The sequence below is a fragment of the Oryctolagus cuniculus genome, chromosome 6 (assembly GCF_964237555.1).
Source record: "Oryctolagus cuniculus chromosome 6, mOryCun1.1, whole genome shotgun sequence".
NCBI lineage: Eukaryota > Metazoa > Chordata > Mammalia > Lagomorpha > Leporidae > Oryctolagus > Oryctolagus cuniculus.
Genome location: NC_091437.1, coordinates 5,752,594 through 5,823,528, shown reverse-complemented (window position 1 = coordinate 5,823,528; position 70,935 = coordinate 5,752,594). Strand labels below are relative to the sequence as shown.

Genomic DNA, 70,935 nt, shown 5'->3' with positions numbered 1-70,935 from the left:
TCCTCTTATTGACTGCCTAATATTCACTTGTTGGAATGCATCATAATTTATAGCTTAAAATGTATTTATTTATTTGAGAGAAAGCGTGAAAAGACATTCGTTAACTTTGCAAATGACCTCGACATCCTGGGTGGGACCATGATAAAGTCAGGAGCCAGGCACTCCGTCTGGGTCTGAGTCGACATCTGGTGCTTCCCAGGCACATTAGCAGGGAGCTGGATCAGACGCTGAGCAGCCCAGACTCACGCGGCCCTGCAGTGTGGGATGCGGGCACCCCACACCGTCCCCGCACCGTGCTGTCTTTTCCCCAGTCCTTGCTGGTAGCCTTGCAGGCTGTTATCCCGTCTTTTGCCATTGCAATGCTTCTTTAACAAATGACTGCATACGTGTGACATCTTGCACAGATGTAAGCGAAGGTCGGTAAGACAGAAACCTAGACGTGAGACGGCTGGGCTAGTGAGCATGAGCGTACGGAGCTTTCATAGCCACTCCACCACATCTCCATCAGCGGAGGTCCCACCTGCACTGTATGAGTGCACCTGTTTCCCAGGTCCTTCCAAGAGTGCGTCACCGAACTTTTTAGTCTTTGCCAATCTAACAGGCAAAAGCTAGTGTAAGTTTTAGTCGACGCTTTTTTTTTTTTTTTTTTTGACAGGCAGAGTGGACAGTGAGAGAGAGAGACAGAGAGAAAGGTCTTCCCTTGCTGTTGGTTCACCCTCCAATGGCCGCTGCAGCTGGCGCACCGTGCTGATCCAATGGCAGGAGCCAGGTGCTTCTCCTGGTCTCCCATGGGGTGCAGGGCCCAAGTACTCGGGCCATCCTCCACTGCACTCCCTGGCCACAGCAGAGAGCTGGCCTGGAAGAGGGGCAACCGGGACTAGAACCTGGTGTGCCGGTGCAGCAAGGCAGAGGATTAGCCTAGTGAGCCGCAGCGCTGGCCTTTAGTTGACACTTCTTAAAAAATTGAGGTTTAACATCTTGACTCTTTACCGTGGTGATGTCACCAAAGCTAATAGTAAACATTTTAAATTTGAATTTTAAAAACCTTAAAAATTCATATTCCAATAATTATCTTCCAAAGCAAAGAAATTACAGATGTGCAGAAAATACAAACACATATTATAGTGTTTTTACAATAAAATAAAAAGTATAATACAATAAAAAATTAAAAATGATGTAAATGCACATTCATGGAGGATTGGTTAAATTGTGGTAATCTTCATCTTAAAATGCTACTCAGTGATTTGAAATTTTCTTTTCATAAATATTTATCAACATAAAAATTCCAGTTATAATTTTAAATGGAAAAACAAGAAACCAAAAGTGCATTTAATGTGGTTTGAATTTATTTTTAGGAGTGGACTGTGTGTACATAGTGTGTGATTTGTAAAGATAACAGAAGACAATAAAGCAAAATGTTAGTGTTAGCTATCTGCAAGGATTGTGAAAACCTTGATTTTTTATTGTTTTGTTATATTTTCCAACTTTGCTATACAAAAAAGTATTATTTAATAATCTAAATCCGAAATTCTTTTTTAATTAATTAATTTATTTGAAAGTCATAGTTTTCAGAGGGAAGAGAGCAAGAAAGAGAGAAACCCACTGATTCCTTTCCCAAATGGCCACAACGGCCAGGGCAGGGCCAGGCCAAAGCCAGGAGCCAGGAGCCTCTTCCAGGTCTCCCTTGTGGGTAGCAGGAACCCAAACACTTGGGCCATCTTCTGTTGCTTTCCCAGGTGCTGGATCAGAACACAGCTGGGACACAAACCGGTGCCCATATCAGATGCCAGCGTTTGCAGGAGGAGGCTTTACCCGCTACGCCTCAACGCTGGCCCTAGATGTGAAATTCTTTAGAACTAGCTTGCGTGACCAGCTTGTGGTTGAGTAACAGGCACAGTGGTTGAAAAAGGTTTTGCAAAATCAAATCAGCCTCCAAATGCTGGCTGTTTTGTCCACTTTGTGGCAGAGCTGTCCTTCCTAAGGACACACTGATGGTTCCATTAATGGATAAAAACGTAGCTTTGAAAATGGGGCTTGTAGGCCGGCGCCGCAGCTCACTAGGCTAATCCTCCGCCTGCGGCACCGGCACTCTGGGTTCTAGTCCTGGTCGGGGCACCGGATTCTGTCCTGGTTGCCCCTCTTCCAGTCCAGCTCTCTGCTATGGCCAGGGAGTGCAGTGGAGGATGGCCCAAGTGCTTGGGCCCTGCACCCGTGTGGGAGACCAGGAGAAAGCACCTGGCTCCTGACTTCGGATCGGTGCAGCGCACCGGCTATAGCAACCATTTGGGGGGTGAACCAACGGAAGGAAGACTTTTCTCTCTGTCTCTCACTGTCTTAACTCTGCCTGTCCAAAAAGAATTTTTTGAAGAAATTAAATACATAAAAATTAAATGTAGATAATTAGGAAGAAACATACTCCTTAGGCAGTTTCATTAGTTGGCAGTACCTTTTTTTCCTGTAAGACAATACAAAGCAGTGGAAGATGGCCCAAGTCCTTGGGCCCCTGCACCCACATGGGAGACCTGGAAGAAGCTCCTGGCTCCTGGCTTCGTATTGGCACAGCTCCAGCCATTGCAGCCATGTGGGGAGTGATCCAGTGGATGGAAGACCTCTCTCTGTCTCTCTCTGCCTCTCCTTCTCTCTGTGTAACTCTGACTTTCAAATAAATAAATAAATCTTTAAAAAACTCCATTGGAAAGTGAATTAGTTTAACTTCTACCTGTTGGGCCCCAGGCCAGGTGGGCTGCATTCTCCTTTCTTTTCAAAGCTAATCTCACCACACACCGAGATCACTTTGAGGCAGTCTCACTTCAAGTTCTCCCCCTCCCCTTTATTGCCAGTGCCAGAGTGTTTCCCAGCTCTGTTGTCCAGAGCCTGGAACCCGGCTCTCTGGGCTGGGTCCTGACGGGGTCTGGGCCCTGTGCTCGCATCCCCGTCTTTGGTTTTCTAGTATCTTCACTTGGGCTCTGGTTCCCAGCACATCTTCTCTTGGCCTTGCCTACAGCCTTCCTCCTGCACCCACAGGACTTGCAGTGCCTGCCAGGCCCCCTCTGTCTGCACCTGCCACTCTTGGCCTGTCCTGTTCTCTTGCTGCCAAAGTCCCTCATGCAGCTTATGGCCTGTAGAACCTTGATCTCTTCCAGTTCCTTTGCAGTGATTAATACAGAGACTCAGCATTTTCACTGGGTGACCAGGGAAACGTGAGGGTATTTCAATAAGTGTGTGGAAAACAGAATTAAAAGATGTGTTTATTTTAGTGGGAAAAATGATATCCATACATATGAGGGGTTTTCAAAAGTTCATGGAAACACTGTGTGGGTCTCAAAAGCTTTTTGCATCAAGCTGAACATAGCTTTTGATTTCATTTTTCAATGAACTTTTTAAAGCACCCTTCTAGAAACGCACAATTTGGTTGAGTTTTAGAGCAGGGATATGAGAATTGTTAGTGGTTGAATCATAATTAAGAGGACAGTAAACCGTTAGTAATTTGACTAGTAGTTGGCCTCACTTATACAAAGACACACTGACATTAAACACAGCCAATAAATATTTAGAAACTAACAAGGAGTCTTCAACAAGTTCATGGAAAGCACACATGATCTTTTTTATACCATCTGTGAACTCTTGGTTGTATTCTCATGTTGGTTTTCTTTGCTGTGTAATGAGTTACCACAGAGTTAGTGACTCCCCGCCTACCACCACCATGTAAGCTGTCACCTATGGTTAGCTCACGGTTGTGTCTGGCAAAGCTTGGCACACAGAGCTGAGGTCCCTGCACACGGTGTCCCAGAGCTGACGTCCACGTGTCTGTTGGTTGCCTTCTCCTCCAGGAGCTGGACCAGCAGAGAGGAGGCGGCTTCCGAGTGCATGCAGGCTGCTGGCGGCTCCAGTTCCCGTGGCTGGAGAGCTGAGTGCCTCTCTCCCCCAGCACTGACTGCCCTCCAGGGACCCCTCCCCTCCCAGACGTCCTTCTTCCCCAACGGCTGCGTCCCAGCGAGGTCGTAGCAGCATCCCTTGGTGCCGGCAGAAGCTCCCGCAGGCCAAGGCCCCTCCATGCTTCGAACACTTTTGACTTCCGTGCCACCATCCAGTGAGAAAGCTGTGTTTTCAGGTCTCACGTAGTGACATCGGGTACACCTAGCTGGATCCTCTTCCTGTAGACACAGCCGAACTACCTGGGTGTGAACTCACTGTAGTCACAGGTCGCAGCCACACTCAAAGGGGAGACGACCGTACAAGAGTAAGAGCCACTTTGGTAGAATTCTGACCCCTGACCCTTGATGGCCCCCGCGTGTGCCACATGCAAAGTGCATGCACCCCTCGGAGGTCTCCAGAGGTCTCTTCCCTTGAAAGCATCAATTCAAAGTCCAGAAGCTCGTCTCAATGTCAACTCGGAAGTCCAAATGTCCTCTAGATCTGGGAGCTGTGAGTGTTCGTGGCGCTGGGTAGCTGTGAGATGCAGAGGGAAGCTACCTGCCCAGCACGCAGCGGGAGCAGGCGTGGGCACAGGCTGCGGGCATTTCAGTTAAGAAGGAGGTGAAGAGTTGCCAGTGTGGCGCAGTCTTCACATCCCGCTGAGCCAACCCCGTTAGGCCTCAAGGCTGGGATAATCTCTGTGCTCCCCGCTTCCTGCTCGAGGCTGCTGGCCATACTGGCTCCTGGTTCTGCCCTCTGGAGGAGAGTCACTGGCGTCATTCTTAGAATTTTCCCTGTGATCGACTTTTTGTGTAACCAACTTCAGATATCTGGAAAAAAATTCATGGCAGATACATAGGAACACATGATACAGTGACAAGCTTAACAGCATCCAAATGTTTATGAGGCTAATGAAACAGCCCCATTTTTTTTTTTTTTAATATTTATTTGAAAGACAGTCAGAGAGAGGTAGAGCCAGAGAGGGAGAGCAAGAAGTTTTCCATCCGCTGGTTCACTCCGCAAGTGACCGCAATGGCCAGAGCTGAGCTGAGCCGAAGCCAGGAGCTTCCTCCAGGTCTCCCACTTGGGTGCAGGGGCCCAAGGACTTAGGCCATCTTCTACTGCTTTCCCAGGCCATAGCAGAGAGCTGGATCGGAAGTGGAACAGCCGGGACTTGAACCAGCGCCCACATGAGATCCTGGTGCTGCAGGCTGGGGCTTTAACCTGCTGCACCACAGCAGTGGCCCCTAGCCCCATAATTTTTAAGCACACTGTTATTAGCCACCAGATGCAGGATTATGAGTAAGTCCCTCGGCCATTCAGGGGTGATCTCATACTTGTAAGTCATAAGGAACATCCACTGGTAATGTTGACCTGAGAGATGATGATCTCAAAATTGAAGTATGGGAGGCTGGTGCTGTGGTGTAGGAGGCTAAGCCTCTGGCTGCAGTGCCGGCATCCCATGTGGGCGCCGGTTCGAGCCCCAGCTCCTCCTCTTCTGATCCAGCTCTCTGCTGTGGCCTGGGAAAGCAGTAGAAGATGGCTCAAGTGCTTGGTCCCTGCACCCAAGTGGGAGACCTGGAAGAAGCTTCTGGCTCCTGTCTTTGGATGGGCTCAGTTCCAGCAGTTGCAGCCATCTGGGAAGTGAACCAGTGGATGGAAGACCTTTCTCTCTGTCTCTCCCTCTCTGTAGCTGTTCCTCTCAAAATAAATAAATAAATAAAAATCTTTAAAAATAATGAAGTATGAATAAATCAAATAATTGACAAAAAAAAAAAGTTTGTAACAAATGGTTTAAACAAAGCCCATTCACATTTATTTAAGTCAACGTTTCTCCCAGAGAATAGTCAAATTCCATCAGCAAAAAAAAGCTAACCAAATTTCACTGGCAGCTGTGTGTTCAGTTTTTCAGTTTAAAATAAGAGATGCCCCAAAGCTAATCTAGGCCCTGGCCCAGCACCAAGGAGAGCCTGCAGGGGGATTTTGAATCGTGCTCCTGGGAGAGCCCTTGTGTGCATGGCGATCCCGGGTGGGAGCCTTGCACAGAATCGTGAGATGGCTGAGATGGGTAGGAAGAAAGAACTGTGGCAGACAACCGCTAAGGGGGGAACCACCAAGGATTTGAAGCTTAGAACAGTCTTGCTTCTGTTTGCATTCTGTTGAGATAAAAGGCCTGTTGCTTTTGGAACAGAGACCAGAGATAGCCCTGGCAACAGATTAGAAAAGAAACCAGTAGACAGAAGTAAGGAGAGGACGGGAGAAGTTGTTCAGTGACAACGAGGGCACCTGATCATGAGTGTATGGAAACAGTGGTCCCGGCCGCCGTGGGAGAAGACGTGCAGTGACACGAGGGCACCTGATCCCGAGTGTATGGAAACAGTGGTCCCGGCCGCCGTGGGCACAGAATGTTTCCCGAGGCATCTTGTGAGCAGTGCTCGTGGATTTGGGCGAAGGCCGTCACCATGTCCTGCCCGTTCTTTCCTGAGGACAAGGACAAAGATCACAATGGGCTATTGTGACAGTCACCGCAGTGCGCAGGGGTCACGTGGACATTCAGTTTGTGGGGGAAGAATCACGCAGCCTGGGCCAGCTTGAGAGAACAAGAACTCCGGAGTCTGACCTTACTAGATAACTCCGTGGGTCCCGTTTATGCAGAATCTCCCGTGCGTAAGCACTGCAATGAGTCTGACAACGTGGTCTCACTTAGCTCTCAGAGGCTTTCTTCGGTCGTGGGAACTTTAGCCCTGGTTTGAAGCTGGGGCAACTGAGTTTCTGAGAGATGGTAGGTGCCTCCCTGGCTCTCTGGGCACCTCCTGCACCGTTCCCCTACATTGGTGGGCCTGGGCCCCACAGTGGACTGCGAGGTTCTGCAGGGAGGGCAGAGCAGGCAGAGCCACTGAGCCGTCCACCTGTAGAGCCCGTGCTGTTGACACCTGGCCCAGCGTGCCGCCGGCCCAAGCTCAGTAGTCATGAGAACATTAGAAGCAAGTGTAAGGGACCCCATGGGGCCTGGTGGCGGGGTGAGTGTGTGGAGGGCGCGCAGCATCTGGGCAGTGGGAGACCTCCTAGGACTGACCCATGTCCTTGCCTTCGAAGAATCCATTCCCCGAATTCTTTGTCCATGCACGTTGTTCTTGATGGTGAAGCTGGGCTCCGTGAACAGCACACGGAAGCTGCTGTAAAGAGTTTCTCTCCCTCTGCTGCTCCAAGAGCACACGGAATAATGAGCAGAACGTTGACAGGGGCCCCGTGCTGCCCGTGTTCCTGCTCGGGGCTGGGCCACAGCCAGGGGCCCACAGCGCACACAGACTCTCGGACAGCAGGCGAGACCCCGCGACCGTGAGGCACGCAGGGTTCCTGAGAGCGAGCAAGGGGCAGGCGAGCGTGTGGGCCGTGCAAGCCGGGGCGAAGGCAGCGTGGCAAAGGAGGCAGCAGCCAGGAAAGGCTTGTGAGTGGGCAAGAGTCTGACGCAGAGGCAGAATGCAGTCCCAGTGTGGCAGGGGAGAAGACGCGGGGGCTGAGGTGGGAGGCACAGATGGGCCAGGCCCCCGAGGGCCTTGGAAACCACTTTTTCTCCAAAGCACTGGGAAGCCACTGGATTTACAGGGGCAGCGTGATGTGCTTGCCTCTCTTGCTGGGTGCAGGGTGCAGGGTGCAGGGTGCAGGGTGCAGGGTGCAAGGTGCAAGGTGCAGGGGCTGTTAGAATTATCCAGAGCACTTGCAGGAGAGCCAGTGAGTTGTGACAGTCTTTGAAATGTCTCATCCCGGGCTCTGCCACTGGTGTTCATCACTGGGCTCTTTCTCTGCCCTGTGGGGCATACTTTGTATCCGCCACTCATCTGGACACACCCTGAGAACAGAATGCAATGGCCTGCGTGGGCTGACCCCCGCCTGCCTCTCAGCCTGTTGGGTCATCATCATACTGTTGTCATCAGCAGCAGTATCCTGTTGGTGACGGGTCCAGGGTTCAGTCTGAAGACTGCTGCCGGGCTATGGAAGATGTGAAAATATGGTTTTCACCATTTTGCTTCCCAAGGTCACGGACACAGGTGGGAAGGTTCGTGGGAGACCACGACTCTCGGCCTTACCTGGGCAGAAGTTCATGGAAAAATGGAACCAAAAGAAGTCTGTTCTGATGCAAGATTTCGAAATCTGTGCATTACTTGTTCATAATGTGCCTTTCTATGATCTTTTTGAATATTTCAGAATATTCACAATATTTCAGAATTTCACATACAAAATCTTTCCCCCCAAGCCCCTTGAACCTTGTGTCTCCAGAAACAACAATGATGACAAAACCAGAAACAACTTAGGAACAATAAATTTTCAGCAAAATCACACTTCCATCCTTGAACTGGCCCTCCAGGAAAGGTTTCCAGAAATTACGCTCCTCGTTCTCTCCTCCCTAACCAGAGATGCCAAGTCCCACTCAAATCACGTTACTCTTCCTGCACATCTAACTTTTTTTTCTTTTTAAACATTTTTATTCCTCTTATTATTATTTTTGAGAAGGAAAGAGAGAGAGCGCGAGCAAGAGCGAGATTCCAGGATATGCATTAGTAAGAAGCTGGAATTGGAAACGGAGCCAGGACTTGAACCTAGGTGCTCCGGTATGGGGTGCAGACATCTCCAACAGCAGCTTAATCAGTGTGCCAACCACAGCCTAAGATGTGATGTTTCCATTCAGGGTTTTAGCAGCTTAGCATTTCCCCAGGACACTGGTTGAGGACTCACATCATTGCAACTTAGGGACCAGGCTGGTGCTGCCTGGAGTTCTCCCCCGCTCTGAAATCAGGAGGAAGCAGAACTGGGACAGGCAGGGCTCTCCAGGAGGGGACAGCAGGAGTTTCCAGAACCTACTGAACGGAGCGCGGGATTGGAGCGCGGGGTGTGCTGGGTTTCTGTTGTTGACATGAAGGTGCAGCCCAGGCAAATTGCCTTTTTCCTCCCTGACCCAGGAAACAGACCTTGTTCCCTGGGGCCCCTTGGCTGAGTTCACAGTTTTCAGATAAGCCTCTTGTGCACTTGCACTTGGTAAGAGTGCAGTCAATGTCTACTTGGCGCCCTCTAGTCCAGTGGAAACCCCGCTGACCCCGGTTTGGCTCCGCAGGAGGGAAGTTCGACAGCCATAGATAGCTTCAAGTTCGAATGATTTTGCACGGCTTCCTAAGACGCCCCGAGATCCACCTCCTTCAACACGCTGCCTGCATCCGCGCTGCCCCTCCGAGCACACACAATTCCCTGTTGTCTCCGAGTGCCCCTGGATGCCCAGAGCTTTCCTCTTAGCCCCTCTTCACCTGGGGAAACACCTGCTCAGCCTCCAGGCTTTGCCTCCGCAAGGCCTTCCTCCTGCCTTGCTCCAGCGCCAAGGAGGCGCCCGGATGCCCCTGGAGGCTGCGTGCAAAGCATGACCTTTCTCACATTTGCTGGCTCTCTGCTGGGCACTGCACACCGTCAGCGGTCAGTAAGTGTGGCTGACCGGGCAAGGAACTGAATGAACAGAGACATGGTTGTCCTCCACAAATGACCAGTGCGGGGTCACTTTCCACAGGGACTCAGAAGGCAAGGGGTGTTTCTGGGGTCATCAGCTGGATGCCCCAGACTGAGGAGTTGAAGTGGGTCCCAAAGGACATGGTGAAGCGCTGATTAGTGACATCGAGTCACTCATGGTAAATGGGCGGGTTGTCCTGAGCCCAAACAGGAGGCATGCCCAGGACTCAGTTGCAAGGCCACATCTCCCACGGAGCCCTGCTGTCCTTCCCAGGAGTGGACCCTCAGGGCTGTCTGGAGGGGTCCTCAGACACTCCAGGGGGCCGCTCCCCAACAGCACTGAATGAACACCACTGATGGATGCCCAGGGGCGCGAAACCAAGGTGACGGTGAGTGTGGTGCGCTCCTCTGCCGTACAGTCCACAGAGGGGCTGAGATGGGTGGGACGGCTGTGAACTCACCAAGGACAGAGGATGAAGCCAGTGCAGGAACCGCCTGGAGCCTCTGCGAGCTGCAGGCACTGCAGCCTCAGAATCTGAGGTGGTCGCCTTGCGGCTGGAATGGCTCAGCCCACCTGAACAGGGTCGAGAGGGCCTCCGAGGGTCCCAGGAGACGGCTAGGAGCACCCATGTAGGGGAGGGTGGGCGAGAAGGCGGCTCAGAAGCCGAGCCTGGACCTGGAGCAGGATGTGAAGACATGGAAGGAGGGGGGTTGTAAAAGCAGAGGTTATTTTGCAGGCTCTGAAAGAAGTAAGGCACCCGTGACTGCTGGGGTGCTGGGGGCCTGTGGTGCTGTCTGAGGCACTGGGGGGGGGGGTCTCCCCAGGGCTGGGAGAGGACGTGGCAGGGAAGGGAAGGCATGAGGGAGCCCTGTTCTGGGTCTTAGACTGCTGGGTGAGAGGACATCCGACTCCTCCCTCTCTAATAAAGTGTGGCCTTGGTGACTTTGGGTGGGACTCATATGTTTGCAACTGACAAGAGCCTGGCCCCATCTGACATCAGCCTAGGTGGTGACAGTGAACTTTGAGTTCCTCATTTAGGGTGTGGCTTGTCCGGCTGTCGACCAGGTTGATAAACTCATGAATAAGCCATGTTCACCACACCAGGAAGGTGGCCTGAGTTGTGACTGTGCCCTAAGGCCTAGAGTGGTTTCCAGGAGTTTGGGAGAGATATGGTCAGTCAGATCTGTCATCGACAGAAAGGACAAAAGGGGGGCAGATGCTGGGGCTGGACGAATTTTGGGCACATCAGGCACACAGCTGCCGAGCCCGGGGAATTGCTGGGGAGGTTGGAGCTGCCTGGCTGTGGCTCGGATGCCTGTCAGGGTCCCAGACAGAGGGAGCCTCTCCTGCTGTGCTGTCTCTGCTGATGGTGGCCTCGTATCACTCTCAGAAGACTCTTTTTTTTTTTTTTTTTTTTTGACAGGCAGAGTGGACAGTGAGAGAGAGAGACAGAGAGAAAGGTCTTCCTTTGCCATTGGTTCACCCTCCAATGGCCGCCACGGCTGGTGCGTTGCGGCCGGCGCACCGCACTGATCTGAAGCCAGGAGCCAGGTGCTTCTCCTGGTCTCCCATGGGGTGCAGGGCCCAAGCACTTGGGCCATCGTCCACTGCACTCCCTGGCCACAGCAGAGAGCTGACCTGGAAGAGGGGCAACCGGGACAGAATCCAGCGCCCCAACCGGGACTAGAACCCAGTGTGCCGGCGCCGCTAGGCGGAGGATTAGCCTAGTGAGCCGCGGCGCCGGCCCCAGAAGACTCTTAACCCGTACAGAACCCCTAGAACAGATCCTCTGCTCCCAAGTTACTGCTTACGTCATTATCTCAAAACAAACAAACAAACAAAAACAAGAAACCAAAACGGGCCTCTGTGCCAGAAGCCTGGTCAGTCTTTAGGTGGGCCGAGCTGGAAGGGGAGCTACCAACAGGTGGAAGTTGATTCTTAAGAATCTTTAGATTATTTTTCATCCATTATTCCCAGAGAGCTGGAGTCAGGGCCTGGACAACGTCAGGAAACAGGATAAAGGGGAGAAACGGGTACTTTTACAATGACGTGGGATTTCTCGCTTGTGATAATGTGATGCGTGGAATGAGGGCAGCAGACTGAGGCGGGGGGGACTCCACTAGAACAGTATCAGGATGTGGTGACCCAGCTGCCGCCACCTTCTTTTGTATCATTCAGGGAAGTAGATAGACACTAGACCAACATATCACGGATCTTCAACAATTTCATGGAATATGTGTGCTATGAAAAAACTGTGCATGCATTTCACACATTTTTTTTGCACCGAAATAAATTTATCTTTTAATTTCATTTTCCAAGAACTTTGTGAGATTCCCTGGGACACAAAGGGGACTTGGAAATGTCCCTGCCGAAGAGCTGTGCCCTGCATATTTCCACAAGTTTAGGATTCATTTGTGTTCACAGGTTTCCTTTTTAAAGTGCAGGTCACCCACGGAGGACTTCTTTTCTTTTGCTGTAAGTAGATAACTAATCAGGCTGCGTTCCTGCTAACACTTGTCAACGAGCAGCTGCACTTGGGGGATGCGAATTCTGGTTGAACTGCAGCAATAGGAAGTGGTGTTTAAGAATGCACTTTGAGGGAGAAGCGTGGGGGCTTCGTAGCTCAGCAGGTAGCTGAGGGTGCCACCCTGGGCCTGGTTTGGGGGTGGGAGAAGCCAGGAGAGGCAGCTGCCTGCTTTCTGGATAGTGCTCCCTCCTTCCCACTGCCTTCTGGCAGGCCCTCCTCCCACTGATCTCTTAAAATGCAGTTTAATCATCACCTGTCTCCCAGACTTGCCCAAGTGGAGTTAGCAGCTCTACTCTTTGGGCGCTCACTGGTGTGTAGATGTATGTTTTGCTCTCATCTGTTTATGGCTTCAGATTTCTTCCAGATCATTCCATTCCTTGAAAGCTGAGGTCATGTCACATTCATTTAGCTTCTACCGTCGTACACAATTGATAGTCATTTCTATCAATTACACATTCAGGATGAATGAATTTTCGAGAATTAAAATGCCTCACCCTGGCTAAGAAAATCGTCAGCGTTAACAACATGGACTTCTTATCTATGGAAAGAATTTCTAAATAGCAAGAGGGGCATACGCGTCGCTTGGCTATTTTTACGTAACCTTTATATTCATTAAAGCAGGCGCCTTTCATACTTTTCTAAATTGAACTCATGCCCAGTCCGTTACTAAAAATCAGGAGTATTTTTTAATTCATCCCAGACTTTCTGCAAATCAGACCAAGTTGACACAGTTTACCAAAACCATGCAGGCAGATGTGTCAGTGGGGCTTCTGCTTCAGATGAATTCTGAGAATCACGGAAGGAATGCTGTAGAAAGAATACTCTCCCAGTCGCAGGAGATCACAGATGACAATGTTACAGAAGGGGCCAGGCCATCTGAGAAACTGCTGGGTAACATTTTGCACACACCAGGCTAGGAGGAATTTGAAGAGCATGTAACACTGAGTGAAGACGAGTTTTGGTGAAGTCAGCACTCCCTCGATGACTCCTCTGCCAGAGGAGTGACAGAGTGACAACAAACGGGAGAAGCTGGGCACACTTTCCGTAGTCCAGCCCTTGGGAATTTATCGTGAGGGAGTGTGTGAGAAGAAGGAAACAACCTCTACACCTGAAGACGCTCATCGCTCCAGTTCATAAGGACCACCAATTAGATGCACACACGTGCTCTGCTCAGCTAAAGCCGCAAACCTCCCGCAGGCCATCAGTTCCTAAAGGGCAGGGATCAGATCCCAGTCTCCTAGTGTTTAATGTGGTACACAGTAGGACAAATATTCTACATTATTTTAAAAAAGATTTATTTATTTACTTGAAAGGGAGAGAGAGAGAGAGAAAGGGAGGAGAGATATCTACTGGTTCACTCCCTAAATGGCTGTAAGAGCTGAGCTGGGCCAGTCTGGAGCTGGAAGCTTCCGGGTCGCCCACGTGGGTACAGGGGCCCAGGTACTTCAACCATCTTTCAGTGCTTTCCCAGGTGCCTTCCCAGGGAGCTAGATTGGAAGTGGACCAGTGGGGACTCAAACTGGCGCCCACATGGTATGCCAGTGCCACAGGTGGGGAGGCTTTACTTGCTACTACGCCACAGCGCCGGCCCCAAGGTCCTACATTATTAAGTAGATGGGTCTGTGAGGGGTTTTATCATTCTATCAGTGTCACTCAGTGCCTTGAACTCCTTCTGATTTATAAATTCACATGATCTCTAGATCACATGTGGTTCAAAGCAATTATTTGTAAACCGTCTCATCTGCAGTAGAATTTGTTACCCAGTCACTGAAGGTATACCAGCAGGTGGATTTAGGAAAGAATCTAAGAGTAAACTGAAGATTCAGACACTGGTGGCCTGACAGCAAAGTGCCCATCTACCCCTTAAACTCTGGCGGGCTTCTTTGCGGGCCACTGGTATAGAACGTTACATCTTCCTGAATTAGATGAGGGACCAGCTGGCTCAGGGTAGGCCTTGTTTGGAACACTGCACCCTGGGGCTATAGGACTGTAACCTACACATGCAGTCCTCTTGCCTGGTGTTTTGCTTTTGACAGAGAGACAGACAAAAAGAGAGCACACAAAAGAGCTGTCACACCCCCCAGTTCGCTTTCCAATTGTCTGCCACACAGCTCCCAACTGGGGCTGAAGCTGGGGACTCAGGCCAGGTCTCCCAAGTGCGTGGCAGGAACCCAATCACTGGAACCCACACCCCTGCCTCCCAGGGTCTGCATTAGCAGGAAAGTGGAGTCAGGACTCAAACCCAGGCACTGCAGTGTAGGATGCAGGCATCAGACAGGTGCCTGGCCACTCGGCCAAGTGTCCACCTACCTAGTTGTGTCATTTTATAGATGACTAATCCATCCTTTACACTCTGTTCCTTTATACTTACTTCCCAGTGGAAGTAGTAATCTCAACTCCAATTTTGGCCACCTAATGTTGAGTGTATATATTGACTACCTACGGAAACTATTACGCCCCACTTAAAAATAATTATTAAGACTGTGAGAACATGTTGATAGAATATGCCAAGAGAAAAAAAGCAAAATACATAGTTTTGGAAAATTACTGACACAAAACTACGTGAGCCTCTGGACCACGCTGTAGGTAAACATGAAGATAAAGCTGTGATTTCTTGTAAACATTTCTTCAGGGTCGTATGGTCAATGGCTTCTGTCAGTGACGACGGCGATGACACTCCGGGTGCAGGGGTCAGCCCGCCCACCCTAGGACGTGTGTGTGCCCAGCAGGCTGCCTTGTCTGCGGAAACTGCCTCCTCCTCATGACTCATTGCGGGTGTTACCCCCAACCACCATACACTCCTCGATCGTGCTCAATGCAGCTTCATCCAGGGCCGGTCATGGAGTCCACACGTTTCCTCCCCGTCGTCTGTCTTTTTTTTTATTTATTTATTTATTTTTTTTTTAAATTTTTTTTTCGTCGTCTGTCTTAACGCCTCTCATTCGCGAGCACCGTCTGGCTTTCACTTCCCGGCTTCGGGATCGACAATTCCAGGACTGGCCTGTGTTCCGCTCTTGGCTTTCTCGCCCCTCCGAGTCCGGCGTCTTTCAGGGCCACAGCGTTTCCAAAGCCCAGGCACGCGGGGGGTCCCAGGAGGGGCCTGGGAAACGCGGTCGCTCAGCGTCCACCCGCGGAGGGCGAGATCGCGCACGGCGAACCGGGCCGCCCCGGGCCGCCACCGCGCTGAGGGCCCCGGGCCGCCACCGCGCTGAGGGCCCCGGGCCGCCACCGCGCTGAGGGCCCCGGGCCGCCACCGCGCTGAGGGCCCCGGGCCGCCACCGCGCTGAGGGCCCCGGACGACGGCCGGGAACGCACGCGGCCCGCGGAACCGCGCGGCGCCCCCCGCGGCCTCCGGCGCCCGCGACGCGACGCGACACGACGCGACGCGACGCGGCCCCGCCCCCGGCGCGCGCAGGCGCACTCCGCGCGCGCCGCCCCGGCCGCGGCGCCCGGCCCCGCCCCCAGGCGGTTGCTCGCGGCGGCCGCCGCCCTCCCCCGGCCCAATGGCGCGGCTGGCGCGTCAGTGATGTGAGGCAGCGCTCGGGCTCGTCCGGCCCCCGGCCCGCAGCCCATTACACCATCGGCCGCGGCCGCCGCTGCAGCCGCTGCAGCCGGCGCCGACGGGGAGGGCGGGAGGCGGCCCGGCGTGGCGGGGCGGGGCGAGTGGCGCGGCCGGGTTCATTGCTGTGGGGCGCGGGGCATGGAGGAGCTGTGCGGCCGCAGGCGGAGCCGGGCGGTGCGGGCGGCGGCGGGGACAACGGTTTCCGACTGAAGGGGGCGGCGGAGCCCGAGCGGCCGGCAGGACTAGCCGCGGGCAGGTAGCGGCGGCGGCGGCGGCGCCCGCGGGCGGGCGGGCAGGAGGGCGCCCCGGGGCGGGCCTGCGGGGAGGGGTCGCGGGAGGACGGCGTCCGGCCGGGCCCACGGGGGCTTGGCGGCGCTGTGGGGGCGCCCCCGCGCGGGGCCGGCCAAGTTGTGGCTGGAAGGGCGGCCGGATTTCCCGAGGGCGCCGAGGAGTTCGGAGGGAGAGGGCCTTCGGGCGCGGGTTTTGGCGTTGGCCGGCCCGGCCTTTTTGTTCCCTCTCGACTCCCGTCCGGCCAGCACGCGGCCTGCAGCCGCGCGCCCTTGGCCGCTCTCCTCTGCAGAGGCCGGGGAGGGGAGCCCTGGGACGCCCGGGCGCGTGCCGAGCGCAACGGGAACAAAGCTGGCCGCGGGGCCCGGGGACCGGCGGAGTTCGCCGGGGCAGCCCGCGCGCCCCCGGACGTGCGCGCCCAGGTCTTTTCCCTCCTGGGGCTGGCGGGGGGACTTCCTGCAGCGTGGCCTTCTCGCCCCTGCTGGCCCTGAAGTAGGAAATAAGGACCTAAGTCGTCCTTGCCTCTGGGAAATTCACACCGCTTCCTCCCCTCCCCTCCCCTCCGTCTAGTTGGCGCTCTGGCTGTCCGATGCCGGGAGGCTGCGGGACCGAACACGCTCTCCGCGGACTGACATCCGCCCTGGGGTGCAGTGACTGACGCTGGGTCTTGGTTCCTGTTCACTGGCGTGTGCGGGGCCTGCGAGTTAAGCCGGAGCTTTGCTTTCAAGGATAGAGGAGGCGCGGCCGCTCCGCCGGACATCCATGGATCTAAAGACAGCAGTGTTCAACGCAGCTCGCGATGGCAAACTCCGCCTCCTCACCAAGTTGTTGGCGAGCAAATCCAAAGAGGAGGTTTCCTCCTTGATCTCCGAAAAGACCAACGGGGCCACGCCGCTGCTGATGGCCGCCAGGTATGGGCACCTGGACATGGTGGAGTTCCTGCTGGAGCAGTGCAGCGCCTCCATAGAGGTCGGGGGCTCGGTCAACTTCGACGGCGAAACCATCGAGGGAGCCCCGCCTCTGTGGGCCGCGTCGGCCGCGGGGCACCTGAAGGTGGTCCAGTCTCTGCTGAATCACGGGGCGTCCGTGAACAACACGACCCTGACCAACTCCACCCCTCTGCGAGCCGCGTGTTTTGACGGCCACCTGGAAATCGTGAAGTACCTCGTGGAACACAAGGCTGACCTGGAGGTGTCCAACCGGCACGGGCACACCTGCCTGATGATCTCGTGTTACAAGGGCCACAAAGAGATCGCTCAGTACTTACTGGAGAAGGGGGCCGACGTCAACAGAAAGAGTGTGAAAGGTGAGTTGAGCGTCTTTGTTTTTGTTTCTGAAAGCGTCTACCACTTGTTGTCCGGAAGTTTGCTGCCTAATTAGAAGCGCTGGTGTTGAGTGAGCCCCCACCGGCAGACCTGTTTTCCTTAGGTAGCGTCCAGCACAGCTTTGCTGAATGTCTCTGATGTTTGATAACACGTAGGACGGTTGTGAAAAAGACCTCTGTCGCTATTTTAAACAGCCTTTTTTTTTTTTTTCTTTCTCTCTTTCTTTGAAGTCAGTTCCAGTTCCTGGGAAATGGGTTCCCTAAGATTACCAGCGTAGTGTCCCTTAGGCTTATAGTTACCTACCTGGCAGTAGAGTCACATGTAATACACTTTTCTTAGGCATCCCCCCCCCTCCTTTTTTTTTAGAACAGCCTTGGAGTAGAAGCTACTCTACTCGGTGAGTCATCGTCTTGTTTGTTCTAGGTAGGCATTTCATTTGTTCTGCGAGGGAAGGCCAAGGCCAGACTGACCTGGGAGGATTAATATCAGAGGAAAAGGAGAAAATCTGCTCCCGTATTCTACATTTATTTGGGACGAAGAGCAAATCATTGTATATAGAACAGGCAGGACAGACAGTAAGAGAGAAAACAGATTTTTACAGCTACTCAAGTCCTGAGAGCAGCACCAAGGACTGTTTAAGTAGACAGGCGTTTGTTGGTAAGTGACAGTATTAACACCTTTGTGCAGAAAAAGAGCAAGGCCTTCAAAAGTGCTGTCTTCATAGCATAAGCATTTAAAGCCCGATTTTCTTACATCTATTTATATAACAGCAGGGTGGTTCATAAATTTTAAGAGGCTACTAAAACTCCAAGGAAGCAGACATACATCTTAAAATAAAAGTTTCAAACAACACGAATTGACTTACAGTGTTTTCAGTGAAAACTAGAACTTCTGCCCGGTTTGTAGAACTTTAACTCCCGGCAACCACTGCTTACAGTTTTTGTGTGTCCTTGTAGAGCTGGTCAGTGGGAATACAAGCATGCTTGTCTGTGTTTGCCCTCTCTTACTCCTCACTGTTGGTTGATCCATGCTCTTCTGTATTTTTTTTTTAACCTTAGTTTATCTTGGATGTCATTCAGTTCCAACACATAGCTACCTCATTCTTATTTCATAGCAGTAGAGGATTTCATTGTGTGCACGTCCATAATTTATCTAGTCTGTCAACATTTCGGTCACATTCAGTACTTTGCGAATGCAAACAATGCGCTTGAGAATATTCTTGAACAAAAATTTGCCTTTGCCCACTTAGTGGTGATGGCTGTAGTATAAGACCTGTGCGTGGAATTGCTGAATTCAAGTAATGTGCATTTGTATTTGTATTAGTGCATGGTTTGCCTTTAGGAGAAGTTAAACCACACAGCTAGGGGCTGTGCATCATTTTTGAGCATATTTACTGAGCATAGTGTATCTTTTTAAGAAAAGGTTTGTTGTAAAAGTGATACAAGATTTTTTTCTGAAAATTTTTTTCAGAGGAAGTAAAAATCTCATATCCTTCCAAAGATATTTCTGAATTTTGCATGTAGATATATGTGTGCAATTTTATTTTATATGCTGTTATATGACATATTTATGGCTTAATAGATGTTACCTTTACTGTCATTGGTCACAGCTCTTTGAACAACTGTGCACTCTTTAAATGGAGTTTTATGTTGTTTCCAGATTTTTAGTATTATTAAAAAATGCTCCAATACATGTTCGATCTTAGAAATGTTTTCATTTATTCCCGATTGTCTAGAGGTAGGTTGAGTCAAATGCCAGCATGTGATTTTATAAAATTATTCTTTTGGAGAATGCTTGTTTTAAGAAAATCACTGCAAAACTAGCCATGTAAATACTGGGAGTGCTTTGAAATAATGCAAAGCAAAGGGGTTAAAAGGTATGGCTTTTCTAAGGCTTCTTGGAGTTTCTTTCTTTGTTTTGATTTTTTTAACATCTTAATTATGTACAAATTATTGATAAACTCATATTGAAGTCAGGTTGGAGTATTTTTAAATTCTTAGGTCATTGGAGAGATGAACACTGGTACTATTTATTTTCCTTACGTTTTTCCACTACTTTATGTACATGTGGAGATACAGTGTAGGAAGAACTATAATATAAATATCTCTTTTTTTGCTCAGTATTCCCCCCCCCCCCCCCGATAAATGAAGAATATTTAACTTGATTACTTTGGAGCAATTTCAGAAGAGTATGCCTTTTATCCCCCCCCCCGTTGCCTTGTATGTGAGCCTGTGTATGTGCACTCTTTTTGGCTCTGTGGTCTGCAAATTTCTCCTCAGCATCAATATCTAGTATGTGTGCCTTTAAAAAAAATAAACACAGCATGAAAAAACAGTTTCATACCCCATATTATTTTCAGATAGCCTCAGTTTTACATAGATAAATATATAATGTCATCGTGTGTTTAGTTGTTTTAACTTTTTGTGGCCTTTGAATTTTGACATGATTCCTCACGACTGTTGGCAGACTGAAATCCATGCCCTCTCCACCACTCTGATCATGAAGCTTCCATTCTTTGACAGTCGTTTCTCCTTGATTCTGTTTTTTTCTTTTTTTACAAGTGTGTTAACAGTAATTAAAAAGCAGGCACCAATTGAAACTGAGACAGAGACACTGGCGAAGGATCTGATAGAGCAGCAAGAAAGGATCTTTCCCACATTTTTGGCCTTACCCAAAAAATGGAAAAGAATGATCAGACAAGGGATAAAATGGAATAATTTCTTAGGACATTTTATATGTCATCCATTGTAAATGGTTCTAAAGAAAAGAGATACCAATAGGTTGTGCTTGGTCTGCTTAAATATAAAATGCATGTGACTTCTACTTCCCGTTACTTTTTAACAGGCAGTTGACATTTGAATATATTATTTAACTTTTTTCCATTACTTTTTAACAGGCTGTTGGCATTTTGAACGTGTTCTAACCTAGTGGAATTCGTTCGCTGAGAGAGCATTTGTTGAGTCCCTCAGTGTGCCGCTTTGTTAGTCTTAGGCTACACAGAGATGAGTAGGCAGGAAGTCCGGTCCTTGATTCCTTGCTCTTGAAGAGCTCATGGTTTGCTCGGAGAGACAGGGTCATAAGCAGACACTTGAGCCACGATATGGTAAGTGCAATCGTAGTGCTTTCTTCTTTTAGATACTTGGAAATCCCATACCACGGACTTCTTATTTCAGAGGCAGTGGATTTATTCTTTTCCCTTAGTGTTCCAAAGGGGAGAAATCTTTGAGCCATTTAGGAGTACCTTCCAGTTTAACACTCAAAGTTGATTGATTTTTGAGACTGGAATTGGATCCCGTATGAATCTATAGACTCCAAATCAGAACTGATAAGCCCCTTTCAGAGCTGTCACAGGATAGTCATCTTTGGCTTTCTTTGATTTGGTTGGTTGGTTGTTTTGCATTGTTTTTGTTTGGACTCACAATAGGGCTTTGCCTATCTAAAGTGAAGTTCCTTCCTTCCGTTATGCTTTTACACCCAGATTTGAGCAGCATTCAGTGCATGAGTCAATACTTCAGGCCCACAGAGCTGACTGGGTTGGGATTAGGAGACTGGCCCAAGAAGACAGCGTCCTCACTTAGGAGTCATTTTCTGTACCCTGGGTAGTGGAGTACATGGATAACATTACGGACCCTTTCTTGGGCAAGGCATTGTGTTGGACATTTTGGAGGCTGTGAGAAGGTAGAAGGTATCAGGTTTGCTAACTGCTAAAGGAATGGTGTAAACAATCCATGCTATAGGATTTTAGAGGAAGAGTATGCTGACTAGGAACACTACAGCAAGAATGGAGAACTGGGCCTTGAAAGGATTGTTGGGGTCAGATTTGCAGAAGGTTTTTTGATACAGTTTTCCAGTCTTTTGAGCAGGCACATGGAGAAATATACTTGGAGAATATACTTGGAAAGTAGGTGTATTCCACTAAGGGGCAAACCGGGACATCCAGGGTAGATTACAAAGGACAAAGAAGGAAGTTAGATTTTATTTGTCATGCAGTGGTAAGGCAGTCAGAGTTTTTTGGAAGAGTAATATCTGGGATTTTGAAAGAGAAAATCATCTCTCTGCATTCTGTTAGTTTGTGAGTTTTTGAGGGTCCAGATCTGGTGTTTTTATCCAATGCGTCAGGACAAGTGTGTGGTTGATAGTGGGCGTTTGGTAACTGAGCTTATTGGATGTTCAGTTTAAAAGAGCAAAGGTTATAAGCGACTTGATGGCAAACATTGTTATTTCTTTCCGTAGAGAACTAAATATTTCATGAATACTTAAGGCATCAAAATAAGACAGTCTCTGTCAATAGTGAGAGGTACAGGTAGAACTCTACAGACTTAAGCCTCAGAAAAGGAAGAATTCATGTAACGGTTTAGCTAGTATTAGAAAGGTTTAAGAAGGAGCTAGTTTGGGCAGGTTTTGTGCCTTTTTATCATGGAAATTTTCTAACATACATAAACCATGATGTAGCCACCACCCTCAGCAATTATTTACACTTGACAAAGTTCTTAAAAATAAATATTTTTCTTTTTTTCTAAAATATAAAGCAAACCCAAGGCATTACATTATTTCTGTCCTATATTGTAGGCATTTTGGGCAATAGGTGTATTTTAGTTAAGGAAATGTAAAAAAAAAAACCACAATGTATTTTTTCCCCACTGTAAATTTGTAAGAATCTCCCTTGTAAATTACAGACTGTTTCTCTGTTCTTTTCTGTTCCACTTGTCTCATGTGTGTGTTTTCTGCCAGTACTGTGCTGCAGGTATGAAGAGAATAAATGGACTGAAATAAAGATGGACGTAGTAGATATGTCACTTTACTTCAGTACTAGCCTAGGCTATTGGAAGTGGAGATGGGTTACCTTTGCGAGCTCCAGTACTAGCCTGAGGTGTTGGAAGTGGGAGGTCTCTCTTCGTTCTGAAGTTGGCGAGTTCTTTTCACCTGTGAGCACCTTAGTACACCTGCCTTGCAGAGAAAAGTAAAGGGATGATAGAACCCAAAATTTCATTCGACTCTACAGCACTCTTATCTTTATTTTGATTTAATCATACTTAGATAACTTAACTGAATCCATTAACATTTTAATCCCAAATCATCAAGTTGCTCCTGCAAGTCCTTCCTATATTTTTTTTTTTCTCTTGTGTTTCTTGGTATCCCCTTGGATAAGTTAATCTGTAGAGGGTGTGTGAATTCAGTTCAACAGGGGTGTATCTCTATGGCCCCCTGTCCCTAGAGATTGAACTCTGAGCTTAGAGTCCTTAGGACTGAGTAGGAGCTGGGTGAGAATGAGGGGTTTATGAGCCATGCTGCTGTTTACTTTGTTGATGATTGCAAGGTGTGCTTGAAGCAGAGGCCAAGTTTTCCTTAATAACATTTAGGTGCATGTGGTTACCTCCTTGAGTTTATCATTATCAGATTTTCATAAATAGATTTATTAAGTTCATTTGTTTAAAAAATTCAGGAAGCCCTGGGTATTCTAGAGATTTACACTGTTGAGGCATCAGAATAACAATGTATGTCATGGAATGCAGAGGAGGAAGAGGGAGGGAGAGGCCCAGATAAAAAAGTCACATGGATACTGATCTGACCAAAACTTCTCTCCCTCCTTTTTCCCCCTTGCTTTGGGAAAAACTGTGATTGAAAAAGGAGTCTGTGAGATAGAATAGCCAGGAAAGGGAATTGTCTTGAACTGTGAGTTGATGGTTTCAGTCTACAGAAGAGTTGTTTTCAGCCCCATCCCTTAGCTACAGTGCTCTTAACCTGGAAAGTTCTACTTAACCTGAAGACCTGTTTGAAAAGCAGTTCCTGGGCTAGCACTGTGTCATAGCTGGTAAAGCTGCCAGCTGCTCCACTTCAGATCTGGCTCTCCTCTGTGACCTGGGAAGGCAGTAGAAGATGGCCCAAGTCCTTGGGCCTCTGTACCCACGTGGGAGACCCGGAGGAAGCTCCAGGTTCCTGGCTTTGGATCAGCACAGCTCCGGCTGTTGTGGCCAACTGGGGAGTGAACCAGTGGATGGAAGACCTCTCTCTCTCTCTGCCTCTACCTTTCACATGAGTAAATAAGTCTTAAAAAAAAAAGTAGTTTCTTATCCACAGGTAGGTTTTAGCATTTGACTATTATGAGCTCAAGGATCTATGTTGTCAGGTATAGCTCAAGGCCTTATACATAAAATTAATGAAGGGAAATCAGTGTAGTGGTGTTGGTAGGTTGTCTTTGGTTCTCTTTTTTAATCCTTTTTGTGAACTGTCCTTGCGTGTTTCTCCTGATAGCCTGTATGTGGGAAGGGAAACATTCCAGTGCTCCTTCCTCCAGTCGCCACACCAGTTGGCTCTCCAGGCAGTAGAATATTTGGGATCAGCATTGCTGTGTGGTTGAGCTCTTCACCGCTGTCCCCATCTGACAGTGGACCTCTCCCCGTGCAGCTCTGGCCAGCTGTACAGTTGAGGAAGCAGGGGTTGCCAAGCATAGTAGTAATCTGAAGAGGAGAGATGAGTATTGTTTTTGTGCATTTCCAACCAAATCTGTTAGAATAAAAGACCACCTCATTACTGTTCTCTTTTAACATTTAAACTTTTACCAAAAAACACAAATAATTTTGACTTTTTTGTTTTTAAACAGCTTTACTGAGATATAATTCACATGGTACTTACCTGTAAGTGTACAATTCAGTAGCTTTTTTTTTTTAAATGTGTATGGGCTCATTCGTCATCATGACAATCAAGTTTTTTTTTTTTTTTTTGAAAGTCAGAGATGCACAGAGGGGCAGAGAGAGAGACAGACGTCTTCCATCTGCTGGTTCACTCTTCAGTTGGCCGCAATGGCTGGAGCCACGAAGCCAGGAGCCAGGTGTTTCTTCCTGGTTTCCCAAGTGGGTGCAGGGGTCCAAAGACTTAGGCCATCTTCCACTGCTTTCCCAGGCCGTAGCAGAGAGCTGGATCGGAAGTGGAGCAGCCAGAACTCGAAAGCAGTGCCCATATAGGATGCTGGTACTGCAGGCAGTGGCTTAACCCACTGTGCCACAGTGCCAACCCGACAATCAAGTTTTCATCATTGCTTGTTCCTCACAGCTGTACTAATAATAGATGACCACTAATCTTTCTGTATCTATAAATTTACCTATTCTGGACATTTTGTATAAAGCAAATTACATACTGTGTGATGTTTTGTGACTTGCCTTTTTTTTTTTTTTTTAAGATTTTATTTATTTGAGAGGTAGAGTTATAGACAGAGGGAAGAGACAGAGAGAAAGGTCTTCCATCCACTGGTTCACTCTCCAAATGGTTACAATGGCTAGAGCTGAGCCAGTGAGAAGGCAGGAGACGGGAGCTTCTTCCCGATCTCCCACTTGGGTGCAGGGGTCTAAATACTTGGGCCATTTTCCACTGTTTTCCCAGGCCACAGCAGAGACCTGGATTGGGAGAAGAGCAGCCTGTACACGAACTGGTGCCTATATGGGATGTGTGCTGCAGGTAGAGGCTTAGCCCTCTCAGCACAGCACCAGCCCTCTGTGACTTGCTTTTTCTATTTAGCGTAATGTTTTCAAGGTTCACCCATTTTGTAACATGTGTCAGTATTTACCTCTTTTTATTGCTAAGATATGTTCCATTATTTGCATATACTACTTTTATCCTTTTAGCAGTTGATGGGCATTTGGATTGTTTCTACTTTTTAGCTATTCTGTGTAATGCTGCTATGAATATTCATATATAAGTTTTTCTGTAATTGTGCATTTTCGTTTCTCTTAGGCATACACCTGGGAGTGGAATTATTAGGTTCTAGGCCCTCTGTTTATCCTTTTGAGAAACTACCAAACTGTTCTCCAGTGTGGCTGTACAGTTTGTTTTTATTAATAACACAAGAGCGTCCCAGTTTCTTCGCATCTTCGCCAGCGTTTGTTCTCAGGGATGTGACATGACAGCTCATTGTGACTTGGTTTATATTTTTCCCCTGGCTAACCATGTTCAGCGTCTTTCATTTATCTCCTTATTGGCAATTTATATGTTATCTTGGAAAACTGTCTTCATATCCTCTACACATTTTTGATTGAGTTATTTTTTCTATTATTGAGCTGTTTATATATTCAGAATACAAGTCCTTTATTAGATACATGATTTGTAAATATTTTCAATTCTTTGAATATTTTTTACTTTTTTGATGGTGTATATATATATAGGTAGGTAGATAGCATTTTGGATATTTATTTTAAAAATTGATCTTTTTTAAAGTTTGATCATAGATCATTTACAATGTTTGGGTTAAATAAGAAAGTTACTGAGGTTAGACTGCAGTGTTTACTAATACTAGGACTTTTCTGGACGAAACTGTGTAATCTATTTGTAAAAAGCACATCATTTTCCTGCTTTGGCACATGTTAAGTTTGGAGTCCATGGGAATGATAAGATTTTGTTTCTGCGTGGTGTAAGTCAGAGGTGTGGCCTAACCACTCTTTAGATTTACATTCCTTCCACTCATTATTGCTTTCCGATATGTTAGCTGTGTGGCAAAGCTGAATAGCAATCAAGAAAATAAGGTTCCTTCTTTGTCTGCTACTCAGAGTCTAGCAGTAGTGGAATGGCCTGGACTCAACCCAGACAAACTGAGTCAAAACCTGCATTTCACTATGATCCTCTGGTTTTGTACATTAAAGTTTGAGAAGCACAGCTTTATTTGACTCACAGTAAAGATGCATACATCCTTACACAAAAGCTTGAAGCATATGAGGACTATAAACAACAAAACCTGTTGAATTGTTAATGCTAGAAAAAGCCGTTTAAATTATAACAAGTATTTTGTATTTGTTCACTATTTCTGCAGTCCTGGTGAGGACATTTTTGTTTCATTGAAAAGATCAGTTATTTCTGTCTACTGCTTGAAAGGTGGTTTAGAATCTGATTTAGTCCATATCCTAGTGAGTTTTAGTAATATTACTCATATTGTGTTGTTTATAAATGCTGTGTAGAAATTTTTACTAATTTAGTGGTTGATTGGTAATAACCACTTGTATGTCAGTCAAACCTAGAACATCTGTTTAGGCCTCAAACTAGTTTGAGGGTTACTTATTTCAATAAAAAGATTGACCCCCGTTGTTAGGCACATAAACAATCACATTTGAGCGTGACTTCTTACTGTCTTATGTGCCTACTGCAAAAGATTACATGTGGAGCTGATGTTGTGTCACCGGTTAAGTCACTGCACCAGAATGCCAGCATTACATATGGGCCCCAGTTGATGTCCTGGCTGCTCTACTTTTTTTTTTTTTTTTTTTTTGACAGGCAGAGTTAGTGAGAGAGAGACAGAGAGAAAGGTCTTCCCACAGCAGAGAGCCAAGAGGAGCAACCAGGACAGAATCCGGCGCCCCCACCAGGACAAAGAACCCCGGGGTGCCGGCGCCGCAGGCGGAGGATTAGCCTAGTGAGCCACGGCGCCAGCCACTGGCTGCTCTACTTTTGATCTAACTCCAGGCTCATGCTCTTAGGAAAACAGTGGACCCCTGCACCCATATGGGACATGTGGATGGAATTCCAGGCTCCTGGCTTTGGCCTGGCCATTGCCGTCATTTGGGAGTAAGCCATCTAATGGAAGATCTCTGTCTCTCTAACCCTCATCTTTCAAATAAATAGATAAATTAAAAAAAAAAAATTATAGATGGGATGGGCGTTGTGGTGCAGCTGGTTAAGCCTCTGCTTAGGACATCCTTGTCCCATACTGGAATGTCAGTTTGAGTCTCAGTTGCTCTGCTTCCAATCCAGCTTCCTGCTGTGCATCCTGGGATACAGCAGAGGATGGCCTGAGTGCTTAGATCTCTGCCACCCAAGTGGGTATCCCAGCCCTGATTGTTGGGGACATTTAGAGTGTGAACCAGCTGACGGAAGATTCTCTCTCTCTCTCTGCTTTTCAAATAGCTGAAAATAAACACATAAAAATATTTTTTTAAAAAAATTACAGATTTCTTTAAATGAATAGGAGTGAAGACTGGCTCTCTTGAGGAATAGCGACACTGCCATGCTTTATGAATGTGAACGTCACAGTTTCCAGCTCTTAATATCTATCTTAAGGAATATAGCTGCTTTTTTTCTTTTTTGTTCTTCCAAAATTTTTAGCACTGTTTCTGTGTTACATCGTTGAAAATTAATGTAGTTTCAGGCTGTTTTTGCTTTCTACAGAAGTGCTGCTTTACTAAATTGATACTGGATATTGTTCCATTAGCTTGAAATGTCCATTTAGCAAATAGGTATTTGAGAAATAAAAATTTTCCTTTATGAATACAGTGCCTGACAATTTTTGTCTCCAAATAGCTTTTTCTTGATCAGGCATTTAGAATTACATAATACAATATGGTGGGCTTTTGTTTGTTTGTTTTTAAGCTAAAGTAGATTTATTGACTTTCTGTGCTAAATTTCATCTAGTATGCCTAGGAGTATTTATTTTTGAATTTTTGCGTCTTGTTTCATTCATTTTCTTTCTCACTTTGTGAATGCAAAAAGAAGCCATAATAAGATAGAGGTACAACATTTTTTGGAAGTACAATCATTGTATTTTTGTAACTTTTTAATATTTATTTTCATCTACTTGAAAAGAGTAAGAGAGGGAGTGAGGGAGAGAGAATGCACACTTCCATCTGCTGCTTCACTCCTCAAATGCCTGCAACAGCCAAGAATGGGTCAGTCTGACGCAAGGGGCCTAGAACTCTTCCAGTCTCCCATGTGGGTAGCAAGAGCCCAAGCAGTTGAGCCATCATCTTCTGCCTCCCAGGATGATTGGCAGGAAGCCGAACTGGAAGCTGAGCAGTTGGGACTCAGACCACCACTCCCGTATAGGATGCGGGTGTCCCAAGCAGGAGCTTACCCTCCTGTGCTACAACACCTGCCCTGATATTATATTTATTGTACTTGGAATATATTGTTATGTGCCAGAAGTTTAAATTATTGATGTTACCTGGCAAAAATGACCATTAATGATCAAGTTAATATAATTAAATTAGACCAATGATGTTACAAGCAGAATGACCATTAAATATGATTTTAATAGTCATTGCCGGCCGGCGCCGCGGCTCACTAGGCTAATCCTCTGCCTTGCGGCGCCGGCACACCGGGTTCTAGTCCCGGTCGGGGCACCGGATTCTGTCCCGGTTGCCCCTCTTCCAGGCCAGCTCTCTGCTGTGGCCCGGGAGTGCAGTGGAGGATGGTCCAGGTGCTTGGGCCCTGCACCCCATGGGAGACCAGGAGAAGCACCTGGCTCCTGCCATCGGATCGGCGCGGTGCGCCGGCCGCGGCGGCCATTGGAGGGTGAACCAACGGCAAAGGAAGACCTTTCTCTGTCTCTCTCTCTCTCTCACTGTCCACTCTGTCAAAAAAAAAAAAAAATAGTCATTGCCATATAACTTCTCAAAAACAAGTCAGAAATACACAGGAATTTGATTTTAAAATTTGGCTTGTAAGGAAATGATTTTGCACTAGAAAGTACATTTAATATAGCATATCGAACACATTTGAATGAAACTACTAGTAGAGCAAAATATTTATATATATATATATATATTTTTTTTTTTTTGACAGGCAGAGTGGACAGTGAGAGAGAGAGACAGAGAGAAAGGTCTTCCTTTGCCGTAGGTTCACCCTCCAATGGCCGCCGCAGCCGGCACACTGTGGCCGGCACACAACGCTGATCTGATGGCAGGAGCCAGGTACTTATCCTGGTCTCCCATGGGGTGCAGGGCCCAAGCACTTGGGCCATCCTCCACTGCACTCCCGGGCCACAGCAGAGAGCTGGCCTGGAAGAGGGGTAACCGGGACAGAATCCGGCGCCCCGACCGGGACTAGAACCTGGTGTGTGGCGCCGCAAGGTGGAGGATTAGCCTAGTGAGCCGCTGTGCCGGCTAATATTTATATTAAATATAAGAAACATCCAGCTATTATTTTATAAAGTGTTTTATATGAATAGTCATAAACATGTTATAAAAGAAAATATTGTTTATAAACAGATGTGAAAAATGTTGTTTACCAAGTAGTAGAGATAATATAGATTAAAAGATATAATCATAATACAAGAAAGAATACTATGAAAATGGAACTTTAAAAAATTTTTATTATCCCTTTGGAGTGGATTAAAGATGTATTAAGTCATCACACATTTGGGCTGGGCATTGAATTTTTTTGATCATTTGTTGTTTATTCACATACAGTAAAATTCATGGTTCTTTAAGTCTTGACAAACATATGCTATTTCTTTAGTAAAAGTAAGAACAAAAAGTTCCTTCATGTCCATTTGTGTCGCTCCCCCTCTTCGTGGAGGAACGACACAGGACCCTGCGCTGTTCTTTCGTCTGCTCGGCCCTCCCCGGGTTTGCTGCTGGTTCTTCCCGGGTTGGCTACTATCCCTTCCACCTCCGTGGAAGGGCAGTTCCCCCTGGCCACATTCCCCACTTCCGCAGGGGAGCGGCACACCGCCGGCCGGCTCTTCTCGGGGGCTGCACAGGTGTTCCTTCAGCTAGATGTTCCCCTTAGATGTTACTGGTGCATGCCGTCTCTCTCCTCCTTTATAGTCCTCCTCTGCCAATCCCAACTCGGCTGCCCACACGCCGAGTACGCTGCTCTCCTCCAATCAGGAGCAAGTCCTACAGTTTATTAGCTGAACTGGAGGCAGCTGTGTAGAAGCTGTTTCCTTCTCTCCCAGCGCCATATTGTGGGAGAGCAGATGCATAGAATAAGTCTTAATTCCAGTAACTCAGTCTAGTCCGGTTTGCTCCCCACACATTTGTAGTTAACCACTCTCCCTGCTGCCATCTCTTTATCTGACCTTATCATTTGAGAGAAAGACGGAAAGACAGTGAACTCCCATCCAATAATTTCTCCTCAAATATACTCAACAGCTAGGAGCTGGGAACACAGTCCAGGTCATCCATGTGAACTGGAACCTAACTGCTTGAGCTATTCCCACTGTCTTCCAGGGTCTCCACTAGTGAGAATCTGGAATCAGGAGCTGGGAATCAAAACTAGGCTGCTGGGTTAATGGCCACCCCCCAGACATTAATTTTAATAGTGAAAATTCTGAAGCAGTACAGATGTCCACCAATAGGGAAATATTTATATTAATGAAGTTATGCCAACTATTCTTGAACTTTCACTGTAAAACCACTAAGAATGATTATGTAGTATCTGTGTAGTTTATAGAAGCTATGTATACCACATAGTAACATAACAAAGATGGATGTGAGAAACAGGAGATAATGATATATGTATTGATTGAGCAGAGGGAAACTCGTCAAGACATTGCTATAGGAAAAGGCACAGGCAACAGAAGTGCTTCTGCATAGCAAGGGAAGCAGTCATCAGAGTGAAGAGACAACCAACAGAATGGGAGGTAATACTTGCCAACCGCTCCTGTGACAAAGGATTAATATCCAGCATATATAAGGATTTCACTTCAATAGCAAGGAAAGCAGGCAATCAGATTTTAAAATGGACAAATGACCTGAACAGACATTTCTCAGTAGAAGGTAGACAGCCTATGTATTGAAACCATATTGAGGTATCCTATTCTGGTTAGAATATAGTACCAAAACAAAAAAAAGAAATGGTGGTGAGGATGCAGAGAATGGGGAAATCTTCCAGGCTGTTGGTAGGAATATAACAGGCTGGGCCAGCACCGCGGCTCAGTAGGCTAATCCTCCACCTGTGGCGCCGGCACACCGGGTTCTAGTTCCAATCAGGGCGCTGGATTCTCTCCTGGTTGCCCCTCTTCCAGGCCAGCTCTCTGCTGTGGCCCGGGAGTGCAGTGGAGGATGGCCCAAGTGCTTGGGCCTTGCACCCCATGGGAGAGCAGGAGAAGCACCTGGCTCCTGGCTTCGGATCAGCCTGGTGTGCCGGCTGCAGCGCACCGGCCGCAGCGGCCATTGGAGGGTGAACCAACAGTAAAGGAAGACCTTTCTCTCTGTTTCTCTCTCACTGTCCACTCTGCCTGTCCAAAATAAATAAATAAATAAAGTAAAATAACAGGCTGTTGGTAGGAATATAAATTAGGATAGCTGTTATGGAACACAGTATGGAGATTCTTTAAAAAAGTGAAAGTAGAACTACATATGACCCAGTAATCCCATAATTCTATATAAATCAGAAGGAAATGAAATAAATGTTATCAGTATACTTGGATACCTATGGTTGTTGCAGCACTATTCGTAATGGCCAAGAAAATGAATCAACCTAGGTTTCCATCAATGAATGAATAGGCTTTTTAAAAATATGGTTTATATATATATACTGGAATGTAATTAATCCATAAAAAGTGTACAGTTCTGTCATTTGCAGCAACATGGGTGAAACTGGAAGACCTGAGATTAAGTGAAATAAACTAGACACAGATAGACAAATTCTCCAAGTTCTTATTTTTGGAAGCTAAGAATGTTGATCACATAGAGGTAGGAGGAAAATAGGAGTCGACAGAGGCTAGGAAGGGGAGGAAGAAGGGGTGATAAAGGGAGGGTGGGTAGTGGGTGTCAGAGTGTGGGGAGGAGGCTAACTATAATCTGTACTAGTTGATTACATATTTCAAAATAACCAGAGAAGAGTTTGAAGGTTCTCAATACATAGAAATGCTAATATTTGAGGACACAGAAATGCTAATTACCCTGTTTTGACCATTACACATTATATGTAGATACATATATTTCAAATTATAATATTGTACCCCATAAATAGTCAATATATATCAATGAAAAATATAATAAAGTAGTGAAAAGAGTTGGAGAAATGACATACAGAATTATAATTGCTTTAAAGTTATGTTCCCCGCCCCTGCCATCCAGACTTTAATGCTCCAGAGTGTAACTCACAAACTAACCTTTAGGGCCTTCTTGGGCCTCAGAGTACAGTGGTTTCTACTCAACCTATTGTAGTTGATAAAATCCCCTTCTTCTGAGATTTTCCTTTTTGAACTTACTTTGTCCCTAGAAGCAAAGCTTGAGTCTTTTTGGGAAACCAGTATTAAAAATGTAGAATCTGCCTTAGCTTGAGCAATGTGCTACTTGTTTCTGGGATACAAAGCGAAGGATCTGTGCAGTTTGGGAACAGACAGTTGAGGTAAGAAAACCTGTTTGTGAAGCAGCAACGTTGTACTGTTGTAAGCTTTTATGATAGTGGATGTTAGGTGAGTGTCTGCCGGGGTGGGTGACCGTCAGTCACCGATATCCTCCTCACAAGTGACCGTTGTGTATATCCAGGAAGGCCTGTCCCAGCAGCTGGAAAGGCTGGGGCAGCTTGAGACAAGAAGTTAAACAGGTAAAGAAGAGAGAGCCTGCATTAGAAGGACATTAAGAGCAGGGCCTGGAGGTGCATGTGACCTGGTGCAGGGAGAAATGCTTAGGTTGGAGTGTGGTCCAGCACAGGCAGAACCTGCCTCTCCTGGGCGGGGTTGACAACCTCTTTAGGTCAGAGCACTGATCCAGAGACGTCAGCTGTGGCCCAGGCATTCCAGTCTGGCCCGCCCCCTTTCCAGTACTGCCAGAGAATTAGCAGATGGTTTTTACATTTTTTAATTGTTGGGACAAAGTAAAAAACATTTTATACCAAATGAAAATTACATGAGAATCAAATTTTGGAATTCCTAAGGAGTTTCTTGGAAAACAGCCATATCCATTCATTTTTAATATATTGCCTGCAGTTACTTTATTATTGCTTGGCAGGTTTTGGTGGTTACAGCAGAGACCTGATAGCCTGCAAACCCTAAAATGCTCTTTGGTCTTCACAGAGGGAATTTGCCAGTTCCTGGGTTAGACTCATAGTGGATCATTCATAATGAGAAATGGGCTGGGAGGTAGGGTAGGGAAATATTTCTTAGTCTTTTAAAATCTGTACAGCATCATGTTTCTTCTGTGTATCCCTGTTAACCAAAATCAAGGGTTTTTTTTGTTTTTTGTTTTTGTTTTTGTTTTTTTTTTTTTTTTGTTTTTTGTTTTTTTTTTTTTTTTTTTTTTTTTTTTGACAGGCAGAGTGGACAGTGAGAGAGAGACAGAGAGAAAGGTCTTCCTTTTTGCCGTTGGTTCACCCTCCAATGGCTGCCGCGGCCGGCGCACCATGCTGATCTGAAGGCAGGAGCCAGGTGCTTCGCCTGGTCTCCCATGGGGTGCAGGGCCCAAGCACTTGGGCCATCCTCCACTGCACTCACTCCCTGGCCACAGCAGAGAGCTGGCCTGGAAGAGCGGCAACCGGGACAGAATCCGGTGCCCCAACCGGGACTAGAACCCGGTGTGCTGGCGCCACAAGGTGGAGGATTAGCCTAGTGAGCCGCGGTGCTGGCCCAAAATTAAGTTTTACTTTACACATCAGGGTTTTTTGGTTTGTTTTTTGTTGTTTCATTTTGTTTTTAAGTTTATTTATTTCAGAGAGAGAGAGATCTTCCATCTGGTGGTTGACTCCCCAAATGGCTGCAACAGCCAGGACCGGGCCAGGCTGAATTCCAGGAGGCAGGAGCTTCATCCCAGGTCTCCCATGTGGGCGCAGGGGCCCAAGCACTTGGACCATCTGCTGCTCCTTTCCCAGGTGCATAAGCAGGGAACTAGACCAGAAGCAGAAGCGCTGGGACTCAAAGCCGCTGGAGGCCGTGGCTTTATCCGCTATGCCTCCATGCTGGCCGCCCACAGTCCGACTTTTTAGAACTGGATTTCTTCCTCATTTTCCTTCCCTCCACACAAACCACGCTGTGACAGTCAATGCTGCAAACCTTTAAAGCTGCAAAGCACTCTTAAAGATTTTCTGCTCTTTATTTAGAGGCAGCTTGAAAGCTTTTGAGTTAGAAAGCAATGTGATTGGTTGAAGTTTGGCTGATAGGAGATGTAATTTGTTCACTAGTGTTTAGTATGACTGGTATTTAAAATGTGGCCTCAGGAATGAGCAGTACTGAGATGGCATTTAGGAGCCATGGGTTTATGGGTTACCATTTCTTTTTCTATATAAAATAAATTTGTCTTGTTTATATAGGTTCAAGATTAAAAAGGACACAGCTAGTAAATAAAATACAGAAAATTTTAAAAGTTGTATTAGTGTATCTTTTCCTTTCTTGTTTCTGCTTTTTAATGGTTTGTTTCTACTTTTTCTGAGTGTAATTTGCTGTTTTCTTCCCATTACTTCTTGAGATGTAACCTTAGATTTTAAGTTTTTCCTATTTTTTCTTTTACGTATATTTAATGGTGTACATTGCCCTCTAAGCACAGTTTTAGATGGCTCCCACAAGACTTGTTATTTAGTGTTTTCATTGTCAGGTTAAAAATATTTTCTATTTTTTTCCCTTAAGATTTATTTATTTATTTGAAAGGCAGAGTCACAGAGAGCAAGATCTTCCGTCCACTAATTCACTCCTCAAATGGCCCAAGTGGCCAGGGCTGGGCCAGGCTGTAGCAAGAAGCTAGAACTTCACCCGTGTCCCCGCATGGATGGCAGCGGCCCCAGCGCTTGAGTAATTTTCTGCTGCTTTTCCAGGAGCGTTAGCAGAGAGCTTGATGAGAAGTGAAGCAGCTGGGGCTTGAACTGGTGCTCATGCGGGATGCTGATGTCACAGGCAGTGGGACCCACAACACCAGCCCCTAAAGATACTTTCTAATTTTTTTTGACAGGCAGAGTGGAAAGTGAGAGAGAGACAGAGAGAAAGGTCTTCCTTTGCCGTTGGTTCACCCTCCAATGGCCGCCGCGGCCGGCACACTGCGGCCGGCGTACCGCGCTGATCTGATGGCAGGAGCCAGGTACTTCTCCTGGTCTCCCATGGGGTGCAGGGCCCAAGCACTTGGGCCATCCTCCACTGCACTCACTCCCGGGCCACAGCAGAGAGCTGGCCTGGAAGAGGGGCAACCGGGACAGAATCCGGTGCCCCAACCAGGACTAGAACCCGGTGTGCCGGCGCTGCAAGGCGGAGGATTAGCCTACTGAGCCATGGCGCCGGCCTATATTTTCTAATTTTGATTGAGCTTTTTTGACCTGTAAATAATTTAGAAGTGAATTTTTAAATGTCAAGTGTACAGAGATTTTTCTTGTTATCTCTTTGTTTTTCTAACTCCATTGCGACTTAGAACAGATGCAGTGATTTTGGTGCTGACATATGTTGGACCAGTATCTGCTTATGGTCTAGGTATTCTGGAGGAAAAATAATATTTTCTATGGTTACAGTCCAATTTTTTTTAAATATGTCCTTTAAATCAGATTTGCTAATTTTATTGGAATCTTTATTCTCACTGGTTTTGGTCTGTATATGTTCAGATGTGTACTATGGTTTTGGGTCTGATTTTCTTTGTATTTGGCAGTTTTCTGTGTTTATACTTTTAATCTCACAGTTTTTGTCTTCCAATGGGATGATTTAGTTCTCTTGCATGCAGTGTAATTACTGATATATGTAGATTTCAATCTGCTAGTTAAATATTTTTAATCGTTTTGTGTTCCTTTGTCTTTCCTTTTTAGATTTCATTTTTTCCTCTATATCAGATAAAATGTAATATTAACATATTCTCTAACGTTTGTTTTAGTGGTTGTCCTGGTTAGTACAAGTCGAGCACTGCTAATCTGGAAACCTGAATTCCAAAATGCTCTGACATCAGAAACTTCATGTGCCAGTATGATTCTACAGATGGGAAATTCCACACTTGCATAATCAGAGGCTGAAATAATAACTAAAAATAATTGTATAAGATTACCTCTAGGCAGTGTATAGAGGTATATACGAAAGAAATGAATTGTGTGTTTAGATTGCGTTTCATCCCCATGATAGCTTGTTATTTATATGCAGATATTCCAGAATTCACAGTCTCGAATCTGAATCACTTGTAGTCTCAAGCATTTCAGATAAGGCATATTCAACTTTTGATTTATCAACATATTTCCACCTTCACCTCTTTCCCACAGCGCAGGGCTCTCTGAACACTTGAATCACTCTCCTTACCACCACTCAAGCGTTTTATTCCTGTATGTATTTCAGGCCCTACAAGGCATTGCTGAGGGTGGTTTGTCTTTAGAGTCACTGACAGGTGACCCTCTGGCTGACATCTGTGCCCACCTCAGCCTTTCATGTGGCCTGTCCTTCTGCCTAGAGAACACTCTTTGGTGCTCAGGTCAGCTGGTAATAAACATCTGTGTTTTTTCTTTTTTCTTTTCTTTCTCACTGTGTCACTGTGGGGTAGAGTTCTAGACTGGCAGTGCTTCCCTTGTGCTTTTCAGTGTCTCCTGGCTTGAGCTGTTGATGAAGACTTGGCTGTCAATCTTAGATGGTTGCTCTTTTTCACGAATTTCCACCCCTCCTCTGGTTTTAGGAGTTTTCTTGTTGTACTTGGTTTTCAGCAGTTTGTTATGGTGTGCTTCAATGTGGTTTCCTTTTTATCCATCTTGGAGTTTGTAAAACTTACTAAATTTATAATTTTATCTTTCATCAACTTCAGGAAATTCTGAAGCTGTCAATAGATCATTTGGCTTCTTTTCTTCCCTTAGAATTCTGGTTTTAAATACCCAGACCCCTCTGACATTGTTCATTGTCTCAGCAGCCTCCTACCTTCCCATCCTCTTACTGTTCCATGCTTCCTTTTGTGTAATGTCGTTGGGTTTGTCTTCTAGTTCACAGATTGTCCATTTAGCTGTATGTAATCTGAACTAAAATTGCCTGCTGAAATTTTCATTTCTAAATATCCATTTGATTCTCTCTCTCTTTTTTTTTTTTTTTTTTTTTTTTGACAGGCAGAGTGGACAGTGAGACAGACAGAGAGAAGGTCTTCCTTTTTGCCGTTGGTTCACCCTCCAATGGCCGCCGCGGCCGGCACACTGCGGCCGGCGCACCGCGCTGATCCAATGGCAGGAGCCAGGTGCTTCTCCTGGTCTCCATGGGGTGCAGGGCCCAAGCACTTGGGCCATCCTCCACTGCACTCCCGGGCCACAGCAGAGAGCTGGCCTGGAAGAGGGGCATCTGGGACAGAATCCAGCGCCCCAACCGGGACTAGAACCCGGTGTGCTGGCGCTACAAGGCGGAGGATTATCCTAGTGAGCCGCGGTGCCGGCCTTGTTAAGTTTGAGATTTGTGGCTTTTCTTTTTTAAAAAATGTATTTTTATTTGGGAGGCAGACAGATCTTCCATCCACTGCTTCATTCCCTGAATGCCTGCAACAGCCAAGGCTGAGCCAGGCTGAAGCCAGGAAGGAGGCAGGAAGTTCATCTCCTGTGTGGGTGGCAGGGACCCAAGTAGCTGACTGGCATTAGCTGCCTCTCAGAGTGAACATTAGCTGGAAGCTGGATCGGAAGCAGAGGAGCCAGCACTCCCATGGGGCTCTGCTGTGGGATGTGGGTGCCCCAGGCAGCATGTCAGCTGCTGCACCCCATGCCTGCCCCTGCTTTCTACACTTCACAGTTTTCTTTAGAATTCTCAATTTAAAAAACTCTTAGACTATGCTAAGCATAACGATTTTAAAATCTGTTTGAATAACTCTATTATCTGGCTTTCATGTTAGGTTTTCTGTCGTCCTTTATTTCTCTCTTTTTTATATTATGGTTCCTTGTTTTCTGTCCATTATGTTTTGTTGGATACCAAGAATTATATAAGAAGAATATTAAAAATAGCTTGAGACCTACTGTTAATGATACTTTCCTATAAATAGTATTTATACTTGTTTCTGGTTTTGATTATATATAGCAATACTGGGTCATTTTAATTCAATCTTGAGATGGTTTTGGAGGCCGGTGTTGTGGCGTAGTGGGTAAAGCCACCTATGAAGCCAGCATCCTGTATGGGATCCTGTTCACATCCTGCCTGACTCACTTCGCATCCAGCTCCCTGCTAATGGCCTGAGAAAAGCAGTGAAAAATGGTCCAGGTCGGGGCTGGTGCCATGTCTCAGTAGGTCAGTCCTCTACCTGCAGTGCCAGCATCCCATATGGACGCTGGTTCTAGTCCTGGCCACCCTTCTTCAATCCCCCCTTCAATCCAGCTTTCTGCTATGGCCTGGGAAAGCAGTAGAAGATGGCCCAAGTCCTTGGGCCCCTGCACCCGCATGGGAGACCAGGAAGAAACACCTGGCTCCTGGCTTCGGATCAGCGCAGCTCTGGCCGTTGGCGCCATCTGGGGAGTGAACCAACGGAAGGAAGATCTTTCTCTCTGTCTCTCCCTCTCACTGTAACTCTACCTCTCAAATAAATAAATCTTTAAACAGAAAAGAAAAATGTCCAGGTGCCTGGCCCCTGCTACCCGTGTGTGAGACCTGGAAGAGACTCCTGGCTTCAGACTGGCGCAGTCCTGGCTGTTGGGACCATCTAGGGAGTCTCTCCCTCTGTCTCTTTGTGTCTCTCCCTCTCTGTAACTCTGACTTAGAGTTTTGAATTGAATTTCTGTTCTTCCTGGGAGAGGGGGTGGCCTCTTGTCTTCTCTAGTCTGCAAGGCTGTCAGGTTCTGTTTGGGTGTGTTTTCAGCTGTCTTCCACGTCAGTGGAGGCCACTGTGGTAAAGCTGCCCCAGTTCTGGATGTGGCTCCTCTGCTTGTCTGTTTTCTAGGGTACTGTCCCCTTGGTGTCTTACATGCTGTGTTTTCCAGCTTTCCCAGGTCTCAGTGAGAGGATGATCACATGACCTCTGCTGTCACTAGCCAAAGTCTTCCTTTGAGTCACAGTTTTTTTCAATATGTGGGTGTATTCAAAATACGTATACTCTTGTAGTTTTTCAGTAAATACGGAAATACATTAGTTTTGAAAGTGGCTTTTGCTGCATTTTTATTCTTTTACCCAGAGTAGAGAATGCCATCTAAACCTTCTCCTTGTGTTCAAATTTCTCTTTATTTATTTATCCTGTTTCTTAGAAAAAAACAGGATTAGCAGGACCTCTCAGTTCGAGTTTTAAAAATATACTTGGTGTAGCAGTAGTGTCTAATTGAAATGATTTCAGACTAATGAACATTAGTAGTAAGTTCTGGGCTCTTGGTACTTGGTTCCCTTACACATTGCTAAAACATTTCATCAGACAGAACTTCATTCTAACTGTCAAAATTCTGGGTCAGAATAAACATATCCACAATAATGATGTAGTCCTTGTAGATATCATAGAAGACTAATAGGATAGACGTGTGGGAAGATTCAAATCCTAATGTATAATAACTTAGACAAAATTTTTAAATTATAAATTAGATTTGCTCTTTGCAGTACTCAGATTTAAGCTACTTTCTGATAAACATGATGTGTTGGGGGTCCCCAGAGCCACCCCCATGTTTGGAGGTGACTGACGTACAGTTGCTGTCATGGCTAGGGTTTATTATAGCTAAATGGAATGAAGACACACAGCTGATTCTGAGAGGGCCCAGGTGTGATCTGGAGCATTTGTGTCTCATCTTCAGTGATCTCATGCAAGGCACACTGTTCCACAGCCACAAAAATGCACATCTGTGATACTTCTGCACAGGGAAACCCGTGGGAAACCTCAGCACTTGCGGCTTTTGCTGGAGGCTGGTCACGTAGGCACCTCTCCCCAGTACACAGCCAGAATTTCCTAGAAGGAAACGGTGTTCAGCATGGACTGCGTTATTAGCACAGGGAGTTTAGGTGCATTGCACTGCCCTTACCCTTTGGGAAGGTTTTATCAGGTAGAGAACTGTTCTCCAAGCATGTTCCCGGATGCCAGCCGAAGGTCACCTTGCAAATAGCTGTTTCTGGGGACAGCATTCTCAACCTGCCAAGTTAACTCTTCTACAAACGTGCCTACAATGACTCACTGTTGAAGTTGTAGACATTGTATGTAAATATCAGAGGTCTGCATGATAATTTCTATTGATAATTGATAAAAATGTTTATCATTGGATTTAGATAGCTAAAATACCTGGTGTTTATCATGTCTTAATGTATTTCGTATGGATTTTACTAATGTGCCTGTTGTCAGTTTTAATCCATGTGTGGGAAGACTAGGACGCTGTTAGAACATTCAGTACATCTAAACAGAGTGTTTAAAACATTAAATTACAATGGGAAGTAATCCATTATGAAAGGGCACTTCAGATGTCTCCTTTTAAAATTCATTTTGAACCACCCACATGTTTTTCAAATTTCAGTGGACTTGTTTTTCTTATGGGAGCTTCTTGGAGAAGTGTATGTTAAAAAGAATTTTGGCTAGAACAGTTGAAGTTTAACTTGGCAGTCAGAAATACTAAATTCTGACTACTGTGAGAATGAAATGAAAGAATCTTAGATATTAAAAAAGACTAGTTGGTTCTTTTTTTGTAACTGTATGTTGACCCAGAGAGTTAAATGGCTTTCAGCAAAACTGTGACTAGCTGGTTAATTTTATTTTTCCTGGGTTTAGCCATAGAATATGTACTTGAAAACATTAGTGAAAGATACCAAGAGGCCATGGATTGTGTGTTTCCTCTGGTGACTGTAGAAATATCCTCATAAGTAACTTGTCAGTCATTTGTCAGCTCCAGCTATGTATCAGATGCTAGTTTTAGAATCCTTTTTTTTTCTTCTCTTATTTGTAATCAACGTGTGTCCTCCTAGAGGGTGGGTAGGAGCTGCCTGCTCCTTTTTAGGGGTGAATATACCTATTAGTGTTAATTATATCCTGGTCTCTCAAAGTATGTTATTTCCCCCTCTTTAAGGTAACACTGCCTTGCATGACTGTGCAGAATCCGGAAGTTTGGACATCATGAAGATGCTGCTTATGTATTGTGCCAAGATGGAAAAAGATGGTTACGGAATGACTCCACTTCTCTCAGCAAGTGTGACTGGTCACACAAATATTGTGGATTTTCTGACACACCATGCACAGACCAGCAAGACAGAACGCATCAATGCTCTAGAGCTCCTGGGAGCGACATTTGTAGACAAAAAAAGAGATCTGCTTGGGGCTTTGAAGTACTGGAAAAAGGCTATGAACATGAGGTACAGTGATAGGACGAATATAATCAGCAAGCCGGTGCCGCAGACGCTGATCATGGCTTACGACTACGCCAAGGAAGTCAACAGTGCGGAAGAGCTGGAAGGCCTCATCGCCGACCCTGACGAGATGAGGATGCAGGCACTCCTGATCCGAGAGCGGATCCTCGGTCCTTCTCACCCTGATACCTCTTACTACATTAGATACAGAGGGGCTGTCTACGCAGACTCGGGGAATTTCAAGCGATGCATCAACCTGTGGAAGTATGCTCTGGATATGCAGCAGAACAACCTGGACCCTTTGAGCCCCATGACTGCCAGTAGCTTGTTATCTTTCGCAGAACTCTTTTCCTTTATGCTCCAAGATAGGGCGAAAGGCCTGTTGGGCACTACTGTAACGTTTGACGACCTCATGGGCATACTGTGCAAAAGCGTCCTTGAAATCGAGCGTGCCATCAAGCAGACTCAGTGTCCGGCTGACCCACTGCAGCTGAATAAGGCTCTCTCCATCATTTTGCACTTGATTTGCTTGCTGGAAAAAGTTCCTTGTACTCTGGAGCAGGACCATTTCAAAAAGCAGACCATCTATAGGTTCCTTAAGCTGCATCCGAGGGGAAAGAATAGCTTTAGCCCTCTTCATCTGGCTGTGGACAAGAATACCACGTGTGTAGGGCGGTACCCTGTTTGTAAGTTTCCATCTCTGCAGGTGACTGCCATATTGATAGAATGTGGTGCTGATGTGAACGTCAGAGACTCCGACGACAACAGTCCCCTACACATTGCCGCCCTGAACAACCATCCAGACATCATGAATCTCCTTATTAAATCAGGTGCCCATTTTGATGCCACAAACTTGCACAAACAAACTGCTAGTGACTTGCTGGACGAGAAGGAAATAGCTAAGAATCTGATCCAGCCCATAAATCACACCACATTGCAATGTCTGGCTGCTCGTGTTATAGTGAGTCATAGGATATATTATAAAGGGCATATCCCAGAGAAGCTGGAGACCTTTGTTTCACTTCATAGATGATAATTTGACTGTGTTCTCGCACTGTTAAAGCACGAATTGGTGACAGTTGTTTCATAAATGAGCACTGTTGTGATAACACCAGCATTCATTTAGCTTGATATCATTGTGCTCTCATTGGCTAAAGCATTATAAGCATCAAATTTACAGGATTGGTTTCCCAGTATTTAATATAAATGTACCATATAATATATTGTTTGTGAATTATTAAGAAATGTCATATTCAAATTTTTTAAATTGTCTGCCAAAGGCTGTCCATTCTGATCCTGTTTGCTGTGGGGTGTTCGGGACAGAGTTAACCATTTTCAGTGGTATCTTTATACTCACCCTGGTTGTGGATTTTATACAGTTGAAGGTCTTTTTTCCTGCTTCTCCCCTTTCTTCAAGCTTCTCCCCTGTTTCCACGTTATTTTTCCCCTAACCATTTCTACTACAATTTTCCCCCTTATGGGCCCATGCTAGGTTGTACAAACATTATGGACTTGTTACCGTTTGCAGTTACCATAAGTGCTTTATCTTCTCTATGCACCGGCTTAAACTGGACTGTTGTATGTTGGCACATTTTCTATGCAGCAGTTGGTCAACTTAACTCAGAACACTGTTTTCTTGAGTTTGTTACGAAGTTTGTTTTATTAAAGCATGACAATTTCTAGAGCCACAGGTTAGCTATTTGGAGTGCAAGCTTTTCTGTTTTTTTTTTTTTTTTTTTTTTTTCCTTTACACCTGAGGTTTCTCTCATCCACTGAAAATCTTGTGTGCTAAATTTGGGAAACAGATCTGTTCTCATTAACCCAGTTGCAATTGAGGTCTGTCATCTTAGTGCACGATGCGGGCAAAGGAAGGCTGTCTAAGGTGACCCACCTTTCATGCTGCACCAGCGTCGTCCTGCTTGTGCTGATGGTGTGACTAGGTGTAGAGAATTTGCTTAAATTTAACCTTAAAGTTTATCACACAGCTTAACAAGTCACATTGACATATTCAGTAATTGAACTGCAAATCACTTTTAGTTACAAAAAGAGCTAAAGCATGTCAGTGGCATGATGCTTGCCAAGCCAGATCTAGGCATCTAGGATAATTCAGGTATTTTAGTATGCAGTTTATTGCCATAGTATCAAAGACAGTAACCGTGTTCTTTCTTTCTTCAAGCTTGTGTATACCTTTAAAGATAACTTGCATGAATTATTTTGCTCTCAATATTTGTCACCCAACTTAGACACAAAAGGTTGCAGTGCTTCCTGTTCCCATACTGAAAGTTTAAGTCTTGCCTTGCCCTTTTTATCCTTTTTTAAGCCGCCCTCCCTCCCTCCTTCTCTCTTCCTGTCTTCCTTTCTCTTCCTGCCTCTCTCCCTCTTCCCTCCCTCTCTCTCCTTCCCTCCCTCCTTTCTCCCTCCTGCTTCTCTCCCTCCCTCTCTCCCTCCTTCCTTGTTTCCTACCTCCTTTCTTGTTTGCTTCCTCCTTTCCTTCCTTTTTAAAACAGATTTGCTAAATGCCACAGAAAGGGCTCTTTTAACTTCAGAAAAGATAAATGCAAAGTACTAAAAAGATTCAGGAATTATCATTCAGCACTTTACTGTTATTCAGAATGAAATTTGTGATGGCATGTATTTGCCTTACAGCTGTCTTTATGAAGTTATTCTGAATAAAAAAAGCTCCTTATTGATTTGAGAAAAGTGCAGTTTACCTGTGAGTTTAGTGAGCCTGGTCACTCACTTGGATTTTTGTGTGGACATTTTTTACTGAGGGTTGATGTGTTGTGATTTAAGGAGTCATTGCAAACAGTCATATTAGGTATGTCTTCATTATTATAGTAAACCTGTAATGAAGAATAGTAAATAAGTATTAGAACATTAGACTTTTTGGTTAAATAACTGATTTTAATTTTTTGAAAGATACTCATTTTACTAGGTTGTAAGTGGAATTTCACCATTGTAAAAGGTGGATTGGATGTGAGTGGGCACTCTTCAACCTTTTAATGAAGAGGGTTAGTTCTTACTGTGGGCAAATTTGACAAAATACTGAACTGCCACATATATTAAAAATATTGTAATTTCTGATATAGACAAATATTCTAGAGATATCAAACATCATTTTGAAATCAGCTGCCTCTCACCTTGTGGTATAAGAGTTTTATATGCATGAGCTACTCTTTTTACAAAGGAAAAATTTGCCAGTGAAATGAACCTACTTTAGTTGATCTCATTAATTTTCGTGTGAAAGATGGCAATTGGGTTTTTAGGTGACTTAGTATTTCCTCCTGCTTTTCAGAGGGTGGATGGGAGGGCTTATAGCTCTTAGACGAAGATACTTCTCACTGTTCCGCAGGAGAGCGTGAACTGTGCCTCTATGGCATAAATTAAGAATTTCTTTAAATAGCATTTTCCCACCACTAAAAATAGATGACTTAGAGCTGAGGAGTCCTCAGTGTTGAAAGCCGAAACCTTGTTCCAGGCCGGATCCAGTTCTCCCTTCTGTTTGCCGTCTCCACAGATGCCATCAGGGGCTCTTGAAAACAGTCAGCTCAAGAGCCAGAATCGTCCATAATTGTATTTTAGAGGAAGTTGGTTCATAATGGACTTCAGGGCCTTCATCAGAAGGTATCCTCAGAAATGTCATGAGTGAATAAAAGAAACTAAATTTGTGCTATGTTAACCATAGATGAATAAATTTAATACTTCAAGAGTTAATTGTACTTACTTGAGTCAGACTAAGCTGTATGTTGTAGCAGGACTGGAGTTGACGTGTACCTTTTGATTACATTTCGGCAGAATTGCCCTGTGGCAAGCTGCTGATTTTTAGCTCTCCCCACTATTTTCATCATTTCTCTGAAAGAAATGGTTATTTTACTCAGATTAGATACCAGTCTACTTTACAAAGACAAATGGATTAAAGATTAAAATTTATCCGTAAATCTGATAGGCATTAGCCCAAATCACCTAGATAACTTGGTGCCCTTTGTGATTTTGGAGTTGAGTGACTGCTGACTGGTAAAGTGACAACCTTTAATGTGTGGTGTGGTAGAGACCTGTCTACTATGACTTGGGAAAATCATTTAGATTATGTTTGGAAAGTAGCTCTTTAAAACCTTATGCAGGGGTAATACTCCTAATTAATTTTTTCAGAATTGTGGGGGCTGGTTGAGATAATAACACTTACACATGGTAACAGCAGCACTACTGCCTGGGACTGTAACCATTTTAGAGTTAGATACTAAGGAAATTGAGAATAATTGGCCGTCACCTTTTCTTTCTTTTTTCTCCTTTTTTATTTATTTTTTTGCCCTCATGTATCATTAAACAGTTTCTCTCCCTTTTGTCCGTTCCCATTGTGTATTTTTCAAAAGAAGTACTGTATTCAGATGCCAGCCAATAAATTGTCACACAATGGAAAATGATATGCCACACATTCATTTTAAGGCTTAATAAAATTAAATTTGCACCAAATTTAAGTGTATTGTTATTCATTTTTTCTTTTCCTTTTTAAAAATTTTTTCTTCTAATTTGAGAAGCAGCCTCAGAGACAGAGGGAACTCCCATGGTCACTCCCCAGGTGCCCACTTTGGCTGTGCTGGACCGAGCTGAAGGCAGGTCTCATGGCTACACAAGAACTAAGTGACTCGAGTCTCACCACTACTTCCCAGGGTCTGCATTAGCCGGAAGCTGGATCAGGAGCCAGAGCCAGGCTTGAACCAGGCCTAGTGTGGGACACAGGCATCTTAACCCCTGGGCTAAAAGGCTGCCTGAACCCTTAATTCTTGATTGGCAACATCTTAACTTTGAGTGTAATAGACAACTCCTGGATGCCTGTTTCAAAAAGCACCTCCTTGAAGATTTATGGGCAGTTAGAACTTAGGAGGCAGCATTTCATATTAACAGGTCTGTGGAAATAGTGGTTGTTCTCGTAAAGATCACAGGAACGAAAGACGGGCAAGAGTTTTGTCAAATAGGAAGAAGGCTGCTTTTTCCCCTATTTTAAAAATTGGTTTGGAAGTAAGAAGAAGTTGTTTGTAAACATTCATGCTACCACGAACATAAACATCAACTGATTTCCATGACATCTAAAATCTAAGTATATAGATTTTCCGTTGCATCTGAGTTGCCTGATAAAAAGTTTGGTAGATCTAGAAAATGGCTGTAATTTTAAAGTTCTACATCTGAGTCGAAACACCCAGTTGTACAGGTTTCCCCCTCCTGAATTGTGAACTTGCCTTGTGGGTGCTGAGGACAGGCGATGTCAACAGCAGCTTTCATGACCCTGGGTTCCAGAGTTGGCCCCACACCCACCACCAATATTTAAAGGACATGTTACCCGACTTACAAGAATACAGTTAGTTTTTAAGGGGCTGAACAAGTTGTTTAGTCCCTCCTTGCATGCTTTCACCAAGATTTGTGATTTTGTCTTTGTCATCTCTGAATGCCGTGGTTGTATTGTTACCTTGTGTGTTCATTGGAAAGGCTCTTTTAAGTAAGATTTTCTACCATCAAATTACAGCTTTATATAATTATATCAGCTTAGTTGATTTTCTTACTATATCAAGGTTGGATTTTTAAAGTATCTCAGTTTTTTGCCTTAATTGAAATTTATTTAATATATATTTAAATATATTTAGCATTATTTAAGATAGAGATGTATTTTAATGTTTATATAGCTACAAACTATATAAAATATAAATATATAAATGATATTTTAATATGTTTAACATATTTAAGATATAGGCTTTCCACATGAAAGGTTTTATGAGCAGTAGTTCTGGTACAATTAGATGCTTGTTAACCACAAGATGTTTTAAAGTGTGTGCATTATTACTGTCCCAAACAAACGGAAGGATAATCCAGTCTTAATAGAAAAGGTATTTATAACACTTCCCAGTGCTGAGTCCTTTGTGAAATGAGTTCTACTTGATTTATTTTAAGACAAATTTGAACAACTTTACTGTTTTTTCTTTTCCCGAAGTCCAAATATAATTTGTTAATGGCCGGGTTTTCCCCTTGTTTATGTGGTAATCAGTAGTAATTTATTTATTTATTTTGACAGGCAGAGTGGACAGTGAGAAAGAGAGAGAGAAAGGTCTTCCTTCCGTTGGTTCACCCCTCAATGGCCGCTGTGGCTGGTGCACCGCGCTGATCCAAAGCCAGGAGCCAGGTGCTTCTCCTGGTCTCCCATGCGGGTGCAGGGCCCAACCACTTGGGCCATCCTTCACTGCACTCCCGGGCCACAGCAGAGAGCTGGACTGGAAGAGGAGCAACCAGGACAGAATTCAGCACCCCGACCAGGACTAGAACCCGGGGTGCCAGCACCGCAGGCGGAGGATTAGCCTACTGAGCAGTGGCGCCAGCCACTAATTGATCTTAGGCTTCGTATTTATTTTTAAAATCTTCACCTTATAGTTGTCTTTGTAGATTATAAAGTTGTAAAAGACACTTGGGGTAATATACAGTTCCAAAACTTTAGGTACCAGGATTCTTTTTGTTGGCAAAATGCAGATATTTAGTATATATATATTTTTTTTTGACAGGCAGAGTGGACACTGAGAGAGAGAGACAGAGAGAAAGGTCTTCCTTTTTGCTGTTGGTTCACCCTCCAATGGCCGCCGCGGCCGGCGTGCTGCGGCCGGCGCACCGCGCTGATCCGATGGCAGGAGCCAGGAGCCAGGTGCTTCTCCTGGTCTCCCATGGGGTGCAGGGCCCAAGCACTTGGGCCATCCTCCACTGCACTCCCTGGCCACAGCAGAGAGCTGGCCTGGAAGAGGGGCAACCGGGACAGAATCTGGCGCCCCTACCGGGACTAGAACCCAGTGTGCCGGCGCCGCTAGGCGGAGGATTAGCCTAGTGAGCCGCGGCGCCGGCCTAGTATATTCTTTAATATGTTTATTTAATATATTCTTCAGAGAGTCTCAGCTGGGGAACTTTAATAAATGCAAACAAGCCAGAAATGTCAGCACAGCTTCAGACACGGGAATGGGGGACCAGCGTTGTGGAGTAGCCAGTGAAACCCCCACCTGTGACCCCGGCATCCCCTGTGGGTGCGGGATCGAGTCCTGGCTGCCACGCTTTCAATCCAGCTCCCTGCCAATGCACCTGGCAGTGGAGCAGAAGACCGTCCAAGTGTTTGGGCCCTGCCACCCACGGGGGAGGCCTGGGTGAAGCTGCTGACTCCTGGCTCAGCCCTGGTTGTTGCAGGCTCCCTCTTCTCTCCCCCTCTCCCTCTGCAACTCTGACTTTCAAGTAAGTAAATCTTTAAAACAAGGCGGAGAAATACAGGAAGTGAAGAAAGGATGACCAAGAAAGAAACGAGTGAAGACCCAGGGGAAGCTGTGCAGCCTGGGACAGGCCTGCTCCGCCACGCTCCAGCCTGGTACGTGAAGGCGGGCTGTGGCAGAGCTGAGCAGCGTGGGTGTTCCCAGTGTGGGCTCGGGATGGAGCACGGGAAGGGCCTGAGTCGCTTGTCCTCCAGCAGGTCGGGCTGGGTGGGTTGGCTGGCAGCCGCTCACTGGGGCATGGCCTTGGGGGTGGTCCCTGCCTGATTCGGGGAAGGCTGGGATTCCTGTGCAGCCAGGGGTCACGAGGGCTGTCAGCTCCTTGTGCCACCTGTTCACCCCTGCAGGCCCGGGAGACAGCTGGGCAGCACTCCCGCGTCCCTCACTTTGATTCTCTGATACAAGCAATCCGCTTTTACTCCTCCAGACAGTAACACCGAATTCCTGCAGCAGCAGGCCCTCTCCCACAGGTTGGTGAGGATATACCCTCCGCAGGGAAGACTCATCTCCCAGACAAGCACAGTTACTGCTTAGGTATCTTCTAGTTTCCCATCGTAAGTTTTTTTTTTTTTTAAGATTTTATTTATTTATTTGAGAGCTGGAGTTAAGAGAGAGAGGGACAGAAAGAAAGATCTTCCACCTGCTGGTGCATTCCCCAAATGGCCGCAACGCCCAGAGCTGGGCCGATCAGGAGCCAGGAGCTTCTGGGTCTCCCGTGCGGGTTCAGGGACCCAAGCACTTGGGCCATCTTCCATTGCTTTCCCAGGCCATAGCAAGAGCTGCATCCAAAGAGGAGCAGCTGGGGCTAGAACTGGCGCCCGTATAGGATGCTGGCACCGCCACTGGCGGAGGATTTACCTGCTGCGCCACAGCGTAGGCCCCCACTGTAAATCTTTCAAGAGAAGTAAAATATGTGTCGTAGCTAAAACTTTGTGAATTCAAGAATTAGGTGAAAGGTGACACAGTTTTTTGGAATTTTTGGGAGAAGATGGGTTATCCGCCTGCACACTTGCAGGGTAATCTTTTGCCAAAAAATCAGCAGGTCCATGTTCTTTGCAGGTGCTAGTATTAGGACAACTTCTGTTCATCTCCATGTGACTTGGGAATTTGTGGAAGCTCCAAGTTGAACGTATACGGCTTACAAAGGAGTTAAGGCTTTCTGATTTTTCTTCAGTATGTCATAGTGTTTGATTTTCTTCCTGCATTACTTTGAACAAGTCAATATATTAGTAATGAAACCATTTCTTGTTTTACAAATAAAATATACAAATGAGTAAGAGTTGGAGAATATTTTGGTTTTCTCTGAATACTGCAAAAATTTTTTAAATGTTGAAGTTTTTAAGATTCATGAAAAAATTGTGTAATGTAGCAAGTTCCCATATACACTTTGTCCAGCTTCCTCTAGTGGTACGTTTATCAGAACTAAGCTATGAGCATTGATACAGCAGTATTGACTAAGCTATAGTCTAAGACACTACATTCCACTTGGTCACTGCTCCTTTTTTTTTTTTTTTTTTTTTTTAAGATTTGTTTATTTGAAAGGCAGAGTTAGAGAGCAAGACAGAGATTTTTATCCACTGGTTCACTCCCCAAATGGTCAAAACAACAGGATCTAGGCCAATCCAAAGCCAGGAGCTAGGAGCTTCTTCCAGATCTCTCACATGGGTGCAGAGGCCCAAGGACTTGGGCCATCTTCTGCTGCTTTCCCAGGTACAATAGCAGGGGGCTGGATTGGAAGTTGAACAGCCGAGACGGCGCCCATATGGGATGCTGGCTTCACAAACCATGCCTGAACCTACTGTGCCACAACCCCAGCCCCACTGCCCCTTAGTCTTAACACTTTCTGCCCTGCTTGTTTTCTCTGACCTGGATGTTTGGAGAGTACTGGGTAGATCCGTTGTAGAACGTCCTCAGTGTGAGTTTATCTGACGTTTTCTCATGAGTGCTGGGATTGTCCGTCTTTGGAGAACAGCACAGATAGGAACCGTTCTCATTACGTGGTGTGTGCGTGCTGTCAGTGAGGTTGACCGCTGCTACCACTCGCCGTGATCACTTGGTTGAGAGGGTGTCTCCCAGGTTGCAACACTGTTGCTGATCGTCACTCACCCTGACCAGTACTCAAGGAGAGCATTGACTTTCTTTTCCAGTGGAGGGTATTTACATGTTTCACTTGGAATTCTAGAATCAGAGTGACTCCTCCCTCACTTACTCAGTCCCTCAGTATAGACTCATGGATGTGTGTAAGTTGTCCCAGCCGAGGCCATGGGGAGCTGGGTCCTTGGGACCCACGCCCATTTCTGTCTCTTCCGCTTCCTCACTGCCTGGCCTCACGGCACAGTTTCTGTCCTCAGCCACAGACGGCCTCCTTCTCCAATAGCCCCGCGCCTTTTGTTGGACGGTTATGAGAATCCAGGACCGAGTGCCGGATGTGCTTGCTGCTGTTGGGGCGTCACTGCCTCCAGACGTCCGTGGACGAGCCGAGACGCACAGATGTGAACAAACACACTTGGGGCGACTTCTGTGTCTGTGTGTCGACAAGGAAGCTGAGCAGGTTCAGTCGGCCTGTGCTCCTCACCCACAGGCAAGGTTCGATTCCAGCTTTCCCCTTCTGCTCTTTGTGGCTTCTTTCTCTGCCAGTGAGGATCCAAACTCCCGCTGTCTACACTTCATTCTTCCGGCCGGGGCACACACACACACCGTGTCAGAGCCGCTAATCCAGTACACCTCAGAGAAAATGTATCTGCTAGAGTAGAGGGCTTATGTACTTATTTTATTTTTGGTCTTTAGTCTTACATAATCTTGTCAAAACAGACATTGAAAGTTACTTCAGGGGGCTGGAAAGCTGCCTCCAGTGCCGGCATCCATTCAAGTCCCGGCGCTCCACTTCCGATCCAGCTCTCTGCTGTGGCCGGATGAAGATGGCCACAGAAGATGGCTCCAGTCCTTGGGCCCCTGCACCCATGTGGGAGACCCAGAAGAAGCTCCTGGCTCCTGGCTTCAGATCAGCGCAGCTCCGGCCGTTGCGGTCATTTGGGGAGTGAACCAGCAGATGGAAGACTTCTCTCTCTCTGCCTCTCTTTCTGTCTGTATAACTCTGACTTTCAAATAAATCTTAAAAAATAAATAAATCTTAAAAAATTAATTCTGGGACTGGCATTGTGGCACAGCAGGTTTAGCCACCGCCTACAATGTTGGCATCCCATATGAGCACTGGTTCAAGGCCTGGCTCCTGATGCAGCTCCCTGCAAATGCTCTAGGAAAGCAGCGGAAGATGGCCCAAGTGCTTTGGCCACTGCACCCATGGGCAGGACCCAGATGATGCTCTTGCTCCTGGCTTTGGCCTGGCCCAGCCTGGGCATTGCAGCCATTTGGGGAGAGAAGCAGCAGATGGGAGATGTCTGTCTCTCCCTCTCCCTCTGTAACTCTAACCCTGGTAGCACTCAGTGTTGTGTGTGTTGGCTTCTCAGGCCTAGTGCTGTCTGTGGAAGTTGACAGGAGAGAATACTGCTGGGCCACTGTGCCAGCACTTAAACTTTCCTGCTTCCAAGGTCGGGGAAGGCTCGGGGAAAGAGTCTATGAGGGACGAGACCTGAGTTTGGGGGAATTTATCGCATCAAGCCCCACGATGTGGGAGTCGGGGTGTCGGGAGCAGCAGCACAGCCCTGCCGGTGAAGGGTATGGGGTTTGTGGGGGCAGACGAGGCTCATCCCCGACTCTGTTCTGAAGGGTAGAGACTTCTGACGCTGAGAACGGAGGTAGGTCTTGAGCTGAAATTGCTAACGCTTGCACGTTGCTGTTGTGTGCATTTGATAAACCACAGTTGACACTTGGGGCTGTATAGCTATGGCATCTTTTTATCAAAATGAGGCCGGCGCCGCGGCTCACTAGGCTAATCCTCCGCCTTGCGGCGCCGGCACACCGGGTTCTAGTCCCGGTCAGGGCGCCGGATTCTGTCCCGGTTGCCCCTCTTCCAGGCCAGCTCTCTGCTGTGGCCAGGGAGTGCAGTGGAGGATGGCCCAAGTGCTTGGGCCCTGCGCCCCATGGGAGACCAGGAAAAGCACCTGGCTCCTGGCTCCTGCCATCAGATCAGCGCGGTGCGCTGGCTGCAGCGCGCCGGCCGCGGCGGCCATTGGAGGGTGAACCAACGGCAAAGGAAGACCTTTCTGTCTCTCTCTCTCACTGTCCACTCTGCCTGTCAAAAAAAAAAAAAAAATGAAGCTTAGAAAAGTGCACAGGGAATACTCTTCATTTCTCTGGACATGATTATTGTGCTCAGAATGTACATTTTATGTTTTATTTTGAAACTTGCACTTAGATGAGATTGCAGGGGCTATCCTTTGAGTGTGAGGGTGTGCAAGTGATGTTTTTGGGTTGTGTGTTCAGAATCCGCACTCATGAGGTTGGGAACGGGGTCTACGCTTGGTCATCAGGAATTTCAGAGACACTAAGATGTGCAATGGGCGGGTGAAGAGTGAGGATGAGTAGCTAATCAAAACTGAACCCCACAGTTTTGATCTTTTGTTCATCTTTTAAGTCATTTAAGAGTATTTTTTAAAAACTAAAAACATCTTGAAACTGGTCTAGAGAAAGTTACTCCTTCAGTACCCCCCGAAAAGGGGGATCCAAACACCCCCACCCCCACGCTGTAATTTCTGTTCAGAGTCTGCAGGTGCAGCAGGTGCAGTGGATTGGCAGCCCTCAGCCCGGGGGGCCGGCCCTGCTGCGCACTCCGAGGGGCTCCGCGGAAGACAGGACGAGAGTGAGGCCACGCCAGGAGGACCCGAGTGGAGCGGTAGGTGTGCGCTTGGTTGACTTGGTTTTGGTTGTAATCTGAATTCGCCTTTGAACAACTGCGTTTTAACCTGTTTGGGGTTCAAGTGTTTCCGACCTGTGTGGGCCGAGTTCCGCGGCCTTGTGTATTACCGGCCTTCCACGTCAGAGGAGCCCGTCACTCCTTTTCCCTGTGTTTGGGGTTTTTATGTTCCATCCTTCAGCAAAGTATCTCGGTGGCTACGTCTGCATTTGTAACGTGTGTCCTGGGTTGAACTGTGTCCCCGAAAGACGGGGCACGCAGAACTTCAGGACTTTGTTTGGTGTCAGGGTAGTTAGGGAAGGCTGGACCCCCAGCCAGATGGTGAGTGCACTAATGAGAAACTGAAGGAGGAGGGTGTTTGTTGGCTGTTAAGAGCCCGCGTGGGGTGCTCCCACCGCATGTTGGAGTGCCTGGGTTTGAGTCCTGGCTTGGCTTCCGAGTCCAGCTTTCTGCTAAGGCAGCCTGGGAAGCAGGTGATATGGTAGCTCAAGCGCCGGGCTCCTGTCACCCACGCTGGAGACCCACATGGAGTCCCGGGCTCCGGGCTTTGCAGTCCAGGCTGTTGCAGCCATTTGGAGAGTGAACAGTGGATGGAAGGTCTCTCTCTTCTCTCTCTCTCTCCTCTCTCTCTCTCTCTCTCTCACTCACTCACTGTTAGCTTGCCTTTCAAACATATAAACTGTTTTTTTTGAAGAAGCCTTCTCAGAGTGCACATGCCTAAGGAGCCGGCTTGCTGTTGGCCGTGTCCCGTGCTGTGGCTCCCGCGGGAGGCTGGGGTGTGTGTCGCCGTGCTCAGCAGTCGGTGGGGTGTCCAGGGCTCTGGGAGGACCCTGCAGAGCAGCCAGCACTGTCCCCACGTTCTGCACTCCGTTTTCTTGGTTCTGTTCCCAGCCTGGGCGTCCTACGTCAAGAGGGTCGAGTTAACCCGAGTTCTGCGCTCCACGCGAGGGAGCATTTAGTTTCTCAGCGCCACCTGGGCCACGGGCGGACACGAACGATCCTTGCTCTCCCAGCTCCAGCAGGCTGGGCTCTTCCACTCGAGGAACGGCCGCCCCAGGCTTACTGTGTGGAATTTGGTTCAGCTGTCTCCTCAGGCCCTAGCCATTAGGCCCTCCTGCCCCAGGTGCTGCTGTCAGCGCGTGTCCTGTGGCTAGGACTCTGAATTTCCCTCTTCCCTTCTGAAACTCGAGTGTTGTCCTTTCTTTCAAGCTCAGCAAAATAGGATTTTGGGTGCTTATATTCTGTGCACATTTTCCCGTTGTTGGGTGTGAGGGAGTCGTCTGCCCTAAGCTAGCTTCGTGTCGATTCAGATTCCATGGAGCAGGTCAAAGGCAGTGATGAGCAGAACACGGAAGAGAGGGAGCTGTGAGTCAGAGATCAGGGGAGACACAACAGATCATCTGGAGCCCTGTGACCTGGAGCTGGCTCATTAACCTGTCAGCGTGGTTAACAGTTCCACGGCTAATGAGGATTAGTATTTATCTCGCACAGTTGCTATGAGGAGTAGAAGCATTTGAAAGGCTAACAGAGCACCTGGCACAGAATTATTTCTTAATAAATGTGACTGCTATTATTTGATGCCAAAGGGGACCATTAAAATATTATAGATACTAAGTTGATTTGGTTTTTAACCTTTAAATTAACTTTACATTTACAATTAGCTTATTTTTATACTTGATCAGAAATTTCAATTGAAAATTATTTTATATTATTTGAAAGGCAGGGAGAGAGAGACAGAGAGAGAGCTTCCGTGTGCTGGCTCACTCCCCAAATGCCCGCAAAGGGCTGGACTGGCCAGGGGAGAGCTGGGAGCCCAGGCTTCAGTCCAGATCTCCCATGCGGGTGACGGGCACCCGTGTGGCTTAGCCATTGCCTGCTGCCTCCCTGCGTGCACATTAGCCTGAAGCCGGGTTGGAAACAGAGCCAGAACTCGAACCGGAAACTCCAGCATGGAATGTGGGCACCCCAAGCAGAGCATTAACCACGGTGCCACGTGCCTGCCCCCCGATGTAGCGTTTTCATTTTCTAGGATTTAGGATGTAAAACTGGAGAGTGCAGCTGGTATGCGAGACGCGTAAGCTCGCGGGATCTTGAACACTGAGCCTGGGAGACAGGAGGAGGAAAGAGCGTGCAATCAGAAGGCTCCATTCCTCATTGTGAGTCATGATAAGCCAGGCCATAAGACCTGATGCGGCTGGTGCCACGGCTCACTAGGCTAATCCTCCGCCTTGTGGCACTGGCACACCGGCTTCTAGTCCCGGTAGGGGCGCCAGATTCTGTCCCGGTTGCCCCTCTTCCAGGCCAGCTCTCTGCTGTGGCCAGGGAGTGCAGTGGAGGATGGCCCAAGTGCTTGGGCCCTGCACCCCATGGGAGACCAGGAGAAGCACCTGGCTCCTGCCTTCGGATCAGCACGGTGCGCCGGCCACAGCAGCCATTGGAGGGTGAACCAACGGCAAAAAGGAAGACCTTTCTCTCTGTCTCTCTCACTGTCCACTCTGCCTGTCAACAATAAAAATAAAAATAAAATTAAAAAAAAAGACCTGATGCATTCAAATTCCTGGACGTCTTTAAAACAAGGCCCTGAAATGCAGGCCCTGGAGGGGGAGCCCTGCTAAGCCTGTCGAACGTTTTGCACACAGACTCTCAACTGTGGTGTCTTTCAGAGGCCGTAATGGATCCCTGATTCCGCCTGGCCTCGGAGGGAACCGGCTCCCTAATGCCCCCGGGGAATAATGTTGGAATAATGTTCGCCTTTTGTTGCCTGTGGGAGGGGTGTTGCTAAGAAACAGAATTCCTGATTCATTCTGAGGAAAGCACTTGTCATTTCGGCGAAGGCACTGAATTTTCCAAATCTAACGCTGCTGTCAGCCACAGAGGAGGGCATCCCGTGGTGATGCCTGTGTGGCTCGGCTGTGTCCCACGGTGACAGGGAAGGAGCTGCACGGCTGAGGGACCCCTCTGGCTGAGGGGCCGGCCTCTGCAGAGCTCTCCCCAGCACCGCGGGGGAGGCGTGTCTCTCGGCTCTGCAGACAGGGAGGGGAGGGGCTTGAGTGCACATGGAAGCCTCCAATGACGCTGGAGGCGAGGCCCGTCTGCTTCTCAGGCCGCTGCCTGCAGGGCCGGGCACCACGTGCAATGCCCAGACAGCCGCGGGCGTGAAGAAGGTCTGGCTCCCGGGTTTCCTCCGTCTGCATCCTTGGCGTGTCCTTTTTTTTTTTTTTTTTTTTTTTTTTTTTGGACAGGCAGAGTGGACAGTGAGAGAGAGAGACAGAGAGAAAGGTCTTCCTTTGCTGTTGGTTCACCCTCCAATGGCCGCCGCGGCCGGCGCACCACGCTGATCCGATGGCAGGAGCCAGGTGCTTCTCCTGGTCTCCCATGCGGGTGCAGGGCCCAAGCACTTGGGCCATCCTCCACTGCACTCCCGGGCCACAGCAGAGAGCTGGCCTGGAAGAGGGGCAACCGGGACAGAATCCAGCACCCTGACCGGGACTAGAACCCGGTGTGCCGGCGCCACAAGGCGGAGGATTAGCCTAGTGAGCCGCGGCGCCAGCTCCCCTTGGCATGTCTTGACCTCAGGTGTTGCCCTTTGCCGGAGAGCCCGGCGTTCCTGGCCGTCCCTGGGGGACCTGTGCCTTGTGAGCGTGTGGGAGACCCCGTGAGACAGCTGGGGCCTCCTTGGTCCCTGTGGTTTGCTGTTACTCCACCTCAGCTTGGATTTTCAGCGCTCAGTCTCCATGCAGACACGGGGCAGACCTTGTGTTCAGAAGCACACGTGCTTGTTCAGCGGTGTTCCCGGGGCCTGCGCTGGGTGATCCGTGGCTGCTGCGTGGCTGGTCAAGAGATGAGAAAATTCCAGAAGGCGTGCTCTGCAGAAAATCCCCATTTGGAGGGAGACGGGGTGGACACGGGACTGGATTGGAGGTATAGTCGGAGGCCCCTGAAGGCCGGGCCAAGGACCTCCTGTCCCAGCAGAGCAAGCTGTGCAATGCTGGGAGGGCGGGGGTGGGGAGAGTGGCAGCTCTCAGCTGTCAGCTGGTATTTCAAGGAGTGGCAAGGACCCAGTGCCTGGGCTGCAGGTTGGCAGGGGCCCTGATCAGGCCTTGCACACCGTGCTCAAGTGTTGGGGTGTTAAGGAGGTTGTTCCGGGGTTCTGTGTTCTTATGGCCCTGCGTGGTGCCTGGGCAAGCTTGGGGTAGGGGTGGGGGGCTCTTCCTGGAGCCGCGTGCCAGCAAGGGGGGCTGGGAGGCTTCAAGGACTCAGGGTGGTGCTTGCAGGCCGTCCCTGGGCCGTCCCGCTGCAGTGAGGGGAGGCGGCGGAGCCCGGGACACGCGGGAAGCGTCCTCCCCTTGTCGCCCACCCTCCGGACCCCCACCCAGTCCCTCTGCGCCTCCTGAGGCCGGGCCGTGGCGACTGCCACGCGCACAGACTCCCGTGAGGGCGGATGACATTGCTTACATGCAAGCTTTAAAAGGCTTCCCTTTACATTTATTTATTTATTTATTATTTTTGGTCACACACAGAGAAAAGCACAGTAGCAATGTCTACCTTAAGGGTCTTCAAGAAATGCAGAGGTTCTGGTGCAGCTGAGTGCGCAGGGCGCATGTGCGCTGCGAGGAGCCCGAGGCCTGGGGGAGGGAGCTGGCTGCGGGGGAGGGAGCTGGACCTTGGGTGCAGCGCCAGGGACGGGCACCTCCCCAACAGTCACCGTGCCAGTGAGCTGCTCCTGGCACCTAAGCCAAGCCCCTTACGCTGTTAACTGCCGTCAAATTAATGCTTTAAGACACTGACCCGAGCGAGAACAGCTTTGGAGGAAGTGCCCCGTGGTCTCCAGCGGGCGTGCACCCAGCCTCCCCTCCGCACCCACCCTGAGCCACCCCTTCTTGTCTTCTCGCGTCAGCTTCAGGACTGTCCGGGCCGCGGGCCCCTGTCGGCCAGGTTGCAGCTCTGGGGGGGGCTGTCCGGCAGCGCTGTCTGGGATGCACAGATTTGGAACGGGCATTCGGGTGGCCGCAGCTCCTGCCGCAGCAGGTGCGCCTCACCCGCGGGTCGCGCCTGCCCGCGCGCGGTCCCAGAGCCTGGGTCCGGCCCCCTGACCCCTGCCTCAGCTCTTCCTTGCGATGATCAGCTAGCAGATCCCGGTAGCTAAACTCCCTTTTCTGCCGGGTTTGCTGACGGTGCCGCTGGATGCCCTGAACCCCCAGCCATTTCTTTTCTGTAGCAGATGTTGATTTTAAGAAAATCGGTGCGGCTGTTTAGCAAAAGGCGGCTGGAAGAGACTCCATGCTCTCTCGATGCCTAAGAGGGTGCCTGTGGTGAGCTTCGGCGTAGCGACGGCTGTAGATGGCGGGTGGGCTCCCATGGCTGCTGCTCTTAGTCCCACCAGCTGCCTTTGTCTTCGGCCTGCCACGGCAGCTGTGTGCCCTCTGTGGTCTCTGAAGTCCCTACTCAGTTGTGTTGCCCCTCTTCTCTTTGAAAGTATCCATGGCCCAAAGAAATGCCACTCGCTCACTTGGGATCTGCCGTAGAGGTGTGGGCCGGGGCGGGGTCTGGGCAGAACCTGGGCCCGGTTTGACATACGGAGAGTGAGGAGACGGGGGAGGAGGAGGGGCGTTGGGCTCCCACACGTGCCATTCTGCACAGGAAGCTGTGACGGCTGTGCCGTGTCCTCGGTGGCAGTGGAGGGCCTGTCATCTCGGCACGAAACTCACAGGGGGACAGAAGGAAAAGCAAACTATTGAAGAGAAAGGCCGTGGAAGACAGGAAGAGTAGGAGACGACTAACTCACGCAACCGGGTTCCTGCAGAGAGGGTGCTGGGTGGGGGTGGGGCAGGCGCGCCCTAGGCGAGGGGGACAGGGTTCCAGGAGATAAGGCCTGGGTGCCGGGCCGAGACTGTCTTCCAGCACTGCGTCAGGCAGGAGGAGGGTGTTGGAGAGAAAAGTGAGCCGACTCAGTGCTTCCCAGCCAGATACAGAGCAGGCCTGGAGGTGGGGGCTGGCTGGGTTTCCCGGCAGCAGCACAGAGGCCAGGGTAGGGGAGCGGCAGGAGCAAAGGACAGAGAGAGGTGAGGAGGCCACGGGGCCCGGAGCCGTGTGAGGAGTCAGGATGTTATCCCGGGCGAGAGGGGAGGCCCCGGCGCGTACTGCTACGGAAGTCGCTCAGTGGGGTTCGATGGAGAAGAGACCGTGGGAGCAGGCATGGAAGCAGGCCCGTGGAGAAGTGCACAGGTTTGGGAGGTATTTGAAGGCAACACAGCGAAGCCCTGCCGAAGAGTGGGAGGCGGAGCTGTGCTTGGACCCATTGGGCAGAGGCGTCCAGTGCGGTGGCATCCGAGCAGGTGTCCAGTGTGGTGGTATCGGGCAGAGGCGACCAGTGTGGTGGCATCCAAGCAGGTGTCCAGTGTGGTGGCATCGGGCAGAGGTGTCCAGTGTGGTGGCATCGGGCAGAGGTGTCCAGTGTGGTGGTATCGGGCAGAGGTGTCCAGTGTGGTAGCATCGGGCAGAGGTGTCCAGTGTGGTGGCATCGGGCAGAGGCGTCCAGTGTGGTGGCATCCGAGCAGGTGTCTAGTGTGGTAGCATCGGGCAGAGGTGTCCAGTGTGGTGGCATCGGGCAGAGGTGTCCAGTGTGGTGGTATCGGGCAGAGGCGTCCAGTGTGGTGGCATCTGAGCAGGTGTCCAGTGTGGTGGTATCGGGCAGAGGTGTCCAGTGTGGTGGCATCCAAGCAGGTGTCCAGTGTGATGGCATCGGGCAGAGGCGTCCAGTGTGGTGGCATCCGAGCAGGTGTCCAGTGTGGTGGCATCGGGCAGAGGCGTCCAGTGTGGTGGCATCTGAGCAGGTGTCCAGTGTGGTGGCACCTGCATTGCAGTGACAGCGTGGGCTGCGTGGAATTCTGGAGGCCGTCACCAGATGGAGGAGTGCGTTTCAAGTCACCTGACCGGCTGAGCTGAGCCACGGAGAGAGGGATGCAGAGGAGAGAATGGACGTCCGAGCTTCGGGACCCCCCCAGCGTCTGGAGGGTGGGCTGTGAGGACAGCAGAGCTCTTCGAGACAGCGGCCGTGTTAGCCTGGAGGTTCCAGAGAAACAGAGCAACACGAGGACACGCATGTGTGTGTGTGCATGCGTGTCTGTGTGTGTGTGCATGCACGCGTGTGTGAGACTGTAAGGAATGGGCCCGCGCGACTGTGGGGCTGGGAAGTCTCCGTCTGCAGTGGGCGTCAGCAGGCTCGGGACCAGGCACGCAACGGCGTCGACGAGATGGAAGAGCACTCCTCAGGGAGTCCGCCCCTTGGGAGAAAGGCTCATCTCTGTGCAGCGCAGGCCTCGAGCTCACTGCCTGAGGCCCCCAGGCTGTCCCTCCCCAGGTCCTGTGCTGACCTCCCGGAGCCACCGTCAGGCTTCCTGGAGAGCAGCACGGACCAGAGGAGGGGGGCTTAGGAGAACTGGCTCCCACAGTCGCGGCTGGTGAGAAGTCCCTCGAGAGGTGTTCTGCGGGCCAGTCGTGTGTCTTTGCTCAAGTCTGAGGGTCTGGGAGCCAGGGAAGGCAGGGGTGCAGCCTCAGCTCGCAGCCCAAAGCCCGAGGACCAGCAGGGGGTTGTAAGTCCTGGGGTGCAGAGGCCAGCAAGCCTGGAGCTGTAACCACGTCCGAGGTGAAGTCCAATGTGTCCCACCCACATTCTGTATTTATTCTTGCCAGATTCCCCCAGTCTGGGGTGGCACCCATGCTGAGGCCGGTGTTCCTGCCTGGAAACGCCTCGCAGACACCCACCCCCATAATAATGCTTTTCTGGGCTTGTACGCGTTCCCCTAGTCCACCAGGTTGGTGTCTCGTGTTAACCACCACGCTAATGTGACGATACGAATCTACCAAGTGTGATTCTCATGCAAAAGCACCCTCACGGAAGCACCTGGGTGACGTGTGGCCAGCATCTGGGCACCCCGTGGCCCAGGCGGGCAGAGGCACAGCGCCGACCGCAGGACGTGGTGAAACAGGAACGCTGGCGTCTTAGCACACCCTGGACACTTCCTGACATGCCTGCGAGCTTACCAGAGGTGGCAGAGAAAGGGGCACGTTCAAGTCCACGTTCTTTCAAGAAGCGCAGGATCCTGGAAGGCCCCTTAGTGGCTGGGCAAGCCAAATTCCCGTCCTCTGTAGATCTTCCAGGCTCTGCTTAAATGCAGCCAGTACTGGGGAGCTAACTGTTTTGTAAGATAACGAGTGCTGGTAACGTGATCTGCATTTATTTATGAAGCTGTTCTTTCTTTTTTAAAAAAATATTTATTTATTTATTTGAAAGTCAGTTACATAGAGAGAGAAGGAGAGGCAGAGAGAGAGAGAGATAGAGAGAGAAAGTCTTCCATCTGCTGGTTTGTCGCTCCCCCTCTTCGTGGAGGAACGACACAGGACCCTGCGCTGTTCTTTCGTCTGCTCGGCCCTCCTGGGGTTTGCTGTTGGTTCTTCCCGGGTTGGCTACCGACCCTTCCACCTCCGTGGAGGGGCGGTTCCCCCTGCCACATTCCCCACTTCCGCAGGGGAGCGGCACACTGCCGGCCGGCTCTCTCGGGGGCTGCACAGGTGTTCCCTCAGATGTTCCCCTCAGATGTTCCTGGTGCATGTTGTCTCCTCCTTTATAGTCCTCCTCCGCCAATCCTAACTCAGCTGCCCGCACGCCGAGTACGCTGCTCTCCTCCAATCAGGAGCAGGTCCTGCAGCTTGTCAAGTTGGAGAGAGGCAGCTGGGTAGAAGCTGTTGCCTCCTCTCCCAGTGCCATATTGTGGGAGAGCAGATGCATAGAATAAGTCTTAATTCCAGTAACTCAGTCCAGTCCGGGTTGCTCCCCACAGATCCCCCTTTCTTTTTATTTTTTTTGGCGTTGATACGCGCCTGTCTTCGGTGTCCCGCGGCACACACTCTGCTCTGCTTGCTAGAGTTGCCCACAGGTGCTTACAAGTCCTATCAATCAGGCAAACAGAATCCGGGTCCTCTCTTCGCCATGTTGTGAGGAGGTTTTTAGGCGCTGATGTGTGCCTGAGCTCGGTGCCCTGCAGCGCATGCTCTGCTCTGCTAGAACTGCCTGCAGGTGCTTACAAGTCCTAGCAATCAGGCAAACCGAATCCAAGCCCTCTCATTGCCGTCTTGTGGGGAGACTTATTGGTGTTGATAACGTGCCTGTCTTCGGTGACCTGCAGCCCATACTCTGGTCGAGCTGCCTGCTGGTGCTTACCGCCTTACTAATCAGGCAGACCGAATCCAATCTCTCTCATTGCGGTATTGTGGGGAGACTTATTGATGTTAATTCGTGCCTGTCTTCGGTGACCTGCGGCGCATAAGCTGCTAGCCGCCCACAGGTGCTCACCACCTCCCTAATCAGGCAGACCGAATCCAAGCTCTCTCATTGCCATGTTGAGGGGAGGCTTTTCTCTATTTCTCTATCTCCGGGCATTCCTATTTCTCCTATTTTACTTCTATCTACCAGCATTCCTATTTCTCTCATTTTACTTCTAAAACTTCTGTTTCTCTTATCCCTGTGGCTTCCCGGCGCCCGCCCCGAGGCTGCTTCTCGGTGGCTTCCCGGCTCTGAGCCGCTTCAGCTAGCTTCTCTCATCTGCGCGGCTTCCCGGCTTCGCGCCCGCACCATGGCCTCGCACTAGCCCAGCGTTCCCTATCTACTTGTGCCCCGCACGCTCTCTCTGCGCGCGGCAGCCTCTGCGAGTCACACAGCCCCAGCTCACGTTTCCGCCACTAGCATTCAATCCAAGTTCCCCAGGCTAACCTGGCGAATTCAACCTGGCTTACGTTTCCGCTTCTGGTTTTAACTTTTCGCCCCTTATTCCCCGGGCTAACTCGACGAATCCCAAAGTAGCTTTCGTCTCCGCCTCAGCCTGCCCCCGCGGCTACATCCTCCCTAACATATTTTTCTCTACCCGGTATATTTCCCTAAGTTTTCTTCCAACAATATTCCTCCCTCATTTCTCCTGGCCTCTCCCCACAGTCCGTATCCAAGTCTAAGTTTCTTATAGGTTTCACTTTCACTTTCAACCTGCAGTCCGTATCTGAGTCTAAGTTTCTTCTTGCTTTCACTTTAAATCCTAACTTCTTTCCCACAGTCCGTATCCGAGTCTATGCCTAGGCTTTCGATAGCTTCTTCCGGCACCTTTTCTGTCCGGCTTTTCCCTAGGCTGTTTGCTAGTCTCTCTCTCCGGTATTTTCCCACTTCTTCCCATTTCTTCCCTCCTAAGTTTGCTATCCGAGTCACGGCACCATTATGTCACTCCCCGTCTTCGTGGAGGAACGACACAGGACCCTGCGCTGTTCTTTCGTCTGCTCAGCCCTCCCGGGGTTTGCTGCTGGTTCTTCCCGGGTTGGCTACCGACCCTTCCACCTCCGTGGAGGGGCGGTTCCCCCTGCCACATTCCCCACTTCCGCAGGGGAGCGGCACACTGCCGGCCGGCTCTCTCGGGGGCTGCACAGGTGTTCCCTCAGATGTTCCCCTTAGATGTTCCTGGTGCATGTTGTCTCTCTCCTCCTTTATAGTCCTCCTCCGCCAATCCTAACTCAGCTGCCCACACGCCGAGTACGCTGCTCTCCTCCAATCAGGAGCAGGTCCTGCAGCTTGTCAAGTTGGTGAGAGGCAGCTGGGTAGAAGCTGTTGCCTCCTCTCCCAGCGCCATATTGTGGGAGAGCAGATGCATAGAATAAGTCTTAATTCCAGTAACTCAGTCCAGTCCAGGTTGCTCCCCACACTGGTTCACTCCCCAGTTGGCCACAACGGCTGGAGCCCCACCCATCCGAAGCCAGGAGCTTCCTCCTGGTCTCCCACACAGCTGCAGGGGCCCAAGGACTTGGGCCATCTTCTACTGCTTTCCCAGGCCACAGCAGAAAGCTGGGTTGGAAGTGGAGCAGCCGGGATTTGAACTGGCACTCATATGGGATGCTGGCATTGCAGGCGGCAGCTTTACCTGCTACGCCACCGTGCTGGCCCCAACAAGTTTTCTTAACACAGCATTTCTAAGAATAGTTCAGTGTTCCGTAGTATGTTAATGACACTGCTTGCCATTATATCTTGTTCATTCAGTTGAGAAGGGGATAAGATCTTAAATGTCTTTTAGGTTCACAGATCTTAGATACCATCTTGGTACTGAAGTATAAATAGTTCATGAGGCGGTAAAGACGTACATATTAACATACTATTTGGAAGTAGAATATTCTTGTTTTTAAATGTTTGTTTGACAGAGTTATAGACAGACAGAGAATTTATTTATTTAAAAGAATGAGGTGGGGGGAGCTTCTATCCACTGGTTCACTCCCCAGATGACTGCAATGGCCAGAACTGGGCCAGGCCAAAGCCAGGAGCTTCATCCAGGTCTCCTGCATGGGTGCAGGGACCCGAGTACATGGGCTGTATTCTGCTGCTTTCCCAGCTGCATTGATAGGGAGCTGGATTGGAAGCAGAGCACCTGGGACTTGAACCAGTGCCCCTATGGGATGCTGTCATCAGAGGTGGTGGCTTAACCCACCATGCCACAACACTGGCCCCATAAATTGTTCCTTTCAGGAGGGATTATATAGTAGTATATATGTACTTTTGAAACTTTGGAAAGAATGAATGTTATAACAATTCACTGTCTAGATAGGACCACTGCCAAAATGTTGGTGTTTATGCCAGCTCTCATGAATGAAGCGATCATATCAAACAAGCTGCATTTTAGGTCAGACTGTCCTTGTGCGAGCGGTCTTCAAAAAGTTCATGGACAATGCATGCTATGAGAAACCGGTGTGGATTTCAATTGTTTTTTGCACCAATATTATCTTTTAATCCCACTTTCCATGGGCTTGTCAATGTGCCCTTTGTATACTTGAGCTGTTTCTGGCTCTTACTTCACAGCGATGACCGGTTGCTCGGGTGTGGGTGGTCTTTGTCCCCAGGGTCCCTGTGTGGCGGAGATGGGGCTGGTGGGAGGTCCTTGGGTCATGAGGTCACTGCCTGGGAAGCACTGCTGGGCTCCTGGAGTGACTTTTCCACACGGAGTTGTTGTTAAAGCCTGAGCCAACCCCGAGTTTGCCTCTGGCTCCCGCGTCCTCTCCCGCCATTGCTGTCCACACCCGGTGGTGCAGCCTGGGGGAGGGGCCCTCCCCAGCGTCTGTGCCCTGCTGTGTGGAGGCTCAGGCCCGGAGACGGTGGGCTGACTACACTTTGCTTTGCACAGTTAGCCTGCCTCGGACGGTGCACTACAGCAAGGGGAGGTTGACCGATCCATCTGCTACTACGCCCCAGGCAGCTGATGTGATTTGTTTACTGCACTTAAACGGGTCCTCTCTGGGCTGTGTGCAGAAACCAGGGTCAGGGCTGGCAAGCAGCAGCCTCAGCGCTGGAGCTTCAGGACTTGGGGTGTGTCTACAGGTAGAAAAGTAACCAAGGCAGTGCGCTGATGGCTGTGGGACTTTGTTCCCGTTGGCCTTAGGCTCCAGGCCAGGTTGTTCTGTGCGCTGAGTCGTGTGGGTGATTATTCCTGCTCTGCCAGTGTCTGTGTCTTTGGCTTTCCCAACAGGATAAGCACCTGGCTCCTGCCATCGGATCAGCACGGTGCGCCGGTCTCAGCACGCCAGCCGTGGCGGCCATTGGAGGGTGAACCAACGGCAAAGGAAGACCTTTCTCTCTGTCTCTGTCTCTCACTATCCACTCTGCCTGTCAAAAAAAATATTTATTTCATAAATATAAATTTTAAAAGTACAACTTCTGGATTATAGCAGTTCTTCCCCCACAACCTCCCTCCCACTCGCAGCCATCCCATTTCCTACTCCCTCTCCCATCCCATTCTTCATCAAGATTGATTTTCAATTACCTTTATATACAGAAGTTCAACTTAGTATATACTAAGTAAAGATTTCATCAGTTTGCACCCACACAGACACAGAAAGTATAGAGTACTGTTTGAGAAGTAGTTTTACCGTTAATTCACATAGTACAACACATTAAGGACAGAGGTCCCACATGGGGAGTAAGTGCACAGTGACTCCTGTTGTTGATTTAACAATTGACACTCTTATTTATGACGTCAGTAATCACCCGAGGCTCTTGCCATGAGCTGCCAAGGCTATGGAAGCCTCTTGGGTTCGCCAAGTCCGATCTTATTTAGACAAGGTCATGGTCAAAGTGGAAGTTCTCTCCTCCCTTCAGAGAGAGGTACCTCCTTCTGTGATGGCCCGTTCTTTCCACTGGGATCTCACTCACAGAGATCTTCCATTTGGGTCATCTTTTTGTGCTTTGTCAAATGCGTCATATTTTTTATGATGTCGCTGGGCTGCATGTGGGGCGTACTCCGGTGAGGCTGGACACCGCCCGAGGAAGATGTGACAGGTGGCACCAGGCTGGCGGGCCGCCCCTGTTCTCAGCAGGGCGCTGGTGGGAGGCCGCAAGCTGGTTCGCTTTCTTTCTCGCGGTTGGGCCGTCTCCGGAGCAGTGGACCAGCGTCGTCCACCCCACCCTGCACTTCTGATCCGCACATTTTACGGCAGAAGCAGAAGTAACGTACTTCCAGCCCAGGCTTGAACGCCTGCGTAACTTCTTTTCAGGAAGGGGCTGCGTGTTTCTGGGTAATAGCTGTCGTGATGAAACACCTCCGACCGCCACCCACGGTGGACTGCGGGTCGACTCCCCACGGGAGCAGCTCGAGGGGGCTCTGGGCCCCGGGCTGAAGGTGGGCTGCGGGTGCTCATTTGCTTGTCTGAGACCAGAGGCCCTGAGGTGGGCGGAGCTCCTGCAGGCCCTGGCCGGGCGCCGACTCCTGATCCGCAGGAGCTCCGCTTTCTACCCATTAATATGCGATTCTCCTCGGAGCCCAGAGTAAGGAGTTCTGATTGCGTGCCAACTGGTAGGCCCTACAATTAGGCCCGTGGCCTCCTCTGCTGGGGAGGGGGTGTCCTGGGGTGTCTGAGAGGGCACGTGTCTGCATCCTGGCGGGGAGAAGAGGCAGAGACTTTTCTGATGAGTACAAACAGATGGCGGTGGCAGAAACCCCATGACCAGGTCGGACAGAAGCTGTGTTCTGATGTGCACCAGCCAGCTCAGGTGTGGCGCCGGCTGCCTTTCGCTGTCCCCTTTTTTGAGGGGCCGGGGCCCATGTTGGTAGGGGAGCCAGCGAGGCTGAGTCGGGCTGCCCTCCTGGCTGGCTCCACGCTCCAGGTTCCTTAATTAGCCGAAACAGCACCACTTAGAAAGATGTTTGTGCCCTGGTGACGTGGGGCCTGCAAATACTCGCTCTCGAAAGGGAAATGTAGGGCAGCCCTGCCAATTAACTGGAGCTGAAGGGGATCCAGGCCACCCCTGAAATTAGGTTGACCCCAATGCAAGTGAGGTTAGGAGCAAGAGGGAGAGGGCGGTCCCCCGCTCCCCGCCACCTCAGCTTACAGCCCTGGACGCAGGCCCTGGGTGAGGGTTTCAGAGAGTGGGGCCTGCGCTGTGATGTGGCAGGTTAAGCCGCAGCCTGCGATGCCAGAGCCTTTGAGATTGCTGGTTCGAGTCCTGGCTGCTCCACTTCCCATCTGCATCCCTTCTAATGCACCTGGGAAGGCAGCAGAGGATGTTTCGAGTGCTTGGGCCCCTGCCACCCACACGATGTGGCAGACCCGACAGAGTTCCAGGCTCCTGGATGTGGCCTGGCCCAGCCTTGGCCGTGAAGGCCATTCAGGGAGTGACCCAGCAAATGGATGATGTCTGTCTGTCTGTCTCTTTCTCTGTCTCTCTCAAGCCCCAGAAAGCAGCAGGGCCCCCTCTGAGCTGCCATGAGGTAACCTGTGTAAGGGGCCCAGGCACACAGCACGTGGAACTGCCAGGCCTTGTGCCCTGCCCGAGAGAGGGCTGCACCCAGGGCAGCCCCAGCCCGCGGCCTCCGGCTTCCCACTGTTCTATCTGTGCAGCCGTGCAGGTGGTGGGCAGGGCGGGTTCCAGAGAGAGAGGAGGGGGCTGTGTGTGACCCGGATCCGGATCCACCCGTTCCTGCTGAACAAGGCTGCGGTTGTTGATGACGTCAGCCAGTTGAGGACCTGCCGTGGGTTGGGTCCCTGCTGTAGCCTCTGAGTTTGGGACACTTTGTCTACCTCTGCCCGTCCTGGAGCGAAATGCCGAGCGAGGGTCCTTTAACACGCTTTGAACGAATAACAGCAAATCTCTCAAAACAGTGAGGCGGTGGTGGAAGAATCCTGTGTCTCCAGTCAGCAAACATCGCCTTCCCTGTGTGTCTACCTGGAAATGTTACAGGCGTCAACAAAATTCCAAGTCTTTGTCGTGCAGTCACGCAGCGATGTTTGGCTCCTAGAATGACTGCTTGCATTTCTGTCCGCTTGGGGAGGAAGACAGATGTCCAGTTCTGTGCTTTCACATCTCCTCTCCAAGTTGCTTCTCCCATGGTTCTGAGCATGCTCCAGAAGGTTCCAGAAGTCCACAAAAGCATTTGGTTGCCACTTGTGGCGCTTCTCCCACAAGAGGACTTTGCGCCAGAAAGTGTCTGGTGATCTTTGGCCTCTGGCTTCTTGGGGTCTCCTTTATCGAGGTTTAGTTCTTTCTCCAAAGGTTAGAAGATAATGGCAGTTCTTGTACTTCCACTACATAAGGAAGAAGCAAGAGACGTGAAGGAAACACATTCTTTTTCTTTGTTTTTTTAATTTGAAAGAGTTACAGAGACAGGAGAGAAAAAAAAAAAGGGAGAAAGAGTTAGAGAAAGAGATTTTCCATCTACTGGTTCACTCCCCACATGGCCACAGTGGCCGGGGCTGGGCCAGGCTGAGGCCAGGAGCCCAGAGCTTCTTCTGGGTCTCCCACTCAAGTGGAGAAGCCCAAGGACTCAGGTCATCTTCCACTGCTCTCCCAGGCACATTAGCAGGGAGCTGGATCGGAAGTGGAGCAGCGGGGTCTTGAACTGGCGCCCACAAGCAGCGGCGTAACCTGCTGTGCCTCAACACCAGCCCCGGCAGCGGATGGCAGCGCCTGGTTCGTCATGGATTTCCCAGCGATTTCTTTGAAGCTTTCCCATCTGCTCGGGACTCGGCTCCTCGGAGGGTGGGAGAAAGGCTGGCGTCCCCCGCGGGGGCGGGGCCGCGGGGCCAGCCTCCAGCACGTGCTGGCTTCCCGTGGCCTCTGCCCCGGGTCTGTTTCCCTCTCCATCTCCGAGCAGGTCTGGAAGCGCAGGCAGTGCACCCCAGCTCCCGAGGCTTTGCTCCCTCGGGGCTCGCTTTTGGGAGGGGCAACCAGAGAAACTGGCGGAAGGTGCCCCTCTGTTCCCAGCAGCAGTCGCCGCCACCTCTGCCTGGGCCGCTCCTGCGTCCCTTCCGCGTGCGGATGTCACCGGTCCCTCCTGAGTTTGACCGAGTCGGTGCTGTCCCTGTCACGGCGTTTCCCACGTGCCTCCTGGTCACTCACAAATCGGGGCACAGAGATTTCCGTGTTTTTAAGGGAAGTTTCCTTCCCCTGCTCGTGTTTGTGCCTGGTGTGTGAACTCTCCATTCAGTGATTTTCTGTTTTGCATACATAATGCCTGGACTGCTCTCCCTCTCTCTTTTTTTTTTTTTTAATTTATTTTTTATTTATTTGAAAGACTGAGTTACAGAGAGAAGGGAGAGACAGAGAGAGTTCCTCCAACTACCAGTTCACTCCCCAAATGTCCACAACGGCTGGGGCTGGGCCAGCCCAAAGCCAGGAGCCAGGAGCTTCTTCTGGGTCTCCCACATGGGTGCAGACAAGGGCCCAAATGTCTTCTGGACCGTCTTCTGCTGCTTTCCCAGGTGCATTAGCGGAGAGCTGGATTGGATGTGGAACAGCTGGGACTAGAACCGGTGCCCATATGGGATGCCAGTGCTGCAGGCAGAGGCTTAACCTGCTACACCACAGCGCCAGGCGCTGGCCGTGTCTCTCTTAATGAACAGGGGATGAGCGTCAGAGCCTGAGTACTGGAGTGAGGGTCCTGTGAGTGGGAGGGGAGGAACACTGGTGCCGCCCCGTTCATGTCAGGCCCTGACCCCAGGGAAGCTGCCCTTGGGGACAAGGCTTCTAAGGATGTCACTGATGGCCCCTGAGGTCACAGGGGACAGAGGTGGGGCCTGGTCCCTGAGACGCGTGCCCTTGTGAGAAGGGACACCAGGGAACTCGCTCTCCCTGTGTGTGTGCGGACGCAGCCGTCTGCCAGCCAGGACGCGAAGCCTCAGCAGAGACCCAGCAGCTGCCTGCGGCCCGGCCCTGTGAGAAGCGAGCTGTTGCGTGAGGCACCTGTCTCTGGCTTGCTCTTGTGGCCCCCAGGACCCTGCTGAGCCGCCGCGTCCCTCCTGGTCTGGTCTTGGACGTGAGTCTGCGGTGGTTCCCGTCTTCAGGAGAGCACTGCCGTGCACGCGTTGTCCGGTCCTGATCCAGCCCTGCCCTAGAAGCGGCTTTCCGCACCTGCTGTGTTCAGGGGCCACGTGGAGTCCTGTGGCCAGCAGAGGCGGGTGTGGCCCTTCCTTAGAGTCTGGCCTGCTTCTCCGCTCCAGGGCAGCCGACGCCGTGGGGGGGATGTGCAGGAAGGAGCAGTGGTTGAGCAAGTCAGAGCTTTTTTCTCCTCTGATCTTACAGGTGGATGTGGTAACTAAACCTTGCTACTGCCTAGAGATCAATCGTCTGTCGGTGTGTTTGGCGGCGGCCACGCCTCCATGTCCAGCACAGAAGGAGCTGTCGGGTGCTGTGCCCTCTCGAGAGAGAGGTGGGCACGGCTGTGCTCGTGGCTCCCTGCTTCTGTGTCTGGCCCTGGGGGAAGGGCCGGGCCCAGGTGGGGCCAGGAGCAGCTTCAGGGAAGACAGGGGACTTGGCTTTGGTGCGCAAAGGTTTGAGGACAAGGGAAGGTGGGGATATCGGAGCCTGCGGGAAGC

General features: G+C 49.0%; 1 protein-coding gene across 1 annotated transcript; it reads left to right on the top strand.

Moving 5' to 3' along the window:
* The first annotated feature begins 16,545 nt into the window (after positions 1–16,545).
* Positions 16,546–45,423, top strand: FEM1C (fem-1 homolog C). The gene is made up of 2 exons (XM_070076014.1): positions 16,546–17,089; positions 40,677–45,423. Exons 1-2 carry the CDS (start codon positions 16,546–16,548, stop codon positions 41,984–41,986), a joined length of 1,854 nt encoding a protein of 617 aa, XP_069932115.1. The 3' UTR covers positions 41,987–45,423.
* Positions 45,424–70,935: the final 25,512 nt, after the last annotated feature.

Coding starts and splice junctions, on each gene's coding strand:
- FEM1C (XM_070076014.1), top strand. CDS start 16,546: ATGGATCTAAAGACAGCAGTGTTCAACGCAGCTCGCGATGGCAAACTC. Junction 17,090..40,676: donor CAACAGAAAGAGTGTGAAAG/GTGAGTTGAGCG, acceptor CCCCTCTTTAAG/GTAACACTGCCTTGCATGAC.